Source organism: Thunnus albacares, chromosome 22 (assembly GCF_914725855.1).
Source record: "Thunnus albacares chromosome 22, fThuAlb1.1, whole genome shotgun sequence".
Taxonomy (NCBI): Eukaryota; Metazoa; Chordata; class Actinopteri; order Scombriformes; family Scombridae; genus Thunnus; species Thunnus albacares.
This window is the reverse complement of record NC_058127.1, coordinates 2366451-2436617: the sequence shown is the minus strand read 5'-3', so window position 1 is coordinate 2436617 and position 70167 is coordinate 2366451. Positions and strand designations below refer to the sequence as shown.

Genomic DNA, 70167 nt, shown 5'->3' with positions numbered 1-70167 from the left:
TTTTCTAAAATTAAAAGCGTAATAAAAGCAAAAACAGGATTTTTAAACCTCTTTCCACTTTTATTCAAATACAAATACAAATAATTGTGCTGCTTCAACAAATACAGATACAAATACAAATACTGGACTCTCTGCACATCACTAACATCCAAATACATTGGATCGGCTTCATTTTAGCTGATATTGATCCTTTAAAATATTAAAGGAAGCTGATATTGATCCTTCAAAAATATTAAAGGATCAATATCAGCTGAAATGAAGCCGATCCAATATATTAGGAGATCTATACTGGTTCAGGACATCTCTAGTTTGGATCCCTGAGAGTGACACAAACACTCTGTATTATATTGATGGCAGGGTGAGTGGAGCTGAAAAATAAATGTAATTTAAAAAAAAAAAACAACTCTCACTTACACATTGATGTGACCCAGTTTGCTGGCAGCTCGGCGGGACACTGTGAGTTCATGTAATGAAGCTGAGCCACCGTCAAATAGTTTGAGGAAAAGCTGTTAACCACCAACTTTCAGCAGCAAAGGACATGAAACACTCTTGACTTCCTGTCTGTTACTCGACTCTCTCCGTTTGCCATTAAGGCGTCCGCTGAGAGTGTGGATTGAAGCAAGAAGAGATGAGTGCAAATTGACTTCCTGTCACAAGATTACACACATACACACACACACACACTTATACACAAACAGCAGTATAAATACAGACACACAAACACACAATTACATTATTTTTTCACACTTACTTTGATGCTCACACCGAACCTGGTGGAAGCAGACTGGGGTTCGGGTGACTGGACATTAAAAATGCATCAGAAGCCAATTAGACTCCAGAACAACGCGAGTAAGGAGAGATCACAAGAGACGTGGACACGACAGAGGAAGACAGAAATGTGCAGGAAGAGAGACATGAAGAAGGGAAGGAAGTGACGATTAATATGAGAAGTGAAAGACAGAAAGATGTTGAGGCAGTATAAAAGGAAGGAGGAAGTGAAACCTGATGGCAGTGAAGGATTCTGCGTTCATGAAGTAAAGCTCGGCTCATAAACTTGGGCCTCAGTTCATGTCGTCTCATGTGAATTTGTGTCCACTTGCATCTAAAGTTTCTGCTCTGCGTCGCAGGTGAACACACTGTCGTCAGCTGAGAGCAGTGTCCAACCTGAGGGTTGAGACCCCCAAAAGGTTGCAAGATAAACCAGAGAGATGATACAAAATATACAAAACTATGTTCATTTTTAAAGACTTTTCTCTAATCTTTACTTTTTTCTTGTGAAACACTTCAATACAAGTGTTTGAACTGCTCACAACTGACTTAAATCCCAAACTTTTTGACATTTTTGTCATTTAGCTTTTATCCAAAGAGACTTACAAGCCAGACGAGATAATCAAGTGATACGACAAGTGAGAAAGACACTAGACAGAAGTTTTATATCATTATTATTAGAATAAGAAATGATTGGAAGTAGACTAGTGCATAAATACCGACAAGAAAGTAGTGCAACAATGTACCATTGAAGTTTAATATGTATAATGCAGCAAAGGAGTTTAATCTACTTTAATACACTTGTTTACATATGATATGTTTAATTTTAAGAGCTCAGCTTACAGTCGCCTCTACAGGTGTAACTTTATTACAGGAGAATCATCAATACTGTATATTGAAATAAAGTAGTCATTTCATACAGAACACATTCAGAACTGCTTATTATTGAGGTAATTTTAGTCTTCTTAGTATTGTTCCCTGGTTTTTACTATATTTGAATGTGTGCCTGATGTTTTATTGTCCTGTCTGTAATGTTTTATCCTGCCGTCCTGGTCAGATCTTAATAATGAGAAACTATGTTGAAGAAAACTTTGAAACTTATCTCCACCTTCCTCTCTGCTCTCTCTGCAGGGAGCGAGTCATGAATGAAGGTGAGACAGACGGCGACAGGGGAGAGGTGATTGTTCTTTATATGAAGCTCTTCAGAGATGATCTGAAGACAGACCTGGTTTCCTGCTGGGATTTTATTTCCCTGAAAACATGTCGGCATCTCAAGACTCGAATCCTCCCGAGGTTTCACCAAAACACACACACGGCAGCAGCCAAGGCAATTTGTGTGCAAATGCTGACCTGCCTGCTGTTTATGTGCGTGTATTTGAGCATGTTTGCACCTGAGGTATTAACTTGTAAAAGGGTTTTGAAGATGGAGGAAGATGTAAACCTCTGTAATCTTGCAGGGCACCAGGGGGCTTGTGTGTGTGTGTTTGTATGTATTTATGTGTGTGTGTTAAACGTTCGCTGGGGGGGATGTGTGAAATTGAGGTCAAAATGTCAGACTGCTTCACGCAAACACTCGCAGACTGAATACTAATAAGTGAATTTAAACATCTCCGTGTTAAAGGGATTTCTTATGAGTGTTTGTGTGTTCGTCATGCTTCAAAACCTGCGTGACCTTCTGGTTCTGGTTCTGTACTAACAGGGCAGATATTATCAAGAACATTAAACTTAGTGAAATATTGTGACAATAGTCTGACTCAGTGAGTCCTGGAGCCAATAACAGCTGTCCATCAACGCCCACACAGCAGACATCAAAGCTACTATAAGTCTTCATATCTTCTTAACGGAGCAATAATTTCCAAAATGACCACCAGCACACTTATTAGAGGGTCCACATTTAGAGATTGGGACCATAATTACTCAGAAAAAAATGATTGACTCAGTATTTCTAGAGAGAAGTTGAGGCTTTTTAAATGGGAGTCAGTTGGAGCAGCTAGCAGCCATCTGTGTTATTTAAAGGTTAGATGCTGATTGGGAGGAATGAAGGGAGACACCTGTGATCCAGAGAGCTGGTTTCATGCGTCTTGCAGCAGACTCTGCAAACAGTCAACTTGTCGATGATTGTCTTTGGGACCTCTGACCTCAATCACCTCCTCTTCCACCTGAAACACTGATAATCACAGATAATCAACGTGTTTACAAAGACGACAAGAACAAATGTGCAAGTAGAAAACGGCACAGTAGCGACATGCAGCCACTGTGAAAGTTAAATCTTAGAACATGGATGTGTTTAGACAGCTGGACACGGCGACACCACTCAGCCTCGCTCCCAGTTTCCCCCCAGTGGCCAATCACAGTACTGCAAGCACTTTCCAGGATCTCCATTTGATGCCACTTTATACTTCCACTCCACTACTTTTCAGAGGGAAATATTAAACTTTTTACTCCACTATTATTTCACAGCTGTAGTTACTTTTCAGATTTAGATTTTATGAGTAGAACAGATCATATATTTTATATTGTAATTAATTTAAATTACTTTATAAAGATTTCTTTTCACCTTGTAAGGGTCTTTTTCTGTTGAGAGGGTCCATTTTGCATAATGAGTACTTTTAAGTACATTTTACAACTAATTCTGATGAACTTTTACTTAAGTAAGATTTTGAACACAAGACACTGGCATTGATCTACTTTAGCATGTTAAGAGTTTGATGTGTATCACTTTGATATAACCAGTAGCAGTACTGGGATCCACACTAGCCGAGGTGGTTAGTTAGTTTTTGTGTGGCTCCTGTTGGCTGATCAGTTTGTTTAAGATGTTAAAACTGTTTAAACCGTTTAAAGAGTTTTCTGCAAACATCAACTCACAGACTGGAGCTGCGACTACAACAACATCATCCCCACTAACTAAGACACAGGAGATTTGCTTTGTTCGCCAAATTAGGATTTAGGTGTCTGGTGCTTGCACTGCTGGGAAATTCCTCTCCACACAGGAAGTAGTAAATGCATCCCGGAGAGTGCAGAGAAAGTGGTACAGAAATGTCATTTAATGGTCCCAAAGGTGTCCACTAGTGTTTGTTGTCTGATGACTGTGCACAAAAAAAGCCATGAAAGCCACAATGAAAGAGTTGTTCTGGTTTGACAGAGTAAACAGACCCAGCTGAGCTTCAAAGCAGGAACTCAATGTTTCCCAAAAGCATCTTTACACCAAAATAATCATAAAATCTAAAAATGACAACGTGTGTAGAAGTTCATTTGTAGAAACACTTAGAAAACTCTTTTTTGGTATATTCATGGTCCCTTGAGGATGAATCCTACCGACTTTGGTGACCTTTTGGCCCCATATCGACCTGGTATTGACATGTGATCTCTGTCTGGATACACTATGTGGATAATCTGGACATCTAATCAATGAGTCTTTGAATTTACATCTGATATCTCGTTTGCTCAGCTGTGTCAGCATTGTGATCAGATCTCAATATGCTAATTAGTTACGCAGACTTGTCAACTCCCAGTTCAAGGAAACTGAAACCATGAACGGACGTCAGTCATTTCTAAATCACTGTTTGATGGGAAGACTTCTAGCTGCTGCTGCTACTTGTAGTTTTTACAGGGTTCGCTTTAGCTGGCAGGAAGAGGCGGAGCTATAGTTGACCTTTCAACTTAATGGACCGATCACAACACCAGCCAGACCACCTCCAAATGTGATCCGATCACAATGTGTTCTGAGTACATTTACGCCAGGTGTAAATGGGGTATTTATATTGTCTGGTATTGCGTTCCACTGAGTTGTGGCTTATAGAAGCATATAGAACAATCTCTCTTCAAGGATATTGTGGAGGATTTTATTCTTCTGGTTCTCGGAACAAAAGTAAACAAAGTCTGGTAAAGGAAGAGGGTCCAACTTGTTGTGTAAAACGTCTTTGAGTATCTTGAAAAGCAGAGTGAGGGTCTCTGGCACAACTTCACCTACTTCCAAGGTGCACGGAGAAGGGAAAGAAGTCTAGAGAGATGAGAACTCCAGCAACACTTGTAGTATAAAGAACAACTTTATTAGTTGACCGACCAGGGTCATTGGATGACATTGGATGACCCTGATGAAGGCCACAAGCCGAAACGCGTCGGTACTACAAGTGTTGCTGGAGTTCTCATCTATCTTGAAAAACACTCATTATCAACAGAAACCACAATCTTTCACTAACCAAAGTACTTTTGTGGCCTAAACATACACACACAGGACTCAGGACTCAACCTTGACCGTCTCCTTACGACCTCAGTGTTTTACATAAATGTTGCCTGTGTCTACCTCGTCAATGCAACATAACTAGAAAAACAATTTAGTAAAGGTAATTTATGGGAGACAGGGTTGCTGGATTTGCTCTAATTCACTGGTTCTCGAGCTTTCTTTTTTGCCTCTAACCTTTTAATATGAAGCAATATCTCCTCGTTGCGGGCGGTTCAATTAAAGAGCAATTTTCTCCTCTCAGATTGTTTTAGGGTATTATTACTCTTTCCTACCTGGGCATTCGTCTCTTGGGTTATAAACACAGCTCTCATAGAAGCTTTTTTTTTCATTTTTTAAAAGGTTATTTTATTTTATTTCAAGAGCAAATAAGCACACATGCTGTTTTCCAGCAGGCGAGTCCTGCGGCGATGTGCTCCAGCCGCTCAGAGGATTAAAGACATGTTCATGTCGCTCTGCACTTTTCAGCATATTCCAGCTATTCTACATTATATATTAATCAATTATATACGCACAAAGACAAGTCTTTGAATTTGAAATAATTGAGTCAATTAATTGAGGCTCACAAACTTAACAACATCAGTAAAAGTCACTTCAAAGGGACTTCAATGACGTCCGTCTTCAAAAGAGCAAATTATCAAAGGACTCAGTGGATTTGTGTGTGTTTGGGGGCGTTCGAGTGTGTTTGAGCGCCAGTGTGTGTTTGTCGCTCTTGTGCTGTTGCAGTACAACGATTGTTCAAGTCTTTATCCGCTATCAGCCTGAAGACCCGCAGGCAGGATGTCTTTTCTTTCTGAGGCTCTGAATCTATTTCAGTCCTTTCTTTTAATCTCACTGATCCACTGCAGCAGCACAGTGGACAGATGTTTCCCTTCACAGTGAACAGTGACTTTTAACTTCTCATGAAGCTCAACTTGTGTCTTTTTTTTTAAATGATTACAAACCCTTTCTTCAAATCAAAGCCTTTGTACAGAGGATGTACAGTAGTGACTGTAAAGAGCAAAACACTGATCATGTGGCTCCATCTAGTGGTTTGTAGAGAAGTGACACAGAGTAAATGACCACAAAGTGCTTCACTACATGCCAACATTCACACACTGATGTTACAGCCTTCAGGAGCAGTTTGGGGTTCAGTATCTTGCTCAAGGACACTTCGACATGCGGACTGGTGTGGTATAATTTTTCCAGACATATGATGTGCTGGAAGAAAGATAAAAATGCAATGCAAATGATTACTGTTTCGGTGATAAGCATTAAGTGGAAATATGCTGAATTACTATCATATTGTATGTGTACCTCACAGAAACTTGTGATTGATGTAAGGGCACAAAGTATGTTAAAGATAATCACACTCAGAGCACTGGGTGAAATTGTAAGTGTTTGGATTAAAACTTAAAAAATAAAAATAACCTCAAGAGAGGATCAAGAAATAAAATGGCAACAATAACTAAAGCTAAAACTAGAGGAGAAATAATAGTGTAAAATAAACCTGAACAATTATAAAGAATAAAAAAGGACATGACTGGATAGAACAGGACATTCCCAGACATGTCCTGTTCTGCCCAAAACCTATTTTTAGGACTTTGGGTCTGCAACAGGCGATGTAAAGAGATTATAATGGTGTAATTGGTCAAGTGTGAAGAGGTTGGACAATAGGCGTGCCCTATGTGTGCCAAAACAGTATAAAAGAAGGGGCACTAAATATTATGATTCAGAGTGAGTTTGGTGAACCTTGTGTGCGCTGTAACTGCTCTGCTTTTTTGCCGGCATTAAAGTACATTTTGCTGCTCAGAACCCCTGATGATTCTTTTTTGGACACCAAAGAGAAGTTGTTTTTTTTCTTGAGCTGATCTGAAACTTTTTTCAACTGAGATCTAAAGATTTGACACGATACTGGGGGAGCCAGAGATTGAACCACCGATCCTCTGATTAGTGGAGCCAAAGCCACCCCAAGGACTGAGGACATGTTTCAGTTTTCTGTCTAAGATCTTGCCTGTGCCGTTTGTTTTATGTGTTTGTGATGTGTATGTTGTTTTATGGAGGTGGAGCTAGTTTCAACTACTTTATATACAGTTAGCTAGTTTAGTCCACTGGTTCCCAACCTAGGGGTCGGGCCCCTCCAAAGGGTCATCAGATAAATCTGAGGGGTCGTGAGATGATTAATGGGAGAGGAAAGAAGAAAAAACAAAGTTCTGATACACAAATCTGTTTTCAGTTTTTGGACTTTTTCTCTAATCTTTGATTTTTGCTGAAATATTGGATCATTTGAACATTTATTGAAATGAAAGCATGTGAGAAGTTTAGAGGGAAAAATCACTATTTGGTGGAGCTGTTAACAACTCATAGACATGTGAAATGTGACCCCGACTACACACTGCTTTTTGTAAGACGTCAAAAGACAAAAAGGTTGGAAACCACTGGTTTCATCTTTAACAATGTGTTGTATTTTAAAAGCTTGTTATATTATCCATTGTGTCAAATCTTCATCTGAAAAGTAACTAAAGCTGTCAAATAAATGTAGTGGAGTAGAAAGTACAATATTTCCCTCTGAAATGTAGAAAGTAGCATCACATGGAAATACTCAAGTAAAGTACAAGTACCTCAAAACTGTACTTAAGCACGGTACTTGAATAAATGTACTTAGTTACTTTCCTCCACTGGGTTTAAACAGCAGGAAAGGAAAAAAGTAAAGCTCTTTGTAAATTAAATTTTAAGAAATTTAAATAGATGTCTTCTTTTTTAGGGAAGTGAATTCAATGCTTTTTAAGACTTTTAGAAACCTGTAAATACCCGACTTTATTTAAAGATTTAGTTTTTAAAAGGCAATTTAAGTGTTACGAAACCTTTAGCTAGTTCAGGTAAAACGCGTCTTGTGTTCTTTTTGTCCTAAACAAGGTGCCGTCAGCTAAAATTAGCTTTTACTCAAAGGAGGTTCCCAGTGTTTCCAGTGTCTTAAACCAGCAGTCAGGTGTCCATATGAACAGTGAAAGAGGTTTTCCTCGCTGTAATCATTCCTCCTGTTCATACTGGATATTAAAAGATCCTTCAAATGTGCAAAAATATATTTAAAAGTTGATGAATGTCTTTGGCTTTTAGATTGTTTGTTCACCAAAAGAAGAGATTTAAAGATGAAACCTTTGACTCTGGGAAGATAATCAATAATTAAAATAATCATAAGTTGCAGCTGTAATATAAAATCACAGTCTGACTGACTGACTGCTGCGTTGAGGCTTCTGACTGGTTTAAAACAGCATAAAACTCAGTTTCATCAAGAAAAAGTACTGTTTATTTCCTGCTGTAGACAATAACATCAGCTGTAACTTTTCTTTGTATTTGAAATAGTTAAAACATTCATTCATTTCCTGTTGCTCATCTGTATTCAGGCCCCATTAATTGAATTAACGACATCATCTGATGTGATGTAATAATAAATAATAGGTTTCAGGTATTAAAGCTGGTTCTGTGTGGTGTTGAAACGTGTTAGAAAGGCTGAGCTGGGATGTTGGATGTAGACGGTAAGTGAGTCTTTGTAGATATAAAAGCTTTTCTGACTTCTCAGCAGGAGACACAAACACTCGATGCTGAATCACTCTCGTGTCAGCAGGTTTATTGACTTCCAGTCTAACAGCGGCAGCCGCTGACACCCGACAGCTTTCATCTAAATAACCTGTTCAGGACGGTTATTTAGTAAAGGTCACTAATGCAGCAGCCACACAAACCTTTACTTGGATACATTTAGGTTTTCTGACATTAAAGGACCAGTCAGGCGTCCACAGTGTGTCCACACAGTCATTTAAAAGTTGATGTGAAGCTTATATGAGGCTTCAGCAGTCTGAGTTAGTCATATCAAGTGGATATCTGACACATTTACAGTCTTTTTAGCATCAAATAACCTCTTTGTGTTTGGAAGAGGGAAGTATAGTAACAAAAAGAGGGACTTTGGCACTAAAAAGACTGAAACATTGAAAGATATCTACTTGATTTGACTCATTTGGATGCTGAAGCTTCATATCAGCTACGGGACTCATATCATGACTTATATCTTAATATTCAAACTTCCAAATATGTCAGATGTCAGTATCACCCTGTTGGTTAACATGGTACAGCTGCAATGATTAGTCAATTACTCAATTAGTTGATTGTTGGAAAACTAATAAAACTATTCAGATAATCAAATGCTCGTTGCAGTTCCTGATTCCAACTCCTCAAATGTGAGAATGTGAAGATTTTAAGTGTCATAAACTGAATTATAACAGCAGCATTTTCACTTTTTTTTGACATTTTATGGACAAAATGATTCATGGAGAAAATAATCAAAGAGTAATAAATAATGAGAATAATAACATCTTTGGGTTTTAGACCAAAAAAATAGGACAAAAAAATGAGATGACATCAACAAGGAAAATGTCACTATTCTCTATTTTCACTGTTTTCAGATAATTAATTTAAAAGAAGCTCAGCAGATGAATCCAAAGTTAATATGATCGTTATTTCAGATGTTTCTGTTATCAGATAGTTCATGATTTAAATTTTTAAAAAAGCTAATTTTAGCCAATTTTATTTAGGCAGAGTTCCTGTATGGCTGTTTGTGTAATCATCAGAATAACTTTCCAGTTAAAACCAGCAGTTGTTTAGTTGACTGATCGTCATTATCTGGAACCAGTGAATTTTTATTAAAAAACATTTCTAACAGCTCTTTTTTCTATTCAAAGTTTTTATTCTCTTTTTTTTAAAGCCACTAAACAACTCAAAAAGAGGGAAAAGCAGAGAGAGAGGGCACTCTGAAGGAGCACCAGCTGGTCCACACTGGGGGAGAAACCCTTCAAATGCGAGCAGTGCGGCAAGAACTGCGCCTGGAAAGGAGATCTGAAGATACACATGCTGAGACACACTGAGGAGAGCTGCAGCTACTGTACCAAAACCTTCAAGCAGCTGGCAAAACTGAAGCAGCTGAGGCATCCACACGGGGGAGAAACCGTACCGGTGTTTGTGTTGTCCAAAGCAGTTTAGACTCCAGGAGTCACTGGTGGCGCACCAGTTCACCCACACCGGAGAGAAACCCTTCAAATGCACTCTGTGCCCCAAAGCCTTCAGCCTCAGGAACAACTTAAAGAAGCACTTGATGATTCACTCTGGAGAGAAACCGTATCACTGCTCACACTGCGGTAGGAGCTGCCGCCTCCTGCAGCACCTCGAGACAGAAGACGGGACCACATGACTGCGTTGGGCTGAATAAAACCTGGACAATTTAATTATTCTGATAGAAAGAGTGACTTAAAAACTCCTGAAAATCTTGTTTTTGCCGACCTCCAGTGGTTTAAATTCTCAGCTTCCTGCAGTGATGTCACAGTGTACTGCAGTACACTGTGACATCACTGTTGGGTGTGGCTACTACATTTCTGACTGCATCCAATCAGAGGTGAAACAAACTTAAATTACTCTTTAACAGACAAACACTGGTGTATTTGAATGCAGAATGATGTTTTAAAAAGGCCACGATGACATCAAAGATAAAAATGTTTTAAATCGTTCAGTCTTGTTAAAATTATATTTGTTTACAGTTTATTTACCGTCATGTTCAGAACAACGTTTACCTCCAGAGAAGGTTGAATCAAACTGTGCAGACACTGTGTTTTTATTAGATCTGAGTTACAGAAATCGATTTTCTGATTCAAATCAGTCTTTACTTAAATTTCCTGATATTGATTCATAAAATTAGACATCGATGCTCCTGCTGTACCAAAGCTTTGTGACACAATCACAGCAGGTATCACTGATGTTTACAGTACAGTCCGCATGTTTGTCATTGAAAGCTAAAAGTATCACATTTCCTCTAAAGTTTTCCAGCATTTACTTTAAATGTAGTTTTAATCACCACCAGGCGTTCTGGCGGCGTTTGGTAACGATCTCTGCTCTGGTTTCTCACAGCCAATAAAATTGAACTGTAATCACCCAATCAATAAAGAATAAGAGCAGACAACTAATCAATCACTGATCTCCTTGTTTGCTGTTTGTTTGAGTAGCCTCAAGAAAATCCCAAGTATGCAGTTGGGTATTATTTTATTATTTATTTATTTATTTATTTATAGATATGATTGTATGTTCAACCATGTGAAGTAGAGTGTGGTTATATCAGGTAAAGTCTGGGATGAAGCAGCTCGCCTGCTGTTACTGTGAGATTCCTGATGGTGGCAGCAGAGAACCGTAAATATCATAATATATGTTCTTTGTAAAAGAAAAATAGAGCATAAATGACGTCTTTTCTATTGTGAGGAATCTATTCTAGTTTTGATATAACTGTGTAGATACTGATGTTATAAAGTGTTATTGATATTGCAAAGGGTACATAGTCATTTTATTTCATTTGTAAGTTTATGTTATTAAAATTACATCACTATACAATCACAATGGCAGCGAAGAAACCTACAGCAGAGACGATCATCTGTCCAGAGCAGCTGATCTGATTGGTTGTTTGTCTCTTTACAGAATTAAAGAGTCCTGAGTCACATAGATATGAGTCAGTGAGCAGAACGGAGGACAGATTGATCACTTTACTGCTCAGACAATAACACAAATACTCTGGTATGATGCTGCTGAATGTGTCACTTCCTGCCACAACCAAAGAGACATTTATAAATATACTGTTTTTATGTTATTTATAGATTAATGGCTGTCTTGTATTATTCCTACTATTCACATTTCTTTATTTTATTTTTTATTATCAGAACGCTCACATTGTTTTTGTTTGTCTGATTGATTGTTAAAGTCACATATATAAATATTAATATATATAACTTGTTTTTCCTTTATTTGATTCTGATTGTTTCTCATATTTCATGTGTTTTGTTGGCGTTAATGTTGGAAAAAGCATTCGAGCTCAGATATTAGACAACCTCACCTGTCAGAAATAAAACATATATCATGTTTATACATCAAATGTTTGCTGTAAATAAAATAATGATAAATGTTCTAAGCATTGAAAATGCAGCACTTGGTGTAGAGTTTAATTCAAGTACTTAAGTAAAGGAGATCAGTGATTGATTAGTTGTCTGCCCTTATTCTTCACTGATTGGTTGATTATAGTTGAATTTTATTGGCTGTGAGAAACCAGAGCAGAGATCATTAAACTCCACCAGGCGTCACACGTGTTTTAAACGGCGGAGAACTTTAGAGAAAATGTGACACTTTTAGATTTGGATAGTTTGCATCTTTATTTACAGCGACTTCCTGCTGATTCAACTTCACATCTACAGACTGAACTAAAGGAAACATTTATATATATATATATATATATATATATATATATATATATATATATATATATATATATATATATATATATATATATATATATATATATTTATATATATCTGGTCATTCACTACTCTGACTGTAGCGTCTGTAGAGGTTCACTATGTTATGTTGACTGCTGTCGTGTGTTCATGTTACATTAAAAGTACATTAATGTAGCTGCTTTGAGGTAAATTCTTAATGTAAATGTTGATATTTTTAATAATGCACCATGTTGATGGCTCCTTGTACAATTTACTGCATTATTTCTCTGAGAATCTCTTTCATATCCAAACAAAGTTGGTATTATAAGTGAAATATCACTAAACGGATCGATATTGAGAGGAATTGAATCAGCCCTAGTTTTTATGAATCTTATATGTTGTGTTAAGTCACACTACAAGTTTTAATCTTCCTTCTTGCACGACCAGAACCGATTCATCGACTCTCACACTGAACATAAACATGAAACCCCCGAAATATGTTTTTAATTAGTTGAATTGGTCCATAAAATGTAAGAAAACAGTGAAGAATGTTGATCACAAAGCCCGAGGTGACGTTTCCTCCACCAACAGTCCAAAGATATTCGGTTTGCTATCGTAGAAGAAGAAAAACGCCAGAAAATATTCACAAACAATTGTTTATCAAAACAGTTGGCGATTAATTTTCTGTAGATCTACTGATTGATTCATTGCTATAAAATAGGACCTGACAATGTCTGACCGGCCTTAAATCCAGAGTTCACCTTTGATATTAAATGCAAGTAAACTACTCGTTTGTGGAGATTGAATTGGTTTAACAGTGCAAAAGCACCAGAAAGGCTAAATAAGAACAACATGAGGTTACTGTTTGGGGGTACAAGTGAAAGAAAAATCCATTGGTCTCCAAACTTATTCAGTCTGCTGCTTAGAACCTTAATAAATGCACTGCTATTTGCTAATAGTTTCCAGGTGGACTGCCTGACAAGACACTAATCCTCACATAGCATGATGCTAACAACATAGTAATACAATGGGAAATCCCATAGAAAGATGCTGGCAGAGTTAGCATTATACTATTTAACTTAAAACAATTACTAGATGTGTACACAAAAAGTCTTTATGAACCCCATAATAACTTTTACAACGTACCAAACGAACTACATGACAAGGAGCCTTGAATTAAGACATGACAAACATAACTACAGCATGTGTGGTCCGCTAACCTATAAGCAACATAGTCCTGGCCTTCGTTAAGGCCTAGGGAGATGATTTTTGGTCTTGCCCACTATGAATCAGAATGTGATTGGTTAATTCACCCGTCACTTTCTAAACAGACACACATGGCTATGGCCCTCTGTGCCAGTTATGAAGTCCTAACCAATGAGAGACGACAACAACAACAAAAATCTGATAACTGGATAACTCTGTTTTCATGGTTTAAAGACAGTAATCCTTTCATTTCTGAAGGAAACTTGATAGACAATGAGGCTAAAATTAGAATTAGAGGATGATAATTATTAAATGTAACATTCAAAATGCTGATATGTTTGTCCTTCTCTGAAGGCCTAGAAGGCCCTGAGGGTTCCCCTCTGCTCCATGTGTTCCCAACAAACTGCACAGCATTGAAATGTCAGAGTCCACTCGTATTTCTCTGTGCTCAGAGAATAACCGTCAAATGTACAAGGACACTTTGTTTTGTTGTTTAGTGATGATATCAAATAAGGAATAATAAGCCATTAATGCAGCACCATGGTAGTTGTGTCAAGACAATCTGACACATTATGTTTTTGTCTAGACGAGTCAGAAGGCCTCTTCTTCTTGTAACTTTCAGCTTAGTCACAGAGAACCAGAGTCCATTTTACCATATATAGTTTATATGTTATAACATCAAAGCTTGATTATTTGTGTTATCAGTTGATGTAGCTTCAGTAAAATAACTTTTCCATTCAGACCAACCAGCTGCTCCAACTGACTCCCTTTCAAAAAGCCTCAACTTCTCTCTAGAAATACTGAGTCAATCATTGTTTTCATCAAGTCATTCTGGTCTCAATCTCTAAATTCAGGCCCTCTAATAACTGTGCTGGTGGCCATTTTGGAAATTATTGCTCCGTTAATAAGATTTGAAGACTTATAGCTTTGATGTTTGCTGTGTGGGTGTTGATGGACAGTTGGCTCATCTGCTGCTCCAGGACTCTGTACTATTGATTAGCTTTGGTCCGAGGTAGCGGACCTTCCTTATATGGAAGCTCCAAACGGAAGAGATGGCAAACTCTGAGCTTCAAACTTTGCTACCTCGATCTTTATGTACAAAGCTATGATTCAGCCTCAGTGTCTTAACTCTGTAGTTGAGTCATTGCTTAATTACAACTACTACATGTTGTGAGAATTGTCAGTCTGTGAATCATTTAGAGCAAAAAAACTTCAAAAACTGGGGAAAAGTCCCCTCACATTAGTCACTGTAAGGAAACTTCATTTAACAAATCCTGACGAAATGTGTCTAAAGGTCCAGGAGTCCTCACAAGGATGGTTTGATTACCTGGAAGTGACTTGCAGGGACATTTTGATAAATTAGGGTCATGATACAGTAAATATTTAAGAAATAAGTCAGAATGGCAGTCATGGTTGAATTAAAGTCCAGAAAAAAATATGCGACAGAAATGCTGTCTTTAAATTTTGCCTACATATATATATATATATATATATATATATATATATATTATTTTAGAACATGACTGCTGCACTCCAGCCATGATTTCAGTCCAAACTAACAAAAAAAGGCCAAACTTTGTATAGTTTCATGCCACAACTTCAGAATACTAATATATTAATGACAGATATTTTATTAGTTTTTTCTCCATGTTACAGTGTTTCTAGCATGTATAGTAATCTGGATTATTCCAAACCCAATCATTATTAAAAGGCATAGTTTCACATGTACTTCACACGGAGGAGCTGAAGCCATTTGAAAATGTGCTTATTTGCTTTTTTGCTGAGAGTTACAGAAGATATCAATCTTGTATCTGCTCCTTAAATATGAAGCTGGAGCCAGGAGATGGTTATCTTAGCTAAAAGTGCAGAACATGACACCCCATAAAATCTAATTTTGTAGTTTTTACACTTAGGTTTTTGTACAGATAAAACAAACAAGATGCAAGGTGTTAATTTGTTTTAGAGCTGCTGGAAGACCAATAATTTATCTTTGGACAGTGCTAGGCTGGCTCTTTCCCCCTGTTTCCAGTCCTTAAGCTAAGCTAAGCTAAGCTAACTATCTCCTGACTCAAGCTTTATATTTACTGTACAGACATTGATATTCTCACCCAACACTTGACCAAAAAAAAGAGGCGAATAAGCGTATTTACCAAATTGTTCAAATATTTCTTTAACTTTTTTTCAATTACAACAACTATACAACGTACTTCATTTCATAGAAACACGTACAGAAATACAGGAGGTAAAACATGGAACCCGCAGACTTTTAGCTAAGCTAATAGTACGATACAGAAATCCCATAAAACCACAACTTGTTTTTTTTTACACTTTGATTTTTGTTAAGCATTAAACAAAAAAGATACTGTGTAATGTGTTGTTAGTCTGTAGTTTGTTAGTAACTGTCTCCTGACTCTACCTTTTATATTTACTGTACAGATATGAGTGATATCGATTCAAAGTACTTCACTTATAATAAAACAGAGGTAAAACTGATCAAAAAAATAAGTTAATAGTGACCATAAAACCAACTGACTAAACACTCATAAATGATGTTTGAGTTTTTGATGTGATATTTGTGTTATTTATTTTCTTTGATTGATTAATTTATTATTGCATGATGACTAATTTCTGGCTCATACTTATTATTATCAGCGCTGTTTGTCACTATTTGCTTTAAGAAAACATACTGGATCAACTGCCAGTAAATTCTGTAGCATCTGAACTCACAGTACGACAAACAAGCCTCCGCATTGATCTGAGCTAACAGCAGAGGTTACCCAACTCTGATCTGACCTGACAGACGTTTCCAAACCCTGATGAGTCACAGCTTTGTCAAACTGAACCAGGAGGCTTAAAATGATCTGACAGCAGCTGGAGAGATTCATTCGACAACCAGACTTTACACACAGAGGAAGAACAGCCGAAACAAAGATGGAACGGCGCAATTTACTCGTCTGTCTCGGTTTGATTTTTGTGGCCTCCGCTCTGGTGAGTCTCACATCAGATTACACTGATACTTTTAAAGTGACAGTACACACAGAAATCAGATATATCTTGTTGAAATTATGGGACCTTTATTAACAAAACTATGCTACACATTTTCTTTTAAAAATTATTTTTGTAAACATTTTAGGATTTTATGTTTTAATCTTTTTTGTGTTACTTTCTGTCCCATATAGCTGTTTTTTAAATAATGATAATTTTTAGCTATATAGCAGTTTTCAAAACAAAGCTGCAAAGTGGTTTACAACCCAATAAAAAGCGTTTAAAAGTAATAAGTCTATAATCAATTAAAGTGATTTGATTTTCTCTCTGGCACGTTTTGTAATCTGCTCAAGAAAGGTGCTCATTTGATTTAAGACATTTCTTATTATTATTATTAGCCAATGTTTGGTATAGATTTTAAAATGTGTCATTTATGAAATAAGTTAATTAGAAATAAACTACATTTGAGCATAATTTATATAATAAAAATCATGTAAAAAAAAACAGTAGAATTACCTCTGGTAAAAATACGGTATTTTTCAACGTGGGTCTTATTCTCATAATTTTGATTTGTAGGTCATGCAAACTTGCAGCCTCCAATGTAGAGATTCAGAAAATGTGAATCCGGCAAAACAAAAACCAGGCAAGCAGTGTGGCTCTCCTAAAACATCTTAAATTAACTTAATAATAACCTCAGAAATTAATGATCAATTAGCGATTGTAGCAATTCGTTGGCTAACCAAACTAGCTGTCTATTCATCTCTGGTCATCATATGAACTTCTGTTATTCATCTTTTTGTATATACCATGAGTCTATTTCAACGGAAGTAAACAGATATGTTTAGCCTGCGTCCGCCCACTTATATCCATACATATTACTGTTTTTTTATACTGTACATTTATATAATTCAAGCAAGTAAATGGTTATCATGCTTTCTATAATAATGGTAGTTATGGTAAGTGACTGGGGAGTGGAGGAACATGAAAAAAATTAATATATTATTTTAAAAAGATTTTAGCTTTTTTACTTGAGCGTTGTCAAGCTTTTTTTGTTAGACTTCAATTATAAAGTATGATCTCCTCATAATTTGTAATATATATAATTAGAGATTTATACTTAGAGATTTCTAATAATATTTATATAACATAAAGATTTATATCTATATAATTTATTAAATTACAAATAAATTATATATACATAATGTATATTTTAAAGTTATACAGATTTATAATTATATCTTTATAATTTAGATTTGCAAAGATATTCATATAATTTAGAGATTTATTTTAAAATGATACAGATTTATACTTATATTCATATGAATTACATATATTTATATAAATGTATGCAAGAAATGCTGTAATGCTGTAATTGTTTCCATCCAGCTGTATACAATTTTGGTTTTATGCAGCTTGTTTTATGTTTTATCTTTTTTATGATTGGTGGCTTTATGATGTGTGCTACTATGTCCTTCTGTCTGTGTTATTGCTTAACATATGGTGAGAATGCATTGCAGTCGTTTTTACTTGATGATACCTGTTTACATGAAAAATCCCCATCAAAAAACTTTTATTTTAATACATTTCTTCTGCCCATAGTACCCCAAACTAAACTGAACTGAGTGAAAAATGAACTGTGATAGTTACAGCAAAAAAAATACTGATTATTTCTCTCCCACCAGGGCACGGAACTCAACCCCAGGGGAAATCGTCCAGTGGAGCAGGGCACCAGAGGCGATAAATGTGCCACTCAGAGGGAGTGGCCTTTCTGCACAGATGATGATTGGGTATTTAATACCTTTATTCCTCATTTTCTCCATTTCTTTCTTTCCATAAACCAACAACAATAATGACGCATCACATTTTACCTGAGCTGAAATTTTAGCCTTATGATTTTAAATATTAGAGAGTTAGAACCAAAAGAAAAATGTTTTTTAAAGCTGTATCTTCAGATGCAGGGGTTAGGGTTAGGGTTAGGGTTAGCACTGATAACAGTGGCAGATTTACCCTCAAAATTCATGGTAATATTTTTGATTTCAGACAGAAGTAGACAAAAGCAAGGTTTTCATTTCCAGGAACAATTAGCTGTAAAAGCTGTCAATTGTTAACTGACTTAATCTTACTTTTCTAATCCAGTGTAAGATTTTAGTGTGAGTTAAAAGGATTGTTATGTGAAGCAAAAACGTGTTAATGAGTAAAAAGTCCTGAGGTTAAAGCATCTTTTTCTCTTTTACTCTGAAACTTTATTCATCATCTCCCACCACTCCACTTGACTCTCCCTCTGTTTCTCCTGTCCTCCATCAGGGCCCTAAATGCCCATCGGGCTGCAGGATCCAAGGTCTGTTGGATCAATACGACCACAGCCACCTGAAGAGAATCGAGAAGATCCGCAGCCTCCTGGATCAGTACAAGGCCAAGCACCGCTCTGCCGACCAGGTGTCCAAACAGACCTACGACTACCTGAAGGAGAAACTCACTATTGATTCTGGTTAGTCTGTGTTTGTCATTTCTTTTCCCCAGGAATTACTTCATTGACAGCTCGAGTTTCAATTTAAACCTAAGAAAACGACAAAATTTGACATTAAATTCATATGAACACAGAAGCTTTTTTGAACCAAACTGAATCAATCAATCAACTCAATATAATCATTTTCATGAGTAGTTTGGGCGGTTTTGTTGATTTCTACTGACTCTTAAATATTCTCAAGTCTTGCTTGTTGAGGTCTCAAAAAATATTTAAATGAACAAAGTCTTTGACTCTCATAATACATACAAACATGCAAAATATGTTGAGATGTGTGTTAAAACTAGAAATGGATTTGTATTAAGGTCAGGAACTACTGGAGTTAAATTTAGAATACAGTCCTGACACTGAAGTAGGTCCAGCTTTGACATTGAAACTTGTTACAGATAAACGGTTAATGAGTCTGACTGTGAATATTGAACATAATATAAAAAATGCCACATTTTTTAAAATAGAGATCCTGTTATTTATAGATTCAAATTCAATAAAACAATAGAAGAAGGACATTTAAGTCTTTACTTTGTTCTTCCCCTCAAATTATAGAAAATTATTTAGGATTTGATATCAAATACCCCTCATGGTCTACCTGCCTGCATATTATCCCACTCATCCATTTATCCATGTTCCCTTCTCAACCAGGTAATGACAACAGCTACTACGACTTGGCCCAGAATCTGCGTCAAAGAATCATAGACATGAAGATCAAGATCGACAGACAGTTGAGGATCCTGAGCGCTCTGAAGGACCGAGTCAAAGACCAGGTCATCGAGATGCAGAGAATGGAGGTATGGAGACACATCAGGGACAAAAGTACAGGTTTACATTTAATATGCTCGAGGTTTAGCTAACCTCCCAGCAGCACACCTGAGCTTACTGAATGACAAGAAACTAAGAACTTCTGTACTGGTGGTGCGTGTAAACATATTTTTTTGTGTACCAACTTTTTTATTTCATTGTCCTATCTAGTTTGGTGAGGGTTCAGGAACTTAACACAGAGTGCACTCATAAAAGGAACAATAAGTATCAATAATAAATAACCTGTACCCACCTTCCCATTACACACTATACCCTTTGGAAGCAGAGATGAAAAATAAGTAAACAAATAAAAAACTATGAAGAAAAAATGAAAACATTCACAACAAATTTAAATGTATTTCAAACCAAAAAGGGGGTTTGCTCTTGCCGCAGAGCTTGTACACACATACCATCTACATATCAAACCGTTAACTATATTTCCAACTCTTTGTCTCCTCTGTCAGGTTGATATCGACATTAAGCTCCGTTCCTGCAAAGGATCCTGCGTGAGCTATACTGAGTACCAGCTCGACAAGAGCACCTACGTGGAGCTTCAGAAACAGGTAAGGACCTAATTCACTTCTCCCTACACCTAGGAACCATTTCAGGAACGTTACCTGCATTTTGAGCGGAGGGACCACCAGAGTTTCTGGCCCCTAAAAAGTCCCAGCTCCGGTTTTAATACTCACTGAAGAGTGCAACGCTAGTGAACGAAATTCAAACATCAGAGTCAACATATTTAAGTACAACACATTACTCTGTATTTTTGTTTCCTTGTGTAAGATATTTGCTTTCAAATGTCTCCATTGTTTTTTTTTTCTGTTATTGGTCTAATTTGCCCAATCTTCACAGTTCCTCAGATGTGGAAATGCTAACAGGAAGGGGACTTTTGATTCCTAGTTTAGTTCCTGAGTTTAGTTTCTAGAACTATTTGGTCAAAAAGTTTGGAGTCTAAGATCATCTTTTATAGTTTTTCTTTGATTTCACTACCAACATAACCGCAACATAAACATAACTGCTAAATTTTATACCACAAAGCCATTTATATTTAAAGTAAGGTAAAATGTGCAGGAAGTGAGAAAGAGGTAAAAAATATGGAATTGTATTCCTAAAAGAAATAAACTGATTGAAGTTTACAAGTTTGAATGACTTACTTTATGTTTATTTAAGCTATCTGCTGCATGTTTTGCACATTCAGGGAAATCTGTGGCAATAAATTCTGAGATTTATTTACAGATTTAAGAGGTGATTAAGGCACTTTTTAAAGGGGGTGTTTGTCCTCTCGGGTCTGACTATGGCATTTTTTTCTCACCTAAAAGACAATTTGTATCACTAATGCACGGTATAATTTTGTGTATAAATTCAGCTCTAATTCTGATTTATAATTTTGGTTGAAGCTCTGCAGCCTTGCATCCAACACCTCAGGGTGTTTTGGTCCAATTCAGTATAGAGCACTTATTTCTTTTGTTTGTGTGACTTGAGATTTTTTGTACAAACCTGATATAGTTTAACAAAAAGATACTGACAGTTCTCAGCTGCTTATTTTTTGATATCATGACTGATGGGCAATTCATAAAAAATATGTATTAAAAGCTATGTGTTTTAGGGGGTTAAAGCACCAAACATCCTCACAAATCTACATTGGATTCTGTGGATACTTTACCAAGTTTCTCACATTTATAGATTGAATTATTTAGTTTGGTAAGATGACACTTCATCTCTGTGTATTTCCCAGGTTGACCAGCTGGACACCCATGCGGCTCAGAGCGTCGAGTCTGTGGGCACACTGTACGTGATGAAGAGCAGGCAGCTGAAGGATGTGGATGTGGACACCGTCTTCAAGTCCAAGGACGTCATTAGTGGAGCGGCAGCAGAGCAGAGACAAGACATGTTCCCTGAGGTGAGGAAGCAGTAAAAACAATGTCAATATCAGTTTTACAGTTAAGTCAGTGGTAATATTTAATTCACGTGGCATCACCAGTAGGTTTGTCCAGTCTTGGAATCTCCATGAATCCACATTTGTTATTTCACACAAGACTAACAATCAAATTATGTTGGTTTACATCGTAACACTTCATATATGTGTAAGAACAAAAAAATCCTGTACGTTTACCTTATGAAAGTTACCTGATGAATTACCATTCGTGAATTTTACCTAATGAAAGTTGGACATTGTTCAAGGATAAGGCTGGTGTTTCTTCTTCTTGTTAATCCCATGAAAAGAGGCTTTGATACTACTCACCTGGCAAAGATATTCAGTTTATAATTATATAAAACAGAGAAAAGCAGAAAATCCTGGCATTTGAGAAACTGGAGATAGAGAATATTGGTCATTTTGGCTTAAAAAAATGACAAAAAACAATGAATCAGTTATCAATATTAACAACATTATCCTTCAGTTTTCCTACGTCACATCTACATTTATTGACATCCATTCATATCTTTCAGTTACCCTTGTATGAAGTTGTGTCAGCACTAAAAATAAGTCATCATAACACAGAATAGAATATACTAACCCTAACCCTCATCTACTTCTTGTTCCTGTTTGAATCTGCTTTTTGTTTATTGATTTAGAAAAAGTGTGAAACTAATGTAAAGTCTAATACAAAAACATATTACATCTAATTTCTAGAAGGACAAATATTCATGTTAAAGTTTTTCTCCTCTATTTCTCAGGTGAAAACTGTCAAATTGATCCTAGAGGAGGAAGGCTCCAGCTCATCCCCAGCTAGCATCTCCAAGGTTCCAGGTACTTCCTACTCTCCGTCTACATCTTCATCATCATCATCATCCGTGCCCTCGTCCTCGTCATCGTTCTCGTCCTCGACCTCATTCTCGTCCTCCTCCCATTCCTCCCAACCACCATTCTCATCCTCCTCCCATTCCTCCCAACCATCATACTCATCCTCCTCCCATTCCTCCCATTCCTCCCAACCATCATACACATCCTCCTCCCATTCCTCCCAACCATCATACTCATCCTCCTCCCATTCCTCCACACAACCATTGTCATCCTCCTCCCATTCCTCCACATCATACTCATCCTCCTCCCATTCCTCCCAACCATCATACACATCCTCCTCCCATTCCTCCCAACCACCATTCTCATCCTCCTCTCATTCCTCCCAACCACCATTCTCATCCTCCTCCCATTCCTCCACATCATACTCATCCTCCTCCCATTCCTCCCAACCATCTAAATCCATCACTGAGCTTGGGGGACGGGGCGACGGTGATTTCTTTGGCATGGGTGGAGCACAACCCAGTACAGGCCACGTGTCCACCAAAAGCGTCTCCTGCACTAAGAGCGTCAGGAGAACCATCGTCCACACGAAGGATGGGCCAGTGGAAAGGACGGAGGAGGTGATGGAGGGAGGCCCCGAGTGCCAAGGGGCGACAGACCTCACCAAGGGAGGAATGGGCGCCTTCTTCCCCAGCCTCAGCCACACATCCTCCTCCTCCTCCTCTTCCTCTAGGTCCACCAAGACCATGCACGCTGGTGGTGCCAAGGGAAGCCTCTTAGCAGATGACAGACGTGACTTTGGATTTGGACCACCCGGCGGGATTGACCTTGGCGCGTTCATGATGGGCCACGTAGAAGATGACATGCCCGATTTCCACGCCCGGAGTGTGAAGAGCACGCGTTTCGAGCGACAAGCTGATTATATAGGAAAAGGTACCGAATCATCGGAATAAAATCTGCCATCTGTCCATAACAGAGCGTTCAGCTAGACAGCATGTGTTAGCATTAGCTAGCTTGCTAGCTAGCCCTATGTACCAAAAATCAGAAGTGAACAGAGTAATTGTTATTGTTTGTTGCTGGGGATTAAAGATTTTTGATTTTTTTAAAAAATATTCAGTGTGATGTTGTTAATTGCAATGTTAAGATCTACACTTTTGAAAGTATTTTATGGAAATGTAAGTCTACGAGAAAACTTCTGGGCCATTAATGCTTTGTAGTTTTGAGGAAAACAGAAGAAATACTGACATGAATAAAAATAGATAGGTGCCACAAAAACCTGCTGATCTTCCAAATGTCAAAAATGTGTTGGAGAAGGGGGCTGATTGGGGCAAGTGTTAGCTACTCTGCAGAGAAAGTGACCGTTAACACTCCTTTGCAGAAAATTTCAACTAGCCGAGCCAAAGAACAAGCCGTTCCAAGCTAACTCGCGGTCTGCGGTGTGCCCCTCTCTGTTTGCAGATTGCGTTGAAGCCTACCAGAACCACCTGAAAGGGGAAACGAACGGCCTGTTTAAGATCAAACCCGGCGGCACGGAGTCCACAGAGGTAGTGCAGGTTTATTGCCAGCAGGAGGGGCTAATGGGTGGGTGGTTGTTAGTCCAGCAAAGAGAGAGTGGTATGCTCAGCTTCAACCGCACCTGGGCTGAATACCGCAAAGGGTTTGGCTCAGTCAATGAGCAGGGCAAGGGGGAGTTTTGGCTAGGCAATAAGAACCTCCACCTGTTGACTAATCAGGGTGAGACCATGCTGAAGGTGGAGCTGGAGGATTGGGAAGGGGGCATAGCCAGTGCTGAATACATAATCAGGGTTGGTTCTGAGGAGGAGGGATACCCGCTGCATGTTTCTGGGTACACTGGGGACGCCGGAGATGCTCTGGTGATGCCTAAGTCTGATATGGCATCTTATCTGTCGCACAACGGGATGAAATTCAGCACCTTTGACAGAGACAATGATAAGTGGGAGGAAAATTGCGCAGAAATGTTTGGGGGTGGGTGGTGGTACAACAACTGTCAGTCAGCTAACTTAAATGGGATTTATTACAGAGGTTCATACAACCCAGAGAAAAACACGCCATATGAGATTGAAAATGGAGTCATCTGGGTGACGTACAAACCGGCCACTTATAGCCTGAAAACTGTTAGGATGTTTATCCGACCAGCTGCTTTTTAACGGGACATAGAGAAGGGGAAACGTAGGAAAAACCTGTCAAATAAATACTTTTATGCAAGGCACAAAAAACAAGGGAATAAAATAAGAGAAGTAAAACAGAAGACCCTGTAGTGACACACTGAACCCCAGAATAAATAAATATTTGAGGACAAAAATCAAAGGTGGTTTACAGCCTTTCAGACCTTGCAGACTGTTGATCTATTCGTAAATCATTATGGGATTTCAAAATCATGTCAAACAGTGTCAGTGTGTTAACGTGTATTTTTGTTGAGTCTTATTTTTGTCCACACTTTGTGTAAACGTCGTTGACCTGTTTGCTATCGTTATCTAACCAGTGTTCTTAGAGTGACCTGATGTTCTCCCTGTTGCCCAAGTCTGTACAGAGCAATGAACTCTGCTCAATCAATAAAGATTCAATGTTCACTTCAGATAACCGTGTTTTGTGGTGGTCTTTCAGTGTAAAGAAGCACATCATGTAAAAACTAAAAACTGTACTTTCCATATAATATATTTATGTACTACAAGACAATTGAAAAATTTACAAAATAGATTTTGTTACAAGATAATACACATGAAAATAAAAATATAATCATTACATTTGGAAACAATCTTTATTATCTGTAATGTATTTTTTTTTTGGAAAATAACATTTTATATCAGCAGATCATCAGCTTTAATTAAATACAGCCTATGCTTAATGTGTACAGCTTTTTAAATGTGTCAAATTCACCAAATTTACATAAATTCCAGTGAAGCTCGGCACTCCAAGGTTCTGTCTGAGATCCCATTTTGTTTGCCTGACATATGCTTCCCTTGGGCAGATACGTAGTTTTCATTATACTGCTGCTATGCAAACGATATTCAGCTATACATCCCTAATCCCAAAAAACATCATCAAACTACACGAACCTACACTCACCGAGCACTTTATTAGGAACACCTGTGCAATCTAATGCAATCCAATACAACAGCTCAGCCATAAATTCTACTATGTTAATGGAGTGGACCAGAATAGAGATTGAAAATAACCGTAGAGAAACAACAAATCACAATGTTTTAAACCTTCTTCATCATTTTCAAAAAGTAATCATTAAAAAAAACATCCAGTGAGACCTCGATTCTGTCCAAACATGACAGAGACAAACACACTGTTACTCCACACTACTGCCAATCACATTTCATATTTGCAATGACATGTTTGAATTAGAGCTCAGTTGAAGGTGAACTCACCACAGACATGTTTTTGTTTGTTTATGGTCTACAGTGTGTATGAGGCCGAGGCAGCCGAGTCAAGATGGCCGACAATCCCTCAGAACCACCCGGGCATACAGGAGGCTAGGCTGTCGAGCAAAATCAAGCAGCCCTCTGTGTTCAGATGATGACTGGGTAAGAAATATGTAAACACACACACACACATAGTTGTGTTTCCATCATTTCAGAGGACATTACATTGACTTACATTCATTTCCTGGAGACTTACCATAATCTTACCTTAACCTTAAACAAGTCTTCACCCTAAAACATAATGATTTCTGTTATGGGGACTTTCTTTTTCTTGAGTTCCCACAATGTGTAAAAAGATTTATGTCCCCACCTTGTACACACACAAAGGCAAACAACACAACACAGTTAAAATCTGATATTTAATAAAAAGTTACTTATTTATCTTTTTTTTCTTTTTCCTTTATTTATCCAGATAAAAAGTCTCATTGAGATTAAAATCTCTTTTCCAAGAGAGACAAACAATATAATCAGACAAATACAATGGCCACACACTACACATGAGTGAACACAATATCCAGTTAATATGCAACACAAGATTATGGACAAAATCCAGTTAAGAAGTATAAACAGGTCTGATTTTGGAAAAATATCTTAACAAAATTTATGAGCAACCACATTGACCAAGGGTACTATTTTCTCTATCCTTAAAACTGACTTTGAATTGATATCAGCAAGATTATATACCGTACATGAACCCACAAACATTCAATCAATCAATCAATCAATCAATCAATCAAAGTTTACTTGTATAGCACTTTTTGTTCAGGGTTTTACAGATGACTGACAAGCTGACTATAAGAGTACAAATGTAAACAGTAAAACAATTTGAGACCAATGCACACAAGAAATAAAAATAATGAAAATAATAATGATAAAACTATTTAAATAGGTTAAAAATAAGTAAAGATAGATTAAAATAAAAACTACATTAAAAAATTATATGACAATGACAAATAAAATACATAAGAATGAAAAAAAACATTTTAAAACATGATTACAATAAAATAAAAGATTAAATCAAATAAATAATGGCCAAAAAACACCAAACTGTTGATACAAAGTTGGAAGAAAACTATTGCATAAAATATCACTGCATGTTGCAGCATCATTGGAACAAAGGGTCCTAGACCCAACCATGAAAAACAGTTAAGGTTGCCCACATAATTTTGGCTTTATAGAAAAGGTCTCCAACCCTTGTATACACAGTCTTAGATTGACCTGTAAACCCTCACGTTCTTCTCCAAAGGATTTTAAGTGCCCCTCTGGCTGCAGACTCCAGGGTTTGATCTTGCAGATGGAGAATGAGGTGGAGAAAAAACTGAGAAAGGTGTGTAAGACTGCAAAGATGTATGAAGACGCAGCTGAGAAGTCCATGATGACGATGACAAACATCTACAACTACAACCGGAGAGTCCTAGTCAACAGACACAGTGAGTCTCACTGGTGATGTTTGGTTTGGGGAGTTCTTGACAAAAGAAGAAGTTACGCTGACTAATAAATGCTGTACTTCTTCTTCAGCGTCGGATCTGAAGTTTGTCGATTATGCCGAAGGATTGGCCAGAAACCTCACGTCACTACGGAAACGATCAGCCAGCCTGTCGCTGCAACTCAAGGAGCTTCACGGCGACGTTCAGGAGCAGATCAAGGAATTGTACCGAAGCGAGGTGAGGTGTGAGGAAAGGTTAGAAAACAGAATGTGTCAAGTCTCAGTCAAAACAAGTAATGTCAGTAATTTCTAGCTTTGACGGTGAAGGTCATTCCCTTCTCTAATGACTTGCCTTGAGAGACGGCCTTAATGGCGTAGCTCCTGCTCTGTTTAAAGGGGAACTCAACCGATTTCCCTCCTCTTTTAAGCCTGTGTGTTTTGTGTACTTTTTCAATTGTTCCTCATTAAATGTGGCATCCCACAAAGGACAATTTTAGGCCAGAGTGGAAATAGAAAGTCTCAAACAAAATGTTTCTACTGACTTATAAAAATATATATTGATCTTTTTCACTCGTCACTTCATTGTAACTCAGGACTTTTGTCCATGTTGGGATCCTGTAGAAATGATCATTGCTAACCTGATCCAGAGCAGGTTAGCTGTTCAGTGTAAGTTACCATGGCGATGTCCCCCAGTGAGAAGTGAACCATCGTCGTAACCCTGAAAACCCAGAGTTAAACCTGACTTTATCTAGCTGACCCCAAATCCTGCTTCGTACGACAGGCTGCTGGTTACTCAAGTGTATGTAAACACACTGCAGGATGAAACAAGTCAAGGATTTCTGTCGAACCTCTTGTTTCTCAAAGTACCATGATAAACAATCATTTTAGTATTGATCAAAATGCACAACATGTATCTTAACAATCACACAATAATATGATCTCAACTATTTATTATTTTTATATATTATATGTTTAGTATTTTTCAGTAAGTGGTGGAAGTGCACTACAACATAGTTGATCTTATTTATTTTAATCTAATTCATCATTATTATTATTATTATTTTTGTATTATTTATTTAAAAAATGTATAATTTATTTGTTTTATCTATTTTTTTTTATGTATGTATTTATGTATTTGTTTTTCTGTTGAAGTACATTTAAAGTTCAAGGAAATCCACCTTTAAGAAGACATGTTTTTTGTAAAAGTTCAATAATTACATGATGTTTCCAAAGTCACTGACTAATCGTGTTAAATAATCGTGATCTCAGTATTAACCAAAATAATCATGATCATGATTTTTGCCTTAATCGAGGCTTAATCTTCTTTCCGCTGCTATTGATCACCTCACCATCTTGTTTACCTTATCAGGTGGACATTGACATGAAGCTGCGAGCCTGCCGTGGCTCCTGCCGGTCGGCTCTACCGTTCAGCGTCGATCATCCCAGCTATCAAACGCTCCAAACTCACATGGACCAGATGGACAAGACTATGAGCCAGAAAATGAAGTCTGCTACGCCCCCTGAAGTCATCCCACATATCAAGCTGCAGCCTGTAGACATTGGCATGGCACCGTCTCCAGAATATAAGACCATCCCGACGGTTAAGAGAGAACTGCTGACGGAGTTTGAGGACCTCGGACAGAATCAGGTTGTTCTGGAGGAACTACTGGAAGAATCATCTGATTTTGAGTATCTTGATCTTGCAGGGCTGGACTTGGAATAGTTTGACTGAGGAGGGTTTGACAGTTAAAGGAAGGAAGCAACACTGTTTCTGCAGGATTTTTAATGTCAACAGTACTTTGTAACTTGGTTTTTGAAAAGGCCTTTCCAAATAAATATAATTAATGTTTTTATTTTTGTTTACAAGGTTATAGTTTGTTTACAGTTTGCAGTTCATGGTTACAGTTTAAAGTGCGACAGAGTGTCTCTGATGAACATTGGAAAGTTTAGAGTACCATTTTTGTGCCTAATGAACACCTCCTTGTTCAAGAAAGCTGTGGCTAAGTGCAACTGTTGCCATGTTGATGGTAGTCCGGATTTTTCTAATGTAAAGTATTTTATGTGGATATTTAATCTCTACAGCAAATGAAAACATTTTCAGAAATTTGAAATCCATTTTCCAAAAATCACATCAAAATAAAATGTAAACAAAGCAAAATACTGAATGAAATCACAACCATTTATAGAGGTATTATGTAAAGTGAACTTCACTTTCTATCATAGCTGCAATGTTATAAATTTAAATACCTTTTGTCTTTATTCCTCTATTAGCCGCCTGTAATATAATGGTTAAAAGGTAAAACTTTATGAAATATTAGTTATTCATTTGATAACCATTAACATTAACTTCAAACTAAAACAATTATGGTTGAAAAACACCTCAAACAGCATTTTTCCTCAATTTTGATGACTTTTGGAAGACTTTGAATATAATAATGATAGACTTTACATATTAACCATGTATTTTCTCTGTTTTACAGAATAAATGGAAAGCAAAGTTATATTTGTCTCCCTTTTAATTTTTCTGCCACTCCAAAACATCGGATCCGTTACTCAAAACCGTGACACGATCCAAACTGAGTTTTGTGATCTGTTGCACCCCTAGTTCTGTTCAGTGACTACACTGATTTGAATATTAGCCCTGAATTCACAGACTCCTCATTCTTCCTCCGTTACATTTTTTATTTCCCCGTCTACATGAAAAATCATCATTTCTGTTTGTATCCAACTCACTGTGTGTTTTTCTTCAGTCATTTTAGTTGTAGGATCTTAGAGGCTGTTTACATGTTGTTTTAAAATGCGTTTTGGTGATACAAATACAAGTGGACAGCTGAGACACAACACATCACAGTGTGTCTCGAAGGTGTCCATCTGACCACTTGAGTTACCACAGATTTCGTTATTGCCTATGTCACTTCCACTAGGAGGTCAAAGGGCCCTGTGTACAGTTTTTACGTCAGTCTGTCACCAGAAAAGCTCCAGATTTGTTTCACACGGGCTAGCTAAGAAAACAAAACTGTTTCAAGAACTAATATACATGTACAGGCTATTCCAAATGTTAAGATTGGCAGGGCAAAGTCATTTGGCATTGGTGCGCTGTCACCAAAATGACCACGTCCTGCATTGATGATATATTTTCCTCTTACATCCTTGCCGGAGATGCATTAGGACGCGTTAGCGTTTGCGCTGCAAAAGATATGTGGCCAAATGCATCCAAGACCACTTTGGTAAGTGGTTTGAGGGATCAGATCACAGTGCGTCTTGGTGGTCATTTATACTTGTATTTAGCACTGTCCACTTGTGATCTGATCACCCAAGGCGCATTTTAAAACCAAGTGTAAACAGGGTCATGGATCAGTAAATAAAGCATTACAGACACAATTTTGTAACCTCTGCTAATCCTAATCCTATGTTGTCTGTTTCTTATCAAATTGTTCCTCATTACCAAGTTTATGAGTGACAATTTCCAGTGGAAAAAAGGAAGACCTTTAAATTGATAAATTTCACTTGTATTGACCACCTACACTGTGGTCAGTTCTTACTTGTCTTGAATCCAAATTTTCTATATTTCTCTGTGATACATTTTTCTGTTTCATTCTCACAAGTTGGAGCAGGGAGGATCTAGTTTCTTGTTCAAGGGCACCTGAGGAATGGAAATAACCCAACCGGTCAAAGCAGATGGCCGCCCACCAAGAGCCGGGTTCTGCTTGAGGTTTCTATTGTCCCTGAAGTGCAGTGAAATAACAATCAGACCAGACAGAAAATATGTTCCTCAATGTGTTTATTGAGTAGCGGAGGACAGTTGGCATCAACTTGTCCTGGTAGTGCACACTGAAGGCTTCACATATAACAAGAAAGGACAGATCACAGTACATTTACTCACAACCAGTCAGGTTTCTCTCTTTTTCTGTAGACATGAGTTTATTTGACATTAAGTTTAATGAGCTTAGTGCTGCATATAACTTTTCTCTTACAATTTTGTTTTCTATATCTTCAGTGTTTTTATTTCTTACTTATAAGTTGTGTGTAACTGTGTTGTGTCCATCAACATACAGGTTACTGCCAAAATGAAAGAAACACTTCAATATTGTTTGAAAATTACAAATCATAATTCTGGTGGCTCAGTTTGTCTGGTGGTGTCCTGTACGTGTTATATGTGCCGAAACCCTCCGACATGTTTATCTGGCGGACTTAGGAAAGAAAGGCCGGACCTTCATGCTGATGGCCTTGAGCGAATACCAGCTTCCCTTCCAGTTCATCCACACCACACCGTCGTCTGTGCCATGCTTGGCCATATGGCGTGTGTAGGCTCCACCTATGTAGTATCGGCCATTGGGATTGGCAGAGTGGCAGCGGTTGTACCACCAGCCGCCTCCGTCCTCCCTGGAGCACTGTTTGGAGGGATCGCCAGGGATCCTGGTTAAAGCAAACAGAGACAGAGATAAGTCTGACACTGACTTATAAAATGACTGCATGAAAACAAAGCATTTCACACAAACATTTGAAACAGTGGTATTTTGTGGCAAAATCTTTCATGGCAAGTTCAAATTAACTTTAACATGTGAATTCGTGCCATTGAGAAATGGAAAACAGTTTTGACAGTGCTAACCTGGGAATGAAGCTGTTGTCACTTATCAGACTCTTTTATTTAACCCTGCTCTGCTATAGAACAAACAGCTTCACTAAAGATGTTTTTAGACAATTATGAGACAGGACGACCATGGTGGTAGAAATATGTCTCTTCATTAAACAGTGTGAACTTTTTGTAGTGCCTATGTTCGTGATAAGATCCTATAGTGTCAGTGTGAAGTATGATTGTTGTCTGTCAAGAGCAAAGATGGAAGTGGCACAAAGTTGATATAGAGCCTGAAACAGGGTGGTCAGGGTGAGTGTATTAAAGGAGTGTGATTTTGACACGAGAGACTACTGTTCATTTCCCATTGCCGACCCACAGTCAACTTTGTTTTCTTTCAGTCATGAAAGATAAGTCACCGAGTAGTTTTTGTAACTAAACATTACCAAACTTTTACTGTAGAGATAACACGTCAGAAAACTGTCATAAACATTTTTGTAATGATTTTTGACTAATAAAATATGCTGATAAAAGTTTGATAAGGGCATCATATCAGAAAACACTCAAATGGGTTGTTTTGTAAAGCAAATTATGTATTTTGTTGGTTTGTTTGGAGGACTTGTTGGTTTTATAACCGTTACCATAATCTTTTGAACATGCTCACAAACAGGACACCTACCAGTTGTCATTGTCTCTGTCGTAGGTGCTGAACTGCATGCCGTTGTGTATGGTCATGGTGCGGTTTTCACCAAAGAGTTCCAAGGATCCATCCAGGAAACAGTTGCCAGCGTTACCGGAATAACCATCAACTGCCATGATGTAGTTGGACGACTCTGATTGGATGGTGAAGTGGCTATACTGGGCGTGGACCTAAATGATAGAAGAAACCATTAGAAGTTGTCTTTCCTTTCTAATAGAGACTTGAAGAAGGGGTAGGGGGAAAACTTGTATTTGCTGATTAACTTGTCAAGTAAAACCATTATAAAGGTATAAGGGTGTAAAATAAAATCTAAACAGGATGTTAGGGGTAGCACATAGTGGAGGATTCATGCAATAGTCTTAAAAGACATTAGATTGTTCAAAAATCTGCAATTCATTCATTGTTTTGAGTATTTACATGCTGGCATGTAGTGAGTAAACCATGCGGAATCCAAAGTTTTCCATGAAAGAAGATCATGTGCATCCATAGGAAACCAAAACTCATTTTTAACAAGATTCATGTCTTTAAAATCCCATCCAGGGCTGACCTAGAAGTCTTCATGACTCACCTTGGCTCCTGTCCAATCCTCCATCTCAATGAGAACCTCAGTGGGGCCCATCTTGGTCACCTCACTGATGCGATCGTTACCCAGCCAGTATTCACCTGTTACATGATGAAGGAGAAAGGTATGCTAGTCAAGCACAAATTACTGGAATAATGCAGAAATTAAGTCAAAGCTATACAACATACATGTTTAAGATAATAAAATGGTTTCCATCCCACTAGGTAGGTTGTGCCTCATTCAACACAACCCCTCATCTCTGGTTTTATATTGTGAATGTCTTACCAGGAGTTTGGCAGTGACCCTTGCCGACATCAAAGGCAATGTTTCCAAAACCACGTCGATAATCGTCCCAGCGTCGGCCGAAGTCGACACTGCCATCAAGCCTGCTCTGGATGAGAAGCCATCCTGGGAGAGTAAAAGAGGTTCTCTTAATGTACATTGAAACGTGCACTTTTATGCAGATGATACTGTTTTATACGCTAATAGCAATTACAAATCTAAAGTCTGCTTTTGATACATTTAAAATCTCTCTTCAAACATAGACTTGTTTTAAATTCTGACAAAATAAAATGTATGCTATTCTCAAGAGTATCCAGCCATTTGCCCATATCCATACCCTTCAGGGCTCTCACATTGTTAAAATTTTATAAATACTTGAGAATCTGGGTCAATACTAGACTGGCTTTTAAAACCTATGTGGAATACCTGTCAAGAAAATTGAAGGTCAAAATTGGATTTTTGTACAGAAACAAATCAAGTCATTTAAGAATTAGTGTATGTGGCCTACAATTTATATTCTTACCTCCATTCTGGGTAGTCTGATCACAGAAGACCTTGTATGGAGGGTAGAAGGCGTCGGGCCTGATAAGATACATCTGGGAGTCTCTTCCTCCACGACGGAAGACGTCCTCGCACTCCTTGCCTGAATCATGCAGGAGATGGGTTAAACACACAAAAATATCTGTACATGTATATACTTTTAGATTGTTGTATGAAGGGCTGACAAATATACATTGAAACTGATGAATATTAATGATTTAGATGTCTGATATGTCCCGCTAGTGTTCCTAATATCTTCCGTCAAAGACCACAGAAGCAACTCGCAGTTTAAGTAACTTTTGTATCTGGGGTAAAATAAGAATGTACACAATCTACTTTATTGACTTCTGTTGTATTTTTACCAATGGGTCCTAAAGATGGCGATGTTGGTGGGTTTGTCTGTTTATTTGTCCGTCCAATACTTTGGTCCAAAGCAAGGTAACTACTGACCGTATTTCCCCATTAGTATAGATACCTGATGGTGGTTATGTCCTTATCTATCAACACATTTATCACAGCATTTATAGATCCCATTCCTGTTCCCTAGAGGATCAACCTTTCATTTGATTGTGTCCACTAAAACTTTCATAGTGTGGCATTTAATTAATGTTACAGCCTCTAGGGGGCACTAAAAAGCCCCACACTTACCAGACACGACAGGTATGGGACATTTGGTTGTGCATGGCTCCTTGCATGCTTCCCTTTGGGCTTGGATGGCCTTCTCCAGCTTCTGGATCTTCTGCCTGATCTTGTCCAGGACCCCCTGTAGTCACAACACATTATACTGTACATTAACAGTGTTTGCGGTCTTGAGGTTGGATACTACAGATCTTGGGATCTGTTGATCCCTCTCAAGTGATGTCATTGAGTTTTGTTTGTATATTTTAAACATTTCTTTTTGTTTTGGTCTGTTTTTGAGATTGATTTATATGCAACATTAGACCTTTACAAGATGATACTTTATTACTTACAAATAAAAAAGAAACATTTTAGAATTTTAACATAACATAATAACATAACATCAACATACACAACGTTTCCTTTGTTTGAGCTGTATCATCTTTACTTACACTCAGTATTCTGATGTTGGAAGGGAAGACAGTGTCGACTGTGTTCTTGATGTAGGCATGTTGTTCCTCCACTTGATCAGTGTACTGACTCATCACCCTGCTGTTGTCTGAGAGGAGGAAAAGATGGAGGAAATTAAGGGAAATATAGAAAACAAATTCTAAGATATGAGAAAATGTCTTTATACATGATTACATTGTACAAACACAATAAGCGCACAATAAGTCCATGTTAATGCTTTATCCAAGTCTCCCTGATATTTGACGTAATAGTTCTAGAGCTGAAACAATTAGTCATTAGCATCGTTTTTTCTAGCAAGAAATACCAAAAATTAATTGGTTTTAGCATTTCAATTCAATTTCTTTGTTTTTGCATTTTATATCATTATAAACTTTAAAAAATATCTTTGGGTTTTGGACTGTTGGTCGAAAAAAACTAGTAATATAAACATTTCACATAGGAATTTAGGAAATTGTGACAGGCATTTTCACAATTTTTGGCATCTTACAGACCAAATATTTTCACCTTTGAGACCGCAAACTGTTTTTTGTGCACATTTGGGATTTGTGTACATCAGAATCTTTAATAAACATTTTCATTTTTCACGTGACAGGGTTGCCCCTTCAGGCCATTTTTGTTTGCATTGGCAGTAAAACCTATAGCACTTAAAACAAAAGGCTCCATATTTTGGATTGAAGTTTATGGTCCGAACATAAAAGTATTGTCGGCAGGGATGATGACAATGATGCTGATGATACACAGAAACAATTAATGTGATGGCAATGGTGATGTACAGTAGCCATCACCATTATAGATACAATACAGGTAATTTTCTTGTTTTAAGCTTGAGCAATTTTCAAATTGTTTATTTATTCTTTATTTTTAGGGGTAAAAATGATTTAAAAAAGGGAGAATCTAACTGAAAAAATACTTTTTGCTGGCAGTGAGCTTCCACTTCTGTTGTAATAGCCTTTTTGGAAGAACCATCACAAAAAAAGTTATACCCAATATATTTTGCAAATTTGGAACAAATTTATATGTTTTTTTAAAGACAATAATGTTTTTACCCCCAAAAATATTTAGCTTTTGGAATAATCAATGCTTTTATAAAAAAAAAGTCTCTTTTATAAAGTTTCTCATATTATTGTAAATAATTGAAAAAGAAAAAAAAGTTGTCTTTAACTTGAAATTACAGTATTTGGTTTATATTTATTTTAAGTTTCATTTAATCTAAATGAAATTATCATCCGTTATTAATTTATCATTGGAAACTTTATTATTGATACTGTATATGATATGTTGTTGACATATTTCACATTTTTGCATGCTTAGCTAACCTGCTCTGCCCTGACTAAAATACAATACAAACAATTAATTGTAATTTATTGATCAGAAAATTCTTAAGAAATTAACAACCTGTAAAGTAAAATGTTGACTTTTGCACCTTTTTGGAATGGCAGACTCATTTTTCATTCCAAAGACCACAATTCACCAACATCATCAGGCTGATGCAACATTAGGCCATCATGGTGTATTATCTTTTCTTACTATTCATGGAACAAAAATCATCAGGCATGCTTTTTCATCACTTACCACCGATAACTCTCTGTCTCTCCCTCAGAGTGAAGGACATGCTGTTGACATAGTTGTAGATGTTGTTAGTAGAGCGGGTCAAGTCATCCACCTGAGGCTTGAGTTCAACGATGCTCTGTGAGAAAAACAACAGATCAGTCAATTCAGTTCATTCAAATTTTGACCAATTTTGACACAGAAAATCTTAGTTGAAACTGATTTCCAGCCTGATTTGTGGTCCCTACAAAAGCTCTTGTGACAAGCCGAGACAAGGTAATAAGAAGTGAAGGGAAAAATAGAAAAATAGAAAAAGCAAATGAGCTTTCATTTACACTCTTGACGTTCCTCTCCTGCTTCTGCAGCATGGTCTTCAGCTCGCAGCCATTGGGACACAGAACACCCTGGTGGACAGAAAAACGTAGTTAGTTTTCTGTACATCTGTGACTAAAATACTTTTAAAACATTTACTGTTATTTTTTCTCCTTTTATATCATCGCTCACTATTCCAAACAGGAAATAAGTTTTTGTTGTTCTATCTTTACTTGTAGAACCATTTACTGGCAGTTCTGAATACTTTACATTAACACTTACACCAGCATTTGTCACTATTATGTCATTACTGCGGAAGAATTAAGCACAAAAAAGCAATAATGAGGGATTACTAATGTTAAAGGAATTATGGAATACAAAAAGTTTAATTTCTGTCTGTTGATTTTCATTGCATCCTAAAATGAATTGAAACCACTGGCTGTCTGGAAGCAAGCAGTCTACAAACTAATGGTATGCTTTTGAAAATGGTCAGCAGTACTGTATCATCTATGCACTCTGTCGTCACCGAACTACTGAACTAAAACATGTCACATCCACGGCTGGCTCCTCCTACCATCTCCTCTGAGGCGTGTGTGCATCCTCCTGCCTCCGGCTGCTCCACCTTCTCCTGGGTGGTTGGTTTTCCGCCTCGGGATTGGGTTTGGCGTTCACGGTATCTGATCACAGAGTGAGAGACACTTCACCAACATATCAAACACACACTGAAAGACACTGATGACTAATTATCATATGAAGTCAGATAGTGTTTGCAGTGTGGACGACTGCATTAGAATGTATTATAATTGTCAGTCTATCTTTCTTTCTTTTATTATTATTTTTTTGTCATGTGTCTTCATGTGAACGTACCTGCCGGTGCCGGTTATAGGGGGTGGGTTATGTTGGCTAGGGGTGTACCTGTCCCCTCCCCTCGAAACTGGACGGTGACCACGAGCATGTAGAGCCTGGGCATGCGATGAAACAAGAGGAAAAAAGACGTGATGAACGACAGAAGTAAAGTAATGACATAACTAAAATAAGTGAAGCATATTTGTTCTACGTACCCCTCCACTTCCCGCTGCTGGGTCCTATAAAAGGAAAACAACAGGAAACTTCTGTGAACACACTGGAAGATAAATATAATTTTTTCTATCATGTTTGAGATTGTAAATGGACACTTTATGATGTGAGTTCTGGTGCTTTTGGTGCTATAGAAGTATTGATTAGATTGTCTTATAATATATATATATATATATATATATATATATATATATATATATATATATATATAATCACACAATGATTAACTTAATTGGATATTTGATTGGTATATAATTCAAGAATGCTATTTCTAGCATTATGATGAATACAGACTTTGAATCTGCTTCCTGATTTTGGGGAACACAAAAACTAAAATAACTAAAAAGTCTGATCCTTCAAGTAAAATTTCAATAATATATATTTTAATAATGTTTACTCTAAAATATTCAAACTCTTGGCTGTCATTCCATCAAATAGACATTTTGTGGGTAATAATATGTTCACATTTCTTTGATATTCAGTCTGACAAATTCGGTATCTTTTGAAGTGTTTGGATCTTGATAATAATTTCGTTCACTCACCACCAAGTCATATTCATCATAGTCCAGCTTGTCCTGAGCCCAGGCAACAAACACACAGACACACAGCAACAGTAGCGTCTTCATTGTCTACTGTCAATAAAGTTACTTTTCTCAAATTCTGGTCAATCACTCCGCTGTCTTCAGTGTGCCTTCACCTCTTTTCCTGTCCCTCAAATGTGATTTGACCAAGTATTTATCCTCTGTCTGTCTCTCTCTCTGTGTGTGGATGTCCTCCCCCCACTTTTATTGATCTGTGGAAATTGGTCAATACCTGCTGGGACAGTTTACCCAACCTGAGTCATCGCTTTACACGGTCAAGCTGAGGTTTGTGAAGGAACAAAAGGGCAAAAACAACTAGAGAGTTTACTGATAAGTCAGAATTTACTGAACATATGTCTATAAGCAGTTTCCAGTTAGTTCCATCTCCAAAATGTAAAGAAACTGAGAAAAGCAATATTGTTTTTCAGATTAAGTTCTGAATTATGTATTTAGTTTGAGATGTTTTTATAAACCCAGGGGTTGCAGAATTGTCTTAAACATTTATCTGGTTTAAATCAGGTGTAGGCAATAATCATGAAGAGTTAATCCAGGCTGGAAAATATGTATATAAATAAATATATTATATATATATATCAACCAACAAAACAAGTAAAAGATATTTCTCAATCAGAATTGTACTCCTGGAATCATGTTTAAACAATAAACTACTTGTTGGGAAATAATCCTTCCTGATTCATGACCTGAGACCAAAGAGATCAAAAAAGCTGCTGATAATTCTCACAACTGGGAACCTGAAACTATAAAATGTTGGTGTTTTGATTGAAAAAACAACTTGAAATGATTAATCAATTATATCAAAATAGTTACTGATTAATTTTTCTATTGACTAATTGATTGATCAGCTAATTGTTGCAGCCCTAATAAATACAATATGTATAAGAAAATGAAAAAGTATATGAGAGGGCTACAATGAATTATGGCTTGCTTGGCCCCTCATACAGAAGTGCATTTAAATTAAGAAGGATGGGTCATGTGATCTAAAGGGGTTAATTACTTTACCTCTAATAAAGGCATCTTTCAAAGATTTTGAACATTGAGATTTGCTTGATTTATTATGCTTTTCTCTTTAGTTAATTGTTATTATTATTATTACTATATAAATGTTCTCTGTGTAGGCGTTGCAGTCCATCACTTTCAGGAAAAACAGTTGAGCAATGGAGCGACTGATGTTTGTTCCGAGTCCAAAAGGGTACGAGGTGCCGCGTTACGAAATCAAAGGCCTCAACAGACACAAATGCAAACATCAACTTGTACTATTAAAGAAGTGTGGACATTTATTAACTTAATGTTATACATTTATGATTTATCAGCCTAAACCATAAGCTGCCTAACCAGTAATTCTGACATCTCGCCGTAACATCAATGTACGTTAAAAGGTTTCAGGTTCAAACTTTAACACCGAAAGCAAATTTAATCCCATGTGTCTCCACAGCGTAGGTGTACGAACAGACTAATGTCCCCATATTATCAGCGTGTGAACAGAACATCATCTGACTCATTTTCAAAACCGAGGCGTCTTATTTGTGAGTCAAACTGTAATGACTCACCTGTGTGTCACACATGTGCTTCTAAATCTGTCATCGTGTTTATTATCTCTTGTTTTTGCTCATCTGCTGCTGAGTGACAAACCTGCTTTGTTGTTTTGTGATATTAGTATCCTATTAATGAGATATTCTATATCTAAAAAAACATAAAAGTTCATTTAAAAAAAAGATAAAAGTTCACTTTATTAGAAAATGTTGACTGCCACATCTATGTATAACGCTTACAAAGAGTTGCTTCAAAGCCAATGAATGACTGAATGAATGGAGGGAAGGAAGTATACTTTTTATTAGTAATAAAAGGGACATTTTAATAATTTGATGGCACAAATTACTAACTTGATGAAAGAAATAGATACCAGATACCAGGTTCTGTTTACACCATTCATACTTTTAGTTTGAAACTCATTGTGTCGTCCATGTATGTAGAAAATGTCCTTATTTTGTGAGACAAATGCTTTCACAGTTCAGTGTTGTACATTTTTATTGACACATTTAAAAAAAAAAAAAAAAGTAATTTAGTACTTAAAAGGTTATACACTGGTCCAGATATGAGACGGGTTAGACTGGTTAGCCCCGAATCAGATGGATTCATCTGGATCAAATATTTGCTGGTGGATTAGTTAGACTCGGGCCACATCTGGAGAAGTCACATCTTTGCAAACAAAATTAACCTCTAAAAGACAAAACAAAACCTCTAAAAGCTATGTGTGTGCATAATATTATTATTGATGATATTTAACAAAAACAAGGAATGAAATGAGAGGAAACGTCACTCCAGCTGTCGGGTGCAGCAGAGTCAGGTCTGAGTTCAGATCCTCTTGGCACAAACGAAAGGGAGACTTTCATTGCAGGAGGCGTAGTTCCAGTTATTCTCATCTGCAAAATGGAGGACAGTATTATTTGACTTTGTGGGTTTTCAAGCTGTAAATACAATGAAAATGTTGACTGTAGGTAGGATTATCATACCAGATCCTTCACAGGTGTAAAATCTTTAGCTTAATATTCAGACTGAATGATGTTTTATTATCAGCATATTATTCAGTCTGACATTTCCTTCTCATCAGTAAACTTTCTGTGCGGGCAGGGTTAGACTTTTAGTGACTGACATATTGAACATCAGGTCTGTGAGCCAATAGGAAGAGACTAGATGAGAAGCGTCACTTCCTTTTCTGTCACAAACAACAGTTCAGACTGAGAGGGTAACAGTACTATCACTTCTGGGGAAAAAACAATTAAAGAAGGCAACATAAGAGTGAAATGTTATAGTATTACAGTGCAAATATAACATTGTCTTCAGTCTCTTATAAATATGTTTCTAACTATCATAACCAACTTAGCATTTTAACGTTTGCAGAGTGAAATAAAGAGAAAACTGTCCAACTTAATGCAAACAGTAAATGTAGTTTGTGGTTGTATTCTGTGATTTTGTGTTTGTTAACGAAGCAAAGGTACCTTATAATCCTGAGAGGGATGTAGTTAAACAAAATTACAGAAAATATATATTTTTTAATTTCTATATTGTTTTGTATGTATTAGGGATGTGCAGAGAGTCCAGGATTTGTATTTGTATCTGTATTTGTTGAGACAGCAAAATTATTTGTATTTGTATTCGAATAAAAGTGGAAAGAGGCTTAAAAATCCTGTTTTTGTTTTTATTACGCTTTTAATTTTAGGAAGTTAAAGTGTTACAATAAGTGTTCATGAAGTGTTCCCTTGGGAGCGCTTCATTTGTGTCTTTAGTTCAGTTTTATCTCTGGGGAACACCCCCAACTCCGGGAGTGATGTCCAAATAAGGAAATGTGCATCATGTAGCAGGTGGATGTGACTCCCCTCGTTGAGACCTGCTGATAGACGTCACAGCGGAGCAGAGGAGAGACACTGAGATAGTGATGTAACCGACCTGCACGCTGGTATTTAACATGTTTTTTTTTCTTCCTGAAAACGAATAATTTTTCAAATATTTGTATGAAACAAATATTTGTAAAAAAAAAAACACTATTTGTGCTTTGTCGAATAACGTATTTGTATTCAGGCACACCCCTAGTATGTTTATGGTTTGAAGGCAGCGCAATTCACTAAAATCGAATAATTGGGTAATTTAGCCCAATATTTATTTGAGTAATTGTTATTTAATGAGTAATTGTCTAGTTTTTTACCTGACAAAAAACACGATGTTAACGCTGCTTAGAGTCTTGATCAGAAAAATGTGATGTGTGAACGTTTTCAAAACAGATTCAATAAAGTAAAACGTACCTCACGTCAGACCCTACTCACTTCCCATTGGCTCGCACAGCCGCGGTTTCCCAGATGTTTGCAGCTGGACAATCTTAGACCCAGAGATTGTCCAACTGGATCTTGTTCTGGGTACAGAATATTTTTTAACGTTGCTTTAACGTGATTTTATCACGTTGATTGCTTTTATGCTGATGTTAAGCATCTTGAACTGCCATTGTGTATGAAAGGTGCGATACAAATAAAATTGACTTGACTAGATATATTTGGACGTTTTGATGTAATATTCAGTCTCAGCTGAGGCTGTACGATCCACTGTGCAGTTAGTATAAATTAAGCAAGTTTACAGAGAACAGCAGGCTGTTTGTTTAAGTACAGTAACCTGTTGTATGGACCTCTAGGGGTTAAGAGTCAGAGGTCATGTGACTATCCTGCTGTGATGTAGCATTTGCCGGTAACAACCACTAGATGGCAGCACAAGCAGGATGTTCATCCTGAGTGTAAACTTTTTAATGAATATTAAAAGTTTGTATGCATGTGTATGTGCAGTTTATTTACATCCATAATTCATCATCAGACACTTCTCCGTTCTTTCAACGTTGTAGTCCGTGTACCAGTTGTTGTAGTAGAACTTGGAGCCGTCGCTCCACATCCAAACAGAGTGCTACAGACAGACAAACACAGAAACATTTGCAAATTAGTTACATTTTACATGTGCATTACATGTTTTATGGGCTGTTTTTCTATGTATTTTGAACTCTATGCTCAACATTAACATTTAAGCTCATAACAGTTGGATTCCCAGTAGGGTTCACTATTCAAAATTCATCTCATAATTACTGTTGCTTTCATCTGATAGAAATATTTATTGGTCAACTGTAAAATATCTTCCCTTACTAGTATCTTTGTCACAATTCAATGTTAAAATTTAGGGAACTTTGCCAAAATATATCTGTTCGGGTTATGTATTTGTGTAAAAATGTACAATAATAATAATTCTCAAATATCAATGTCCATATACTTGTATGGCATCAAAGCCTCCAATCCAGGTTTCAGGGAAGTCGAAGGTGTCTCCTCTGGTCAGAGCCTGGATGAAATGATTCTCATCGTAACTGTGGATGGATGCTAGATTAGCTCGTTCAAACAGACAGTAACTCTGCAGGGAAGAAGACAGCAAAGAGTTTTGGTCATTTTCTTCATCACGCCAGGGCTAAATTAATGAATTGACATTTTTAATCTATTCATCTCCATCTGTCCTCACCTCAGCTTCAACCCATGTCTTTGGGCTGTTGATGAAGGTGAAACACCGTTTTCCAAAGCGGGACCAGCCGTAGGGGCAGTAGAAATCCCTGTCTACAAAAAAATGTATTTTAAATACTTTAAATACGGCTGCACAAATAACATAAACAATATTAGAATTCAGCATTAAAATCAAATGTGTACTAATTGTGTTCTAGAGAGTGTGCCTAATTTTATTGCTTATCTTCATTCCAAGTCTAATGTTCATTTTGTAAATTATGGTCCCATTTAGAGTAAAATAGACAATAAAGTAGCGTATGCTGTTGGGGCGTGGCAAACTTATGTTTAAAAAGTCGTTACCATGGTGACAACTTGTTTAGGTAACGTAGCCATGGTGTAACCCCAGATTCACAGACTATAGCTGTAGCATAACCGTAGCCGTAGCGCGTTTTCAGTGTTTTCAGTTCATTAAAGTTAATTATGACATTTTGGTCGCCTAAAAAAGTCTTGTTCAGTGTTTGGTCAAATTTAAAGACCCTCTAAAGAGTCGGATGTTCAGTTTTTCCGGTAAGCACATTTTGCTTAAATGGTTTTAAGCCTATTTTTGCTGGTGAAAATTAGCATTAGCATTATCACAGTTAACCATGCATTGTGCTAACCAAGCTAGCAGATAGTGCTATGGTCAGCTCCACCCTCTTATCCAAATATGGTCACTTCTGGCTCCAAAAATCCAAGAAGGCGACGGTCAAAATGCAAACTTGAGGCCTCAGAACGGGAGTCGTCACAGGGTGAAAGGTGACATTACGGTGGCTACGTCCATTATATTTTTAGTCTATGGCAAAAGCTTGAGCTTCAAAGTAACTCCTAACTATATCTGTTAATAAATAGACAAATGTAGATAAATGAATTCAAAAGTACAATATTTGCCCCTGAAATATGGTGGAGTATTAAGTGAGTACAGTACTTAAGTAATTTTAGTTAGTTACATTCCACCACTTTTCAAGAACTCAACCCAGCAATATTAAGCTTTATGATCCAACAACAAGTAAAAAAATGTGACACACACACGTCATCACTCACAGCAGTCAACTTGTATGACCCCCGGCGGCGTCTTTGTGTTGGGTATCTCCTCTCCAGTGATGACGTTGACGCACCAGCAGTACCTGGTCGACCCCGAGCACTGCTGCGGCAGGAAGTTCCCGTTGGCGTCGCACTGCGGGACGTACGCTCCCATCGCGTCGAAGCTGTGATGCATGATGTACTCACACTGACCCATGTGCCTGGAGACGGAGGAGTTGAGTGGCATGGCTTGGCTCAGAGTCAGAATGGTGCAGAGCGTCAGAGACACACTGAGTAGCTCCATGGTGGTGATGAAGAGGGAGTGTGGCCTGTTATAAGTCAGGAGCGAAGGAGTCAAAAACCATCTCAACAGCTCCAAAATCGAGTCCATAGAGTCAAACATTTTTCTGAAAAATGTATCATTTTTGTAATTTCTACCTTCATCCCATTAGATACTGATACCTATCAGCACTGGCTTTGAAATAAGGGAGATTTTCCAGGACCCCACCTGACAATAATTTTTACATTATGAAAAGTGTTTCCTCTCTCGGCTCCAAAACCTTCAGGCTGAAAGAAATGCAGATTTTTGTTTGTTTGTTTTTTAATCAACATAATGAGAACAAGTTTTTAATGAACATAACTACAAAGTTGCAAAAAAAGGTCATACCTGTACATGTACTTAATTTGTCTTTCCAACAATAGCTGCACATGGTTACGTTTCGGCACTCACAGTGCTAACTTAAGTAAAACATCCGCAGTGATATGAGACAATACAAGTGAACCTTTTCAAAATACATATACCTTAACCTAAATCTGATATAAACATGTTTTTAGTGAACTCCTAACGCTAACCTTAACCCTAGGGAGCCATGTGCAATTACAAATATATATACGGCATTATAATTGCACCTAATTTCAAGCATGCAATGGGACATATTGAGCACAAAAACAAATAAGATTTGCAGATATATGAGGTATAATTTCTCTAAAAAACATTTGACATAATAGAGGTATATATTGTGCACTTATGGAGATAATAGTAAACACGCAAAGACAACTTTTCAGCACAGAATCGATTTTCATTTGCTCAAATTAAATTAGTCTTTGCAAGATACTAAATGCTGCTTACATGTATGTTCAAAATATATTTAAATGTAATAATTTAATATTATATATATATATATATATATATATATATACATAGCCTATAATAATACTGGGGTTAAATAAAGTGATAATTGTGTTAATTTTAATAGAAAAGCAGAGCTTTTCCCAGGACTCACCTTTTTCAGGATCAGCTGGTGTGTCGAGTCACGTCTGACAGACTCCGCTGCCTTTTATCAGATCACTGAAGCTTCTGCTTTGCTATTATTTCATTTCCCACGACTTCGCCGTAGCTTTGAGATCATGTTTTATACTAACAATGACTCCTTTCAGCAGGGAATAACTTGGCAGACCTGCAGAGATGGATATTGCTTCATTTACCTAATTTACTTATTGTACATCGTAAGACGAGCCCTTGTGTACAAAGTCATTAAGTTATAAAGTTCACAAACTATTGTAATCATGTTGAGTTTTGGGTTACATCATTTTTAAATCGGCCTTTCAATTCATTGTTCACAGTGTCTCATTGTGTGTCGACTTCCCAGACTTTCACCTTCCAGTATTCAGGTTACTTGTAACTGTAGGTTCAAAAGAAATGTTTAAAAAACTATGTGATACATCAAAATCTATCTTATCACATCTAAAGCTGCTCTTATTTTACAACCTTGTATTGTGGAAATCTGGGTCACAGACTATATTTGCAAGTAAACACTGATTGGATTATAGCATATAATGTCATCCAGCATCCATGAAGCTCTAATTTACAATGAATCTACAATATTTTCGTGTCTCATTTTTAATAAGTAGCCTGTTTCCCAAACTGGTCATTAATTACATCAGTATCGTTACTGCTGAGTAACTGGCGCCACCTCATGTAAAAATAATCTAATAATCTGGGATATCATTTTCATTTCATAATAGACGTTTGTATTTCAAAATGCACCTTTTGTCAGTTTTATTTGTAATGACACTTTTAATTGCTGTCTCACCTTTCAGCCAATCACACGCCACCTAAATCTGCTGCCAGTTTTAAGCACACGTCGGTTAAAGCAACAACACTGAAGTAAATAAACACAGAACACAGACATTTTATTTATTTAGCTTAACAAGGCTGCATGTTATCTAGCTGGGCTAGCTCGGCAGGGCTGTGAGCTTGGATTCATCTGAAAAGCCTTTAACTTGTAGCATGAACAGGGAGAGCAGGTGTTTTACAATAAAAAACACATTTTAATTTCCTCTTTATATCTCTATCGGTGTCAAACATGAGGCTGAAAATCATGTAGAAACTATTTTACATCATTTACATTTTCCCTAAAATGCTTAGACAGCTAAATCATTCCTACAAATTATGACTTTTATGTTATGACTCACTCTGTTCATAACTTTAATTAATAATTAAATAATGGATTTATAAAAAGAATAGGCCAACAATAAAAGATGCAAATAATTTATTGATTTAAATGTGTGTACATTCAGTGTCTGAGCAGTTTTTAATGCATGTGTGGATGTTTGTTATTTTCAGGGGAAACAAGCAGATAATAATTACATCTTATGGAGTTTATTTTAGTGGACTTTGACTCAGTATTTAAAAAATCCTGCCATGACTTTTTCGCTATTATTTGTCCTCAATTAAATCTAGAAAACATCATGTATTATATGATAAACGTGTGATATTCACTTTTTTTCAGTTGAAAGTTTACACAATCAGTGTTGTCAAAGCAAACACTGGAAACATTTGTGAGTAAGTAAGTTTGTTCTCAGCAGTTCCTCCACCTTGTGTGCAAATAGTGACTGAATTAAACAACCTTTAAATAGTTTTTAGGCCCGAGGTGATTCTGCTCTGCTGCTCACATCTCTTTGCACAACACTGTGTTCTTCAGTCTCTAAATGTTCTGTGTCGTCCACTCAGCCAGTTTCCCCCCAGTGGTCACTCATGTAACTACAACAGAAAATCCCCTGCAGCCCAAGAAGCATTTTCCCCCCATAGACCACTGCTATAAAAGAATAATAACAAAAAAATGTGCATAAATTGTACATGAATATAGATAAAGATTATACATTTTGTGAGTTTCATTACCTTATTTACCTTTTCTAGTTTACTGCTTCTTCTCTATATGTTGAAATGTTTGACTAATATAGTTGAACTTTAAGTGAATGATCACCATCGTTCACTCCAGTATCCAGCTCTTGTAATACTTCACTTCCTCTTCCACCTCCTTCCACAACAGAACATCAGAGATAAGTTACGTGTTTATAAAGAGCAAATAGAAAACAGAACGTTTGCTGTTGGCGACTAGTCCCATATGTCTCACACACAGGCTTCACAGCTCAAAACTATTAGAGAAATGAAACACAAACATTTTTTTTTTTTTTGCCGTTATCTCGGAGCAGTTGGCATTTTCTGAGGTGTTTTCATGATCGTGCAGGTGCACACTGCCTGCTGGGGATGAAACCAACGTTTAAATCCGGTATTTCTGCAGCAGACGCCGTGTTAAGTTCATACAGCGAAGAAGAGAACATCGGGGTCACGTTTTGGTTCAAATCCAACAATTTCATCCTTTGCAAAACAGTGTGTAAGAAGAGAGAAAGGGCTGGGCGTCACTTCATAATGTTAGCATCAGTCAAAATACATGGTGTGAATATCATCTCACACCTATAAAACATCTGTGTAACTGGAAGTTGTAGCCTCTGCTTTACAAAACATTTTAGGTTTTTTGTGTGACAACAACCTGTTTTTCTCTCCCTCTTGGCTATTTACTGAACATGTTTGTTCTTACAAATAAAACAGTACTGAAGTAAACATTTTAAACAGATGGGTCATGTCCTCAGGGCGTGGGCGGTGGGTTTAAAAGTGTGAGGACCGACCATCTGACATTCAGACGGAGGACGAACAACGAAGGACACATCTGTGGTGAGTTTATTTCTCTCAGTGTGTTTTAGGAGATCAGAACAGGACAACAAACTTCTGAACTCTTTGGAGTTTATAACTGAGCTAAAACACAAGGGCTTGAATTAGCATTAGCAGCAGCTAAATACAGCTCTGGAGGAGAGTAAACAACAGTAAACAATGAGGCTGATATCAGTGGTCAGATTAACAGTAACGATGGATTACATGCTGCTGTTTCCTCGTCAATCACTCGTGTAGGTAGGAAATTTGAATCCAGCACATGAATGGCGGACTCCGCCACTAACAATGAAAATGAGGCTGTAACTCAGGCGGTAGAGCAGGTCATCCACCAATCAGAAGGTCGGTGGTGGCTCCTCAGAGCAGAAATAAGAGCTTTGGGACAGTTGCAAGATGGTGGACCAGAATGACTTCCGGTTCAAGTGAGGAGCGAGGAGAGATCAAATAAGGGACTCAGGATGTAACGTCTGAACCAAAGGCTGCACCATCAGTGTATGAATGAGTGTGTGAATGTTAGCATGTGGTGTAAAAGCACTTTGAGTGGTCGATAAGACTAGAAAAGCACTTTATAAATGCAGTCCATTTACTAATTAAAACTGCTATATAGAGAGCTAATTACAGAATGTAAATACATTGAATGACTATTGCAGAAAAATAGTATCAAAAACAGGTTGTAATTTCATGGAAATCTTAAAGATTGTGACTGTAAACTCTTCAGGACTAATCAGCTCATGTTTTTTTTTTTTTGCTAAAACACATTGAGCTTCATTTTCAATTCTAGTAAAGAATCCAAAGTTTCTAAAGATAGTTTGCAGAAATTTCCACTGAAATGTTGGCGTTCACACAAGAGACAATGTCTTGTGAAAATCAAAGGTTTAAGAGGTTAAACTGAGAAAGCAACAGAATAGAAAATAGTCATCAATATGTTGAAAAGTTAAAGTAAAATGTACAAACTAAAGCTTTAAACAATGGAGATCAATCATTGTAAGAACAGTAGAATGATGTTCATTTAATCACTACAAGACACAATAAACCAACCATGCAGCTAATTTTATTCGTATATATAAACACATAGTGTTTAAACACTTAAAGGCTGCTGATATTCATGATTCTTTTCATCTCTTTTCATTTGTTCTTTTTAAATACTGCATATATTGTCTTATGTTTCCTCCCTTCATCTCATCTTGAGTTGCAATTAACAATTATTTTCAGATATCAATGAATCTGTTGATTAATTTCTCGATTAATCAATCAGCTGTTTGGTCCATGAAATTTAAAGAATTGATGAAAAATGTTGATCTCTGGTTCCCAAACTCAAGCTGACGTCTTTTAATGTCTTGTTTTAACCACAATCTAAAGATCTTCAGTTTACTGTCATAGAGACTAAAGAAACCAGAAAATATTCACATTTAAGAAGCTGAAATCAGAGAATTTGGACATTTTCTTCTTAAAAATGACCCAAAATGATCAGTTATCAAAATAGTTTGCTAATCACTGCAGCCCTAATCTCGTCTCTTCTTCTTTGTCTTTTTATGGTGTAAAGACTTTGAATTATCTTGTTGTTGAAAGCAGCAAGTTGTTTGATGTGTGAATTATAGCATCTTAGTAGACATGGCTTTTGTTTTGAACATGTCTTCACTGATCTGTGTTACATCTCCAGGTCGTATTCTAGCAGTGAAACACTTGGTGAACCCTGAGAAATGCGTCCAGACGTGGTAACTGCAGCGCTGCTGCTGGTTCTGATGTTTGTCCATCACACTGAGCAGAGAGAAGGTGAGAACTAAACTCTGACTAAAGCATCATATCACAGCAAAGTTCAGTCAACACTGTATTAAGTACAATTAAAGTACATTTTATTCTACTTCTATTTCTACTCTTCTTCATTTCAGAGGGAAATATTTCACTTTTTACTTGACTACAGTACGTTTATTTGTCATCTGCAGTGACTTTTTATTTTTCAGATTTCAGATTAAAACAGTGTTTCTCAACCTTTTTGACCTGTGACCCTTTACATGACAGCAGCATCCAGCTGACGCTCCTTGTCATGTTTTATATGTCTCTAATTTGTTAGCAGCTCAACCAAATACACATTTCCTCTTTAAACTAATGTCATGGTTTCATTTATAACTGTTTGAAATGATCCAATATTTCACACAAGAATCAAAGATCAGAGAAAAAGTAATACGTTTTCTTGAAAGTAGCATAAATATGTAGCCACCATCAAACACCTTCTTACCTTTAAACTAGTTTTTTAAAAAGACATTTTATATTTACACATACATATACATCAGATATAACCTGTCAGAATTCAAGTTAAAGATGCTTGAAACTAACACCGACCTCCATCTGGTAAGAGTTTTGCTCTTAGATGTTTTATTACAGAGAGTTTATGAAACCCAGAACCAGTCAAACATCCTGCCATTGTGTTACTTATGGATGGAATTATAGTGAAAATAAATGATTCCTCTTTTTGCTGGGGACACCCTGAAACCCCCTCAAGGACCCCATTTTGACCAGACCCCATTTTGAGAACCACTGCCTTACTAAGACAATTTCAGACCAGTTACCTTGAAGTCTAATAACATACAGTACAGGAGTATTTGTCCTTGATAAGAAAAAATAATTATCCTAAAATAAGATATTATAAATTTCTTGAATTTTTTCTGTTTTGCAGGGCAGTTTAGTACAGTGGTTCCGAAACCACTGGGTCACCAGGTGAAAAATGGGGGTCAGAAAGAAGAAAAAACAGATGTTGGTTGTTGTTTTTTTTACACAAATCTGTTTTCTTTTGGGGGCTGCTGCTATAACTTCCTTCTAGCAGGTCTGATATCTTCTGATAGGAAACCAGCAGATGGCAGATTTGTTTTAATTCTGGATCTTAGTTTTATCATAATTAAGTGAATGTGAGAGCTGTTTGAGAATGAAAGCACTGGTCTTCCTACAGATGGTAGTACTATGGCGGGCCTGTGTAAGAGATATCCACAGAGGTCTTGTAGTGACGGATGGTACCGGCTTGATGAGGATCGCTGCATGAAATTTATCTCGACTCCCAAAACCTTCGATAAGGCCGAGGTGATACAAACACACACACACAGGCATCAGAAATCAGACTCATCTCACGCTGACAGTTTAACTAACCCTTGTTCACATTTCAGGATCAATGCTACGACTTAGACGGCCACCTGGTGTCTATTCACAATGAAATACAGAAGATCCGTGTGGACTGTCTCGCCTGGAGGCACAGTCAGAAAAAAAATTACTTTTGGATTGGAGCCAAAAGCCGCAGGGTGAGTAGCGAACGCCTCGATGTGATCAGAGGACGGACTGAGTGGCTGAACTGTTGATGTTGAATGTGAGAATATTCGTCTCAGTGATCAATCCAACACAAAGTAGAAGTAATCAGACTTTTAAAGGCATGAATATGTATCTGGAGTTAGCAGCGGCTAGCTTAGCATAGCACAAAGACTGGAAACAAGGGGAAACAGCTAGCTCAGCTCTGTCCAAAGGTAACAAAATCCACCTACCAGCACCTCTAAAGCCAAGGAAGGACTTTACCATGAGGCAAGGTAGGCAACTACCTGGGGCCCCCAACTATAAGGGTCCCAAACAGCAGTAGATTTACTATGATGTTTAGATATGTATATATTTAGATTATATAAGAATTAAAAGCTCCACCTTGAACACAGGTTAAGTAAATTTAAGTACATTGTGCTAATAATTCCTCTCTCTCACTAATGCAGGAGTTTTATTTTTACTGTTCGGTTTGTTAGATGTGACAGCAGGTCAAACTAAACCACCCTCTTAAACTACACTTGTCATTTCAAGTGTCTCCAATGTGGATCAAATTTTATATATATAAAAATCTGATTACAAATCCTCTTGGTTATCTCGGGCTACATGCTAATCAGGGTTGGTGCTACTCCAGTCAGGAGGTGGTAATGCACCTGTAACTGCTAACAACAGTAGAAGAAGAATGATTTATGTGGTTTAAATCCAGCTTGAGTTCCACGTACTGCCCCATAGGACAAGAATGTTCTTGTGTCTTCAGTGAAGACTCAGTCCAGTGTTTTCTCCTCCTGAATATATGGCAGTAAAATGTTAATCTCTCATCGTCTCTGATCCCTAACTGAGTGTTTTGTCTTTTCAGGAGCAATTCGAATACACTGATGGATCTGATTTTGATTATAATAACTGGCACTACAAGTTTTCAAACTACTTCCTGGATAAATACAGCTGCGCGATATCAAACTACCAGGGTAAGCAACAATGAAACAACTATTTTTTTTAAAAAATGTATGAAAAAGAACATTTTTTGGCGTATATTTTTGATAAAGGTGATAATAATAATAATAATAATAATGGCATATTTACAGCTGTAGGATTATAATCAGCTGCTTTCAGCCTTGTCACAGAAATGAAGAAGGGAATTTAAATCATTAAAATGAAATAGTAGTAAAACAAATGAAGGAAATGTGACAACCTGTGTTTCTTCTGTAGCAGCTACTTGTGTGAAGCGACAAGATTATTCTGCCTGAATGTTGACGTTGATGTTTTTCTGTTTTTCTGTCTCCTGTTTTTCAGAGTGGGGAGTTTGGGGTTTCACAGGATGCACCCGAAGGCTCATGTTTGTGTGCGCAAAACGTATGTGATCGTCATCGACTTTCATATTTTCCCTTCGGTGTCGATGGCGACACATGATCGGCTGGACCAGTTTGCTTCACAACAACTGCTGCTCACATAAGCTTTTAAATTTAAGCAATAAACACTTCAGTAAACGTGTCCGATGCTTCCTGTCTCATTATTTCTGTTTAGCAATATGACTGCTGAGTCCTCCTGCCTCTGTCTAGTAAAGTCTGCATTTACACATTTGTTTGAGACGTCCTCTTCAGAAAAATGACTGTATTTACATGGACTTAAGTATCCCGGTTTAGATCATGTTCAGGATATGACATTTACATGGAATACAGAGAAATCTGGTTATTCATTACCCCATGTACATGATAGATACTAGTATCCTTGCTACTGATTACTGTCTGCTATCAGCGCAGGCGTCTGTGATGTTTATAACACAAACCAGCTCTGTAACTCTGAGACCACTTAACTTATAGCAGGCTTAGCACTAACATTTCAAAGTTGCTGGATCAGAGCCACTTCCTCGGTTTTGATGTTTGTTTCTTTATTATTTTCCAGTGTCCTGTGGCCTGTAGACTACACTGTAAAAAAAAAAAAAAAATCGTAAAAAAATGGTAAAAAGTCTGGCAGCAAAAGTTGCCAAACACTTACCGTCAAATAACAGTGAAAAACCTTTAGTTATTCTACAGAGATTTATTTTAAAAATACGGATATTTACTTTGGACATTGTCTACATTTTTACAGTCCAACCATTATAAAATAAAAAGAAAAAGTCATTATAAAACATTGCTAGAATGTTAAACAAATGTATAAATCTGCACAAAAAATGAAAAAGATTGCAGAACTACCTTAAAATTACCTCATTTAAATGAAGAGTCTTGTTTTCATACAGTAATCTTTGGTAAATTCATAGGATTATCCAATCCATCCACAAGAACTCCCCATCAAAGTACAGATTTCTGGATGTAAAACACAGAAAAATTATGTAAAATTGCGTTCAAATTACCCTCCTTTAACACCTATTAATGGTATCTTGATACCATTAATCAAGATATTTACACCAAAAGTTTTTGATTCTATTATTATCGCGACGGACATTTGGTTTGCAGGCAGCCAACACTGAGCTGTTAGCGTAGCAACAATCAAAGCACACGTTTGAAATCTTTATTAACAGCAAACAGAACATAATTAGAGTTTGGTGTCCAGGCTCTGAGTAAATAACTTCCCCCACGTTGGAGTCTACGGGTGACGGTGGGGCTGAATGAGCAGGCAGCAAACCTGTGAAGCAGAGCAGCAGCAGCAGCAGCAGCAGCGGTATTTGCATAGCAGAGAGAGAGACAGGAAGTCTTGCAGCTGACATAAACTGCAAAATTGGGCGGGTGCGTCTGGTAGATGATGTGGAGAGTGAAACATGTCATGAGTGTAGTAGTGCAGCTCGAGTTGACTGCCTGAAATAGCTTGCAGGCTTTGTTCCATATATCAAATGTATCAAAATGAATAAATATAATTGCATATTTAAAATAAAATAATAATAACTTTATTTATATAGCATCTTTAAAAACAGAGTTTACAAAACACTTAAACAGACGAAGCAAAAGCAGCATACTCAGCAACATAACAACAGAAAGCAAAACTGTAAGGCCGAAGACAAGACAAAAGACGCAAAAACACAGTAGAGAGAAGACAAAGAGACGGTAAAAGAGATTAAAAAACAAACTATATATATATAAATAAACGAAAATAAAAAGAATAAGAAGACAACATCACATTAAAGCAAGTCTTGATGATGATGTATTGCGGCGGTCTCTTGGTTGCCTGGACTAAGCCATAATAAACGGTTTGGTATGAAGGTTCGGAGATTACCATTAAATGTTTCTTGTGAAAACCAATGTAAACATTCAGTTCTTCTTCTCTTTCACCTTGAAACTGTCAAACAAACATTATAATCTCACACTCAACCTGTAAGGACGATGTTTTAGAGCTCGGAGCAACAGTGACGACGACCACCGGTGTTTGCTTCAACAACAATGGATGTAGGAAGTTTTAGGGTATGGATGTTAATTATTCTAATGGTCAGATGTTCTCCCTTTGAAAAGTAAATTATTATTAGTAACAGATTCCAGTGGACATGAATGTTGCTGTAATTCATTTTCAAACCTGGACCCTGTTTTCCATCTTTTTGTCGCTAAGTGACTAATGGGGACAACAGTTCTGTTTTATATTGTGTAACCAAGAAGTCTCACTGTGAAACCTCGCAAGAGTTGAGTTGTTGTCAAAATCAGCTAAATATTCTGCCATGACTTTGAAAATCCTTTCGATAACACTAAGCCATGCTTCCCAGCACTCCTCTCTACAACTCTGTAATGGTTGAATATTTAGTCTTCCTGCAACAACTCAACTCTTGCAAGATGTCAGGACGAGACTTCTCCTTGAGTGAGACTTGGTTAGACACAATAACAAACAGACTGGATCAAGTGAAAGGTAAAGGTAATGTTGTCAAACATTTATTATAACAAGCCTGAGCCTGTCAGTGGCAAAAACACTTTTAGTGGATGTATTATTAATTACATTATAGCTCATTTAGCGGCTGCTGGGTGAAGCGGCCTCGCTCAATACTGGACCGATTTCAAAAACTGTTGTCCCCATCAGTCACTCAGACACAGCAAGATGTGAGAATAGGGTCCAGGTTGAAAAATACCAAAGTTTCCCTTTAAGTATTTTGCATATCATCCTGTTGACAATGATAATATCTACCATCAAGTTTACCAGCTGGGCTTTTTCACACCTTTCTTTCTATTCTTCTTTGTTCACTTTTTAATTATTGTAATATTACTTTATTTCCAAAAGTGAAACTAAAAACCCTGAAAAATGAAGCCAATGTGGAAGTGACTTAAACCTGCATTCTCTCTAACGGCCAGCAGGGGGGCGACTCCACTGGCTGCAAAAAGAAGTCTGATTGTATGGAAGTCTATGAGAAAATGACCCTACTTCTCTCTTGATTTATTACCTCAGTAAACACTTTCCTAATGAGTTCATGGTCTCGATCACTAGTTTCAAGTCTTCTTCAATACATCATGATGATCACTTTGTAAATTATGGCCCCATTTAGAGTAAAATAGACGATAAAAGCAGCGTATGCTTTAGGGCGTTGTTACATTGTGATTGACAAGTTGCTCCCATGGTGACAACGTTGATTAGGTTACATAACCATGGCGTAACCCCGGATTCACAGAGTGTAGCCATAGCCGTCGCTATTTCAGTGCGTTTTCAGTTCATTATTGTAATATTTTTGTCATCTAAAAAGTCTTTTTCATCATTTAATTGAACTAAAAGACCCTCTAAGGAGTCGGATGTTCAGTTTTTCTGGTAAGTTCATTTTGTTTTAATGGTTTTAAGCCTGTTTTTTTGGTGGCAAATATTAGCATTAGCATTATCACAGTTAACCATAGACTGTAAATGCACCGTGCTAACCAAGCTAGCAGATAGCGTCTAAATATGGCCAATTCTGGCTCCGAAAATCAAAGATGGCGACTGTCAAATCGCTAAACTTGAGGCTTGAAAAAACAACAGTCCACAAACCACTGGATAACATCACTGTGGCTACATCCATATTTTTTTTATTTTTACAGTCTATGCTGGAGGGACAAACAGGAAGCAAAAGTGGCTGCGGTCCAGTTCATACAACAATCATATTATGCAATAAAAAAAAACATGCAACATACAACATTTTGCTACTTTACTTACAGGCTTGTTCCTTCACTCATAATCAATAGAAGAGCTGATAAAACTCAGTAAGATTTCAATTAAACAGTATTTTATCTAAACTTTTTTCAACTTTTTTTATGCATTTCTATATTTTCACAGCTACACACACAAACACACAAACACACAAACACACAAACACACAGACAGACATTAAACTGGTTTCCTCCCAAAAGCAAATTTTCATGCTCACTACCTCTTTTCACACTTCAGTTCCAACTGTCACGCATGAGATTTTACTTCCTCTCTGCACAGTCATGAACATTCTCGATCTTCACTCTGCTGTCGTTCTCAATTTTAATCATTATATGGTCTCCAAGTTGTTCCGTTATTATTATCAGGAAGCAGCTCTACAAAAATCAGGTAAGAGCACACAGACTTATAGTATACTCCTAGAAAAAAACTTGAAATTGACTTTTCTAATATGCAGTCGTGCTGTGTGTCTGTGACGAAGAGACTATGCTGCTGTTTCAGACCTCATTTTTACATTTTACAATGTTTTTTTGTGTCAAAACAGATAAATGGCAAAATAAAGGACACACCTGAGTAAAATGAGGGCTCTTAAGATGAATGAATGTAGTTTGGGTTCCTAAATTAATGAATAGTTGATTGGAGCAAAAGGTAAATATAAAATACAGCTTTTGGAGCGTCTCCTGCTGATCAAAAATCACATAAAAACTGTTTTTTTTTTGGTTTTGCACATAATGATTCTACGTGAGGAATTTAATGCTAAAGTTGTGCAGGTACATTTTATTTTAATTTAAGGTGTTAATTTGTGTTTTCTCATGATCATGATGTAGCAAAAAGACCAAAGTCAAATCTGTGCACTATGTGGTCAGAGTGGTGAGTGCATTTACCAGAAGTATGTGGATATTCAAATTAATAATTTAAATGATGTTAAAGGAAAATATTGTATTTCAAACTTTGTGGCAACAGTTTGGGCCAGACCCTTTTCTGTTTCAATATTAACACTCTCTAGTCCAGGTTCATTTTTGGGTTTTTTTTGCAGATTTTTCAATTATTTTTTAAGCCTAACTTATCATTTAGTCAATTTAACAAAATATAAATCAAATGACAAGAAAATTCACACAGATGCCTCTAAAACTTTACAAATCTTTAGTCACAATCACTGATAAACTATTTATATACACAAACACAACAGGGAATGTAAGAAATAAAGTTTTAATACTGTTTACTTACAAGTAATTTTATCTAGTTTTTGTGCCTTTTTATTGAAAGTACGAGCACAGCAGCTGTGACATGGACTTAGATTGTTCAGGTGTTCGTTTACTCACTTACACACTGATACAGATTGTTGGACAAATTAAATCTCGCTGTGCTTGTTGATATATTCAGCAGTGACTCACTCGTGTGTTATACATGAACCCTTTGGGACATTAGTCACAATAACACATTAAAGACTTCCTCTTGTCTCAAGTCACACTTCCTCCCGTCGTTTCTTTCACTTTGTCTCTTTGTAACACTCGACTAATTTGCTGTCTTTCTCTGATGAATTCATCCACTACTCCTCTAACTTTGTCATTTTTTTTTTCTACAGCATGAGACATCCGACCAACCTTTACCTCCTCTTCCTCCTCCTCCTCCTCTTCTTGTCCTTCTGCTGGGGTCAGAGGTCAGACAGTGACAAGCCCTCCTGCGATCGCTGTGACCTGCAGCTCTCCTGTAACTGCTCCTATGGTGGATTCACCAGTGTTCCCATGGTAACAGGCAGCGCCCTGACTCTTGATCTCTCCTTCAACAACATCACCGAGGTGACCGATGATGACCTGACAGGCCACGGGGCACTGAGGGCTCTGAGTCTCCACGGTAACACTGAATCCGAATTTTATTGGGTTTTTAAAGGAATAAGGCTGAAATATATGAAAGATGTAAAATGCCTAAATTAAAACATATGATGTCATAAGTTGTTGAATGAAAAACAATCTGTATGTTCAGCTTTTTGTCCGTGATTGGACAATTTGATTGTTTTTCATTTTGAAATGGACACACTAACAGGCACGAAAGATTCGTGACACAATGAAAAACAAGTCATTCAGTTTGAAAGACAAAAAGTTGAATAATTGTGTTTTTAACATCTTTCTTTTTTTTAACTATGACAGTAAATGCATACAGGAAATGTAAATACATCTAACAGTCTACAGACATATATAATGTGTATCGTATTTCACTGTATTTTCATTGTTTCCGTTTTTTTTAAATTTGGCACTTTAAATCTTCCACAGTGGAAACCTGCTCTGAAAGATCTGTGGAATTAGTAAGACGTTACAGACGTCACCTCCACAGTACCTGATATGTCATTTAAATTTCTGTAAACCGAAACGTGATGAAGTAAGGAGTCATATCTACAAACAGCTTGTATTTCGGAATATTAATACTCAGTTTCAACAAGTTGAGTTGAATTTCTTTCATTAGTTGTTCTGAAAAGCTGAAAAGAGGAATAAGTGGGTGTCTTATACTGTGCTGGACAGAAAAAAACAAAATGATTATTTTTCTAGCATTCAACAACCAGAGCTCTCATGAAGCTTTGACTAATGATTTCAAATTATACCAATGAATTAATTAGCCAATTAAGAAAAATACAACATTGCTTTAAACAAACATTAACAATTTATGTTGTAAAATTTTAAAAAACTACCACAGAATAAAGAAATAATGTTCTAACCTTTTGTTTGAATGCTTTCTTCTTGTCTTCCAGGTAACAAACTATCTGTGATCCATCAATCAGCGTTTAACTCTCTGCGGAACCTGGAGACGCTGGATCTGTCTGACAATCAGCTGACGTCTCTCAACCACACCTGGTTCAGCGAGCTAGCAGCTCTGCGGCAGCTCAACCTGCTCGACAACCCATACAGGTAAAGACGTGAGGTTACAGCATAAACACTGAGCAGAAAGCTCCACATCACATCATGATGTTTTCTCCTCTGCTCTGCTCTCCTGCAGCTGCCTGGGTTCCCCCCTACTGTTTCAGGGGCTGGTCAGTCTGAGGAGGCTGGCGTTCGGAGGTCCTGCTCTGGAGGAGGTCAGGAGAGGAGATCTGTCTGGAGTCACTCAGCTGGAGGAGCTCACTCTGCACGCCAACAACCTGAAGAGGTACTGACACTGTTTATGTGTGTCATTGCTCCAGAGCCAAATGTCCTCACAAGGAGATTAAGAAAATCCTGCAGCATGAGGAGATTTTGTCCCTGAACACCTCCTTTACAAACTAATTAAAGCCTCCATGTGCAACTCCTCGTGGTCGTATCAATAAAGACACGTCAAACATGTTGCTAACATACATCAGAAAGCATAAAGATGGCAATATTTAATATTCTTCTTATTGTCTAAGAAATGCCATGAAAAGACCAAAAATGAGTGAACTCTCTCTCTGCAGGTATGAGTCCGGTGCTCTAGCGTATATTTGGCCGTTGGGTCGCGTCACTTTGAGCCTCCATGGTCCATTTTTAAACAACACAACTCTGGCCTCAGCTGTGATCGACGACGTGTCGTACCCTGAGACACATATCGTTCTGGAAGACCTCCATCTGATTGGCAAACAGTCTGTTCAGCCCCTCACAGTGATTAACAGCAGGAAAGTCAGGTATGGCCACCATCTTCTGTTTCAGCATCCATGCAGAATTCTTGATAAAGAGCTGAGCAAAACACATTGCTATGGCAGCGTTCAAAACACTTGTGAATTATGATGGTTTAAGTGACAGCACTCTCTAGTGGCCTTAGTAATGAGCGACAAAGATGTAAAAGTAACGTTATGTTACTATAAACAACTATAAACTATAACAACACACATTACTGTGAAAAGAACATGGAAGATTTTGCTTCTGTACGCCTCTTTTAGCTAAATCCTCTATGTTCGGCCTTTGGCGACCTCTAGTGGTAACATCGGTAAAGACACATGCAGGCACTAGAAGCCTTCTGGTGGGTGGGTGAGTCAACAAAATGTGTTTTGTTGCTTAAAACGTAAGCGCCTCAAATATGGACACCCAAGTGTATTGTTCAAGGTAAATAAAGTGAAATAAAATGTGTTAATCCTACAGTCGTCCTGAGGCGTCCACTGACGTGAAGGGGTCGATATCTTTTCTTTTCATCATCATGCAGTTACAAGCTTCTTTTGTCATTTCAAAGACTTATAGACTTGTAATTGTGAATGTGAGTCAAATGTTATGTTTTTTTGTCAGTAAATTGTGTCAAAATGTAAAGCATGGTAGAAAAATCTGTCAACCTGATGATGATGTCACTTCAGGAGCTTGTCCCTCCATAACCTCTCTATATCGGATGCGACCACTGTCGACTTGCTGGTGGCATTGGATGGTGCGTTGCTGACCTCCTTTTCCTGTGATGTCATCACGCTAATCGGTGAAGGCAGGTAGGAAACCAGCATGATCTGTCAAATTTAGAAAAGTTGTCAATATATGAAGCAGAAGCACAGCTGGATAGTGATGTTTCTGTCAGCATCCCAGTGGCTTGGTAATTTCAAACATTGTTTTTACCAACCAGATAGATATTTAAGCTGCTTTAAATTCATAGCAAACATTTACAATAACCAATCAGACTATCAGGCGTTACAAGGAGGACATGTTTGAATACACTGTATTTTCATGTTAATTATATAAATCGTCAAAGTGTGTTCACATAAACAGCATATATGGGTGCAGACCCAAAGTCAATTTTTCCTCAAGTTTTGTCAGTATTGATGACAAAATGCTTTATAATAAAAATATAATACAACAAATAATGTAGTTTCATGATCATCTTTTTGGAAGATTTGCTTTTTCTATTTTTAAGTTTGTGTGTTAAAAAGTAACAAAAATTTGAAAAGTGAAAATAATGTTTTTGATGCTCAAATACAGATAAAAACAGCCTTTAAAATAATACTGCACTGTAAGGAAAGACATAATGAACTTTATAAACTGTTGCCTTGCATGAACAGTGTCATTGTTTGTTGTTTTTCGGTTGGTGTTAGGTGGGAGCCAGCCAACATGACTGATCATAAAAGCATCAACGAGCTCTACTTACGAGATGTTGTGGTGCTGGATGTCTTTGAGTTTGTCTCGTTCCTTAAACTAAGGTTCCTGCTGAAGTGCCCCAGGAAGATATCTGTCATAAACTCCAAGGTGCAGAACAAGATGTTGTTTGTCACAAGTGTGTAAAATGCGGTCACTACTACATCATTCCGTTACATAGCTGGGCAAGAAGTGCAAACATTTTGTGAATGAATTGTCAAAGCAGAATTAGGCATCCTTATGTAAAGTCCGAATTCGGACATCAAAGTGATTCAAGGGAAGTCAACAATTTAGGCCAATGAATACTGACTGTAGTCTTGAATAATTTTCTCCTTAAATTGTTATCGTAGTCTCATAGTTCTGACTTGAAGATGAAAGTCTGACTTAAATCTCTAAACATTTTTTTACACTTTTTTTCACAAAGCGAAAAATTAATTTAAATGTTAATTAATATGAATTTTAAGATATTTCAAGGTTAGGTATTTCAGTTATACTTCAGATTTACTGAAACTTTAACTCCAAACTCACAATCCCATTGAGGTAATAGCATAAACTGAAACGTTCTAAAATGCACAACAATTTTCATCTTTTCACCATCGGGTGTGACCAGGCACTTAGTCCTCTTACCAACAAAACAAATAAATTAATTCATGAATGAATCACTATTATATTTTAGTCCAACTCTCTGAGCTCTATCAGTGAAGCCTGACTTCTGCCCTCAGGTGTTTTTGATGCCCTGTGCCACGTCCAAGCTGCTGGAGAACCTGCTTTACCTGGACCTGTCCGACAACCTGCTGACTGATATGACTCTGACTGAGACACTGTGCGGCGGACACAGCACTATGAAGGACCTACGAGTTTTAAACGTCAGCGGAAACGCTCTGAAGGTGCCTTCATGAAACTTCCTTAAAAAACAAATTCAGCTGTGTAGAAACTGTGTTTTTATTAATGTTGTATGTTGAATTCACACTGAACGTAGGCATGGAACCTTTGGTTGGTTTTGTCCAGTGACAACTCCAATAAAGGTTATTCAAACTAGACGACCGCATCCCAAGTTCCATTTTATGTCACAGTGCCTCAGTCAAGACTACAAGTAAAATATACTCATTACAGTTTAGAATAATACTCTGACAGTTTAGAACAATGTTGGGAAATCAGATGTGGAACTCCTCAAACTGCAAGACAGCCGACCAAAATGTCCAGTCATCCAGTCTTTCACATAATTTATCAGACTTCATGACCTCAAACTGCACGTCAAAAGTTTTTTGTTTTAGGATAAGAATATGAAAATGTTCTTACATGAGGCCCAATGATTTTCTCAGACTTGACGAAGCTCCTCCAGAGCCACACAAGACATGATACAACTATTTTCATGGGCTGAGTAGTACTGCTGAAGACTAAACTGATCAACTCATGTAAAATCAGTGTCATGCTTTGGTTTTGAAGAAGAAATTGCCTGCTGTCTGAAGACATGTCTGTGTTCAGTCTTTGTCCTTGGCAAACCACCTGGTAGCGAATCTCTTCAAACTGACCCACCTGGATGTCAGCAGGAACGGCTACATCTCCATGCCGCAGACCTGCACCTGGCCCACTACTCTGCGATACCTCAACATCTCCAGGGCCAAACTGACCACTGTCACCTCCTGTCTACCCACAACTCTGGAGGTATGGCCACAGGACCATATACCACCATAGCAGCAAATACATGTATTGATACTACACTTTAACACTGTAATTCATCGTGTTCAGGTGCTGGATCTGAGCAACAATGATCTCAAAGACTTCATACTGCGCCTGCCGGCCCTAAGAGAGCTCCACCTCTCTGGGAACAAGTTCCTGAGGCTGCCCCAAGGATCATTGTTCCCCAATCTGCAAACACTGACTATACAGGTAAGAAACATACAACTGTCATGTTTCTTCTTCCATGTTTGTATTCCCTGTGTGACCTCTTCCTGTTCTTCCTCAGTCAAACACCCTGAGCATGTTTGGCCCCCCAGACCTCCAGGCATATGAACGACTGCAGAACCTCCAAGCGGGTCAGAACAAATTTGTCTGCTCCTGTGACTTCGTCGCCTTCCTCCAGTCGGACATCAAAGAAGCCGGAGATGTGCATTTAACAGACGGAAAGGAGAGTTACGTGTGCGACTCTCCTCTCCACCTGCAGGGAGAGACAGTGGGTCAAGTCCACCTCACTGTTGTTGACTGCCATCAAGTTTTGTTCGTGTCCGTGTGCTGTGGGGTGGCGCTGTTTGTTGGAACTCTGGTGTGTGTCTTGCTGTGGCGCCTCCACGTATTTTGGTACCTGAAGATGACTTGGGCGTGGCTGAAGGCCAAGCGGAGCTCCCGGCAGCGGCAACGCAGAGATAACGTGGATGCAGATCTGTTGTTATCCTTCGACGCCTTTGTTTCATACAGCGAGAGAGATGCTGGCTGGGTAGAAAACTTCTTGGTACCTGAGCTGGAGGAAACAGGGTACTGCCAGGAATTTTTGTTACGCTTCTCAACATAATTATATTTTTAGTACAATGTGTCTGTCTGTCCTGTGTTTTTTTATCTCTTAACTCTTGAACCATGATGTATATGAGGTAACTTCTTTAAAAATCAGAATTCAGGTTTTCAGAAATGTAAAATTTGCATCCAGTTTTTACTACACATGACATATAACATGTCTGAATAAGCCCAGAAAGTTTATCTTGTTGATTAATCGATTAATCATTATTATATCAGAAAAGTGGGGGAAATGGCCATCATTATTTCCTAAAGCCCAATTTGGCATCTCAAAATATCTGGTTTGTCCAACCAAAAGTTCAAAACCCAAAAATATCCAATTTACTACAATGGAAGACCAAGATTTGCAGAAAAATTATTACATTTGAGTAAATTTGAGAACCTTAAACCATCAAATTTCTGGCGGCAGCACTACTGCAGCAACAATTTAGATGGTTACATGTCAGTGGGCAAGAATCTGAAGATAATATTTAGCAAAATCTGATGTGTAGTAAAAATGTATGGTTGTGAAACTTCAGGTTGAAATTCAGTTAAAAAGGTGGATTAAATCTGCAAGAATGTCACGTCCATGTTCTGTTGTATGAATAGGAAAAATCAGAAGTCTACACGGTGTTGGTGCTATGCACTTTTGCAGCTGCCTTTCACCAGTCAGATGTCAGATTATCTCCGAGCACAGCAAACCCTACCTGCCATAATTACAGTCTCAACCAGTGTGAAACATAACCTGCCTCCTTGTTTTTAATCTTCCAGGGAGAATAATGAAGATGAAATGAATCCCAGAGGCAACCGGCCTCTGTCCCTGTGCCTCCACAAGCGGGACTTCCTCCCTGGACAATGGATTGTGGACAACATCATAAGCGCCATGGAGAGAAGCCGGCGGACCATCTTCATCCTCTCTGAGAACTTCGTCCGCTCAGACTGGTGCCGCTACGAGCTGGACTTCTCCCATTTCCGGCTTTTCGACGGGACCGCCGGCGGGGACCCAGCCATCTTGATCCTGCTGGAGCCGTTGGCCAAGGACGACATCCCCAAACGCTTCTACAAACTGCGCAAGCTCATGAACTCCACCACCTACCTGGAGTGGCCTCTGGAGGAGGAGAGGAGGCCGGAGTTCTGGAGGAGTCTCCGCGACGCTTTGAGCGGGGAAGAAGAGGAGGAGAACTGAGAGAGGAAGAGAAGTGAGCACAAAAGGAAGAAAAAAAAGAAAAGGAAGTGAGTGAATGAAATGGACAAAGAGAAGTGAACAAGGAGTCAAAGTAAAGAAGGGCAGGAAGACAAAAAGAAAAGACAGGTGTAGTAAAAAGGCTTTGAGGCGCTTGAAGCAAAAATATCAGAAGTCAAAAAAAATGAGAGAAAAAGAGTAAAATATGTAGGAGGTGAAAGTGATGACAGGAAGATAAATGATGTAGACGAAGTGAGAAGGTTTAATGTCACCTCACAATTTCTCCCATTTGTTCATCCGTAATACTTTTTTATTACCTTCTTTTTATCATTTCTGCATTAATCAGGTCATTCTGGTTTCTTCTACCTTTTTAGGGTCAACGGTTTGATCACTTCAAACTATATTGTGAAAGTTTTTGTTTAAATGATAAACCTTTTTGTTATTATCAACAAATTCCATTAAAAGACCCAAACCAGTAATGTGTTTGTCCTTCTTGTAATACTTCACACCTTACACCCTGTCTGCTCCTAAGCCCGTTGGTTCCCTTTGAAGGTGTAAATCTTTAAAAATAGCTAATATATATATATATATATATATATATATATATATATATATATATGTATGTATGTATATATATATATATATATAGTTTCATTTTTAAAAAAGAAGGACGTGCATTGTTTGATGAGGTGTACAGCAGCTCGTCAGTTATTTTGCTTGTAGTGTGGTGAAATGGCCACTTGGGGGTGCTGTTGGTTTGTCATCTCTGCTACAAGTTGAAGTTTTAATGAATTTGATTCAAGCAACAGGAAACTGCTCCAGCACTTATATGAAGTAAAGTCCCAGCAGTGAGGAGCGAGTGTTGTTTCCCACAACATGGGAAGCTCTCAGTCCTTCAGTGTTCCTGTGATTGAAATGCTTGTATGCAGAGATACATTACAAATCCCAGAGATTTAATAGTAAAATACACATAAAGTTAATACATCAAATTAAATAGAATTATGTATGTAAACATGCAATGAATCCTTTCTCTTTAACCCAAAATAGACACACAAAAGCAGAAAAAAACTAAAGCATCATATGGCTGCAAGATCAAAAGGAAGGGAAAACAGGTATATTAATTAACTTATAGTAAAATACATATGCAGTTAACACCCCAAATGTAGTCTTTGAGATCCAAGCAGCAACTTAATTAAACATATTTTCTCTCAATGTGCATGGTAACAAAACCAATTACTGTAAATGATTGAGTGGACTCTAATACACCAACCTGCAAAGTGTGGATTAATGCAGCAGTGGATGTCTTTTACAATGAGTACAGGACTTCACAGAAACATGTGGTTCTGTAGAAGAAGATATCATGACCATATAGTCAGTGTAATATCATCTACTTTGGATTAATGTTGCTATTATTAACAGCTAACCTCATTGCAACAAGTTACCTACTTTACTTGTAAACGTAAGTGTATTTTGTTGTTGTTTCTTCCTTCAGTTCTGTTTTATTTTTTATTCTATTGTAATTTAAAATCTTTGCCCTATTTATACACTTTCTGTGTGCATTTCATTATGCAATCCTGTATGGTATAATGACAATGAAGCTCACTTAATGTTAATGACGGTGATGGTTATTATAACAATAATGACATAGATTAGTAACAATGTATTTATTTGTTGTTATTAAGCTACATTGATTTAACCCCAATCTTTCACCCCTTTGTTCCAGATGTGGTCTAGTACAGAGCACTGTTTCATTCCACTTGGCAGTGTAGTAAAGTAAACTACAAGGTTTTTGGCAGATGATCTGTGATGTTTTATCCACAGTTCATGGAGTTGCTTTCCCAATGGATCCTGAGATATGCCTTTTGGGCAGCCTCTCAAATTCTGATCTTACAGTCATTCCATCAGGATTACAGAAATCCTACTTGTCATTGCCAAAAAATGTGTTGCAATGAAATGGAGGTCAGATATCTCACTGCCAGCTGGACTGTGGCCCCTGTTGCACCTCTGGAGGAGATAACCTACTCATTAAGGAGTAAGATTTTTATAGCCTATATACAAACTATGGCAACCTCTTATCAACTACATGGAGAATCTCTCGTCTCACATGACTGAAAGTGAGATGGGAGTGTGGCTCTATTCTTTTGTTACATCTTAATTTATTTCATTTTCTGTTAATTTATTTTTTTAAACGTCTGTAATGTATAGAGAGGATTGTATTGTCATTGTGTGGCTGTCTGGTTTGTACAGTACAGCAGGGGGCAGTATGACCGGTTTTAACCAGGAGCGCTGCCGCATTTCAGCGTAGAGGAAGAAAGAAAGACAACATCATGGCAGCCCCCGCAGAACATGTTGAACCCGCGTCCATAGTCGCAGATCCTCCAGAAATGGACAAGACAGACGCTCCAGAAACCAGCAGAGACCCAGACACGGACCCAGATGAGGACGAAGACGAGGACGGAGGCGAGCCGGCCGGGCCGAAGATCCGAGAAACCCCGCAGGACATCCAGCTGGAGGCGATCGCCAACACGGTGGCTCTGCATCCGAGCAGGGACATGCTGGTGTGCGGGGACGTGGACGGGGATGTGTACGCCTTCTCCTACTCCTGCACGGAGGGTGAGAACCGGGAACTGTGGTCGTCCGGACACCACATGAAGTCCTGCCGCCAGGTGCGCTTCTCTGCAGACGGACTGCAGCTGTACAGCGTCTCCCGGGACAAGGCCGTCCACCTGCTGGACGTGGAGCGCGGACAGCTGGTCACCAGGATCCGCGGGGCGCACGGAGCCCCCATCAACAGCCTGCTGCTGGTGGACCAGAACATCCTGGCGACCGGAGACGACGGAGGCACCCTGAAGGTCCGAACAGAGAGTACCAAAGAGGGTCCAAAAGCTGGTCTTAGTAAAACATCCAACTGGAACCAGCTGATAGTTCAGACTGGTCCAATCTGGTCTATTAATGGTCCAAACTGGTCTTTAATGGTTCAGACTGGGCCAATCTGTTTTTTTAATGGTTCACATTGACCCAATATGGTTGAAACTGGTCCAATTTGGTCTTTTAATGGTTCAAAATGTTCCAGTGTGATCTTTTAATGGCCCAAACTAATGGTTCAAACTGGTCCAGATTGGTCTTTAAATGTTTTAAACTGGTTCAGTCTGTGTTTTAATGGTCCAAACTGGTCTTTCAATGGTTCAGACTGGGTACTTGATGGTCATTAGAATCAGGTTTATTGCCAAGTAGGTTTCCACATACAAGGAACTTACCTTGTTGTTATGTTGTACAACAGTCAAAAATATACACAAGATCAAGTAATCATTAATAATGTATAAAAGAGAATGAAATTTACGATAAAAGTATGTAAAACATATTCTAAGTGAGAAGAGAAGAGCTGCTACTGGTTTAAATTTTTTGCAGTTTATCAGTTCCTCCAGGAAATTGCTATTTTGTGATCGCAATAATTAACACCAATTCAAGAAAGAAAGAGCACATAGAACACTGCAAATTGTATTGCAGTTTTTAAGAAAAGCTGCTGCAAAATCAAGTATTTTTGGCTGCAATAATCACAAAAACATTTTGGAGGGTGTGATTAATAATAATAATACAAGTTGCGTTAATGTAACACGCCATGTTAGTGAAAAAAGCACAGATGTGAAAATATAAGACTATAGATTTTACATTAATATAACATGTAGTATCTGTTGGACAGAGTGCATGTTGCCTTGTTGATGAGGCTGCAGTCAGGAAGAAACCTCTTGTGGTGTGAGGTTTTGGTCTTGATAGATCAGGGTGGGAGGGGTCAGATATGCTCACCTCAGGGACGGCGGTTTTACAGTTCTGCCAGAAGTCAGTATATATTTAATTATCTCCCAGCCGTAATTGTAGACATTGACATCAAAGTGGTCGCAGTGACTTTTGTTTTGCATCTTTTCCATCCTCAAGATAATAACTGTCTTTGTTTTTTACTTTGTTTCTGAAGGTGTGGGACATGAGGAAAGGGACGGCCGTCATGGATCTGAAACATCATGAGGATTACATCAGTGACATCGCTGTGGACCAGGCCAAGAGGATCCTACTCACTGCCAGGTAATGTGACCATTGGATCATTACTATTAAGTAACAGGATTCTCTGCTGTTTGCAGTTAGAGGACCATAACAGTGTTTTTTTCATTTTATATCCCATTAAACACACATGTGCATCAGGTTTTAGAATGATTTCCTTCCTCTGAGGCTGCCGTTGTTTTCTATTAAATCTCAAGTCACTTTGAAAATCAATGAGGAGAGACCTGAAAGTTTAAATTTGTTATCCGTCA

The 70167-nt window shown here is 37.7% G+C and overlaps 7 protein-coding genes across 9 annotated transcripts in view; 5 read left to right on the top strand and 2 right to left on the bottom strand.

Annotated features, from left to right (window-relative positions):
* The first annotated feature begins 16084 nt into the window (after positions 1–16084).
* On the top strand, positions 16085–25131 carry fga (fibrinogen alpha chain). Of its 2 annotated transcripts, XM_044341965.1 has the most exons (9): positions 16085–16476; positions 18156–18260; positions 18778–18961; positions 19637–19782; positions 20257–20355; positions 21528–21692; positions 22469–22662; positions 22738–23468; positions 23994–25131. In XM_044341965.1, exons 1-9 carry the CDS (start codon positions 16420–16422, stop codon positions 24701–24703), a joined length of 2391 nt encoding a protein of 796 aa, XP_044197900.1. In that variant the 5' UTR covers positions 16085–16419; the 3' UTR covers positions 24704–25131. The 2 variants fall into 2 exon arrangements, with proteins under 2 accessions (XP_044197900.1, XP_044197899.1); XM_044341964.1 differs by having other exon boundaries at positions 16088–16476; positions 22469–23468.
* Positions 25132–25891: 760 nt separating this feature from the next.
* LOC122974214 (fibrinogen alpha chain) lies at positions 25892–29840 on the top strand. The gene is made up of 4 exons (XM_044342190.1): positions 25892–26089; positions 27234–27417; positions 27506–27651; positions 28783–29840. The coding sequence occupies exons 1-4, from the start codon at positions 25973–25975 to the stop codon at positions 29134–29136; spliced, it is 801 nt and encodes a 266-aa protein (XP_044198125.1). The 5' UTR covers positions 25892–25972; the 3' UTR covers positions 29137–29840.
* A 1337-nt stretch (positions 29841–31177) lies between these two features.
* fgb (fibrinogen beta chain) lies at positions 31178–38890 on the bottom strand. The gene is made up of 12 exons (XM_044342306.1): positions 38585–38890; positions 37887–37981; positions 37594–37696; positions 37043–37111; positions 36732–36846; positions 35141–35247; positions 34719–34833; positions 34054–34173; positions 33534–33656; positions 33255–33349; positions 32666–32856; positions 31178–31829 (listed from the first exon to the last, which is right to left on the bottom strand). The coding sequence occupies exons 1-12, from the start codon at positions 38720–38722 to the stop codon at positions 31592–31594; spliced, it is 1509 nt and encodes a 502-aa protein (XP_044198241.1). The 5' UTR covers positions 38723–38890; the 3' UTR covers positions 31178–31591.
* A 1683-nt stretch (positions 38891–40573) lies between these two features.
* Positions 40574–45100, bottom strand: LOC122974240 (ladderlectin-like). Of its 2 annotated transcripts, XR_006400260.1 has the most exons (6): positions 44794–45100; positions 43736–43827; positions 43496–43630; positions 43033–43138; positions 42496–42602; positions 41032–41118 (listed from the first exon to the last, which is right to left on the bottom strand). XR_006400260.1 is itself a non-coding variant. In XM_044342242.1 (5 exons), the coding sequence occupies exons 1-5, from the start codon at positions 45074–45076 to the stop codon at positions 41051–41053; spliced, it is 684 nt and encodes a 227-aa protein (XP_044198177.1). In that variant the 5' UTR covers positions 45077–45100; the 3' UTR covers positions 40574–41050. The 2 variants fall into 2 exon arrangements, 1 of the variants encoding a protein (XP_044198177.1); XM_044342242.1 differs by lacking the exon at positions 42496–42602 and having other exon boundaries at positions 40574–41118.
* Positions 45101–48601: 3501 nt separating this feature from the next.
* LOC122974266 (C-type lectin 9a-like) lies at positions 48602–53560 on the top strand. Its single transcript, XM_044342289.1, has 6 exons — positions 48602–48787; positions 50442–50554; positions 51726–51853; positions 51937–52068; positions 52929–53037; positions 53363–53560. Exons 2-6 carry the CDS (start codon positions 50482–50484, stop codon positions 53428–53430), a joined length of 510 nt encoding a protein of 169 aa, XP_044198224.1. The 5' UTR covers positions 48602–48787; positions 50442–50481; the 3' UTR covers positions 53431–53560.
* Positions 53561–57367: 3807 nt separating this feature from the next.
* Positions 57368–65970, top strand: tlr2 (toll-like receptor 2). Its single transcript, XM_044341966.1, has 12 exons — positions 57368–57538; positions 58734–59002; positions 59892–60048; positions 60137–60286; positions 60567–60773; positions 61434–61556; positions 62154–62304; positions 62916–63080; positions 63679–63858; positions 63943–64083; positions 64160–64665; positions 65452–65970. Exons 2-12 carry the CDS (start codon positions 58735–58737, stop codon positions 65864–65866), a joined length of 2463 nt encoding a protein of 820 aa, XP_044197901.1. The 5' UTR covers positions 57368–57538; position 58734; the 3' UTR covers positions 65867–65970.
* A 2032-nt stretch (positions 65971–68002) lies between these two features.
* wdr55 (WD repeat domain 55) overlaps positions 68003–70167 on the top strand; it is a 4108-nt gene continuing 1943 nt past the window's right edge. The window contains exons 1-2 of the mRNA XM_044342082.1: positions 68003–68715; positions 69834–69940. Coding sequence (XP_044198017.1) covers positions 68191–68715; positions 69834–69940 — 632 coding nt within the window. The 5' untranslated portion in view covers positions 68003–68190. The remainder of the gene's footprint in view (positions 68716–69833; positions 69941–70167) is intronic.

Excerpts from the sequence above, each read along its gene's own strand:
- fga (XM_044341964.1), top strand. The coding sequence starts at position 16,420 with ATGGAACGGCGCAATTTACTCGTCTGTCTCGGTTTGATTTTTGTGGCC. Across the intron at positions 18,261-18,777 it reads TCTGCACAGATGATGATTGG|GGCCCTAAATGCCCATCGGG; the intron begins GTATTTAATACC and ends GTCCTCCATCAG. Across the intron at positions 23,469-23,993 it reads AGCTGATTATATAGGAAAAG|ATTGCGTTGAAGCCTACCAG; the intron begins GTACCGAATCAT and ends CTCTGTTTGCAG.
- LOC122974214 (XM_044342190.1), top strand. The coding sequence starts at position 25,973 with ATGAGGCCGAGGCAGCCGAGTCAAGATGGCCGACAATCCCTCAGAACC. Across the intron at positions 26,090-27,233 it reads TGTGTTCAGATGATGACTGG|GATTTTAAGTGCCCCTCTGG; the intron begins GTAAGAAATATG and ends TCTTCTCCAAAG. Across the intron at positions 27,652-28,782 it reads AGGAATTGTACCGAAGCGAG|GTGGACATTGACATGAAGCT; the intron begins GTGAGGTGTGAG and ends TTACCTTATCAG.
- fgb (XM_044342306.1), bottom strand. The coding sequence starts at position 38,722 with ATGAAGACGCTACTGTTGCTGTGTGTCTGTGTGTTTGTTGCCTGGGCT. Across the intron at positions 37,982-38,584 it reads CTTCAAAAGATACCGAATTT|GCTCTACATGCTCGTGGTCA; the intron begins GTCAGACTGAAT and ends TCGCATGCCCAG. Across the intron at positions 37,112-37,593 it reads CACACGCCTCAGAGGAGATG|GGTGTTCTGTGTCCCAATGG; the intron begins GTAGGAGGAGCC and ends TCTGTCCACCAG.
- LOC122974240 (XM_044342242.1), bottom strand. The coding sequence starts at position 45,076 with ATGGAGCTACTCAGTGTGTCTCTGACGCTCTGCACCATTCTGACTCTG. Across the intron at positions 43,631-43,735 it reads AGACATGGGTTGAAGCTGAG|AGTTACTGTCTGTTTGAACG; the intron begins GTGAGGACAGAT and ends TCTTCCCTGCAG. Across the intron at positions 41,119-43,032 it reads TCTGATGATGAATTATGGAT|ATGAGAATAACTGGAACTAC; the intron begins GTAAATAAACTG and ends TCCATTTTGCAG.
- LOC122974266 (XM_044342289.1), top strand. The coding sequence starts at position 50,482 with ATGCGTCCAGACGTGGTAACTGCAGCGCTGCTGCTGGTTCTGATGTTT. Across the intron at positions 52,069-52,928 it reads TTGGAGCCAAAAGCCGCAGG|GAGCAATTCGAATACACTGA; the intron begins GTGAGTAGCGAA and ends TTGTCTTTTCAG. Across the intron at positions 53,038-53,362 it reads CGCGATATCAAACTACCAGG|AGTGGGGAGTTTGGGGTTTC; the intron begins GTAAGCAACAAT and ends CCTGTTTTTCAG.
- tlr2 (XM_044341966.1), top strand. The coding sequence starts at position 58,735 with ATGAGACATCCGACCAACCTTTACCTCCTCTTCCTCCTCCTCCTCCTC. Across the intron at positions 60,287-60,566 it reads CACGCCAACAACCTGAAGAG|GTATGAGTCCGGTGCTCTAG; the intron begins GTACTGACACTG and ends CTCTCTCTGCAG. Across the intron at positions 61,557-62,153 it reads ACGCTAATCGGTGAAGGCAG|GTGGGAGCCAGCCAACATGA; the intron begins GTAGGAAACCAG and ends GGTTGGTGTTAG.